At 34.0% G+C, this 72,089-nt stretch overlaps 1 protein-coding gene across 1 annotated transcript; it reads right to left on the reverse strand.

The window, feature by feature from the left end:
• Window positions 1-26,270: 26,270 nt before the first annotated feature.
• LOC107892991 (protein phosphatase inhibitor 2) lies at window positions 26,271-28,312 on the reverse strand. Its single transcript, XM_016817992.2, has 4 exons — window positions 27,993-28,312; window positions 27,664-27,779; window positions 27,317-27,484; window positions 26,271-26,790 (listed from the first exon to the last, which is right to left on the reverse strand). The coding sequence occupies exons 1-4, from the start codon at window positions 28,082-28,084 to the stop codon at window positions 26,567-26,569; spliced, it is 600 nt and encodes a 199-aa protein (XP_016673481.2). The 5' UTR covers window positions 28,085-28,312; the 3' UTR covers window positions 26,271-26,566.
• Window positions 28,313-72,089: the final 43,777 nt, after the last annotated feature.

Raw genomic sequence — 72,089 nt, forward strand, 5'->3', positions numbered from 1 at the left:
TGCACAGTTCGACATATATGTCAGCTCTGTTGCATATTAACATTTGAGTGGCTTAGTCCACATACTTGGTGTGTAGGGTTGGATGGGCCTTTCGAGGTCCAATATGGTGTGCATGGTTGGATGAGCTTAATTAGCTCTTTTTGTGGTGTGATTGGGGGATGGAGAGGTGTTTCGCTGGATGGGTGGGATTACTTTCTGACTTGTTACATACCATTTGCATCTGTTTACATGCTGTTTGCCTGAACGTTGGGGTGCATGTACAGTTTGGCATCAACTAAAGTACTAAGTCTTGTGTGGGTAAGTATTGTGTGTGATTGAAACTTTGTAAACGTCGCTTGTGAATTTTGTATCCATATTTTGTATTTCTGATCGATTGTTTGGGTAATGTTTTGAAAGCATTCTGGTTTGTTTCTTCGTCCTTTTGCTTCTTATGCTTAGCTTCCGACTCACACTAAGCTCGTTAGCTCACCCCCTTCAGTTTCCCTTGCAGGAACATTTCTGGATTATGATGCTGGACTCGGTATGCGGAGGTCTCGGGCAGTCTCGAATAAAAATAAATTAACAGTTCTTATTTTCAGTTTCCATTTTGTAATACGGTCTTAGACTGTAAGGCTTTATAAAATCTATGGTACAAGTTCTATTTTTGATTTTTCTCATAAATCTTACTTTATTCATAAATTAAACTTATCTGTTTTATTTTCTGATTGAGATCCAGAGGATTAAATGTTCTTGGTTCATAAAGTAATAAATATGTATGTAATGGAATTTGAGATAATTTATTTTGTAAAAATTTCCTTCGATCACTTCGGTGATCAATATAACCTCTGGTATTCGGTCTAACTTCTAGTCTGGGTTTTGGGGCGTTACATTTAGTGGTATTAGAGCTAGGTTTGTAAAAACTTGACGTGTATTTTTACGTATTCGTTTGCGCGCGTGTTCATTTTTAAAAAAAGTTTTGATAAATCGTACCACATTATTTTGAAATGATATTTGTTTCACTGATTTTGAGGAGATAAAATGTCTTAGACTCCGATGTTGGTCCACGGTGAAAATTCGTAACTGTAAGATTAGAAATATTGATTTTCGTATTTATTTTGGTTTTTGTTTTCTGAAAATGTAGATACACTAAGTTAGTCATAAGATCGATATGGATTTTGATGGCAAGCATGAAGGGTCAATCTGGTGAGACTCTCGAAGAGTCATTGGCTTCTCCGAGACGTGAGCTTGTTCAAGAGTCAGAATTTAATGCGATTTTGCCAGCTTTGGGTAGAGATAACGCGGAGGTTAGTACTGAGGCGTTGAATTAGGTGGTAAGAAAGTTATTTAAGGCTGGTTTAGAGAGGAATAAAGAGTTAATTCAAGGAAGGTGTGTGGATTGTGGGAAGAAAAGGGATCGTAGTCCCTTGAGGTTGGAGCCTTGGTCTGCGAAGCGTACAAGAACGCAGTTGGTTGTTAGTGAGGTTGTGTGAATGGTTCTGGTAATGGGGCAAGCGTATCGGTTTGTGGGTACTGTAAGAAGGGCCATTCGGGCGACTATTGGAAGAGGTTGAGAGCGTGTCTTAAATGCGGGTCCACAGAGCATCGAATTAAGGAGTGTCCGTGACGACATTGAGACAGGTATGGTTGTTGTGATTTTGTGTGTGATTTATTTGAATGACATTGTTGTTTATTCGTTGGATAACGTTTCTTTGTGTGATGGATAAATGTGTATCTACTTCAGTGGATAAGTGTTTGGGTATGTGTGCAAGTTTTTAAGGATAAAGTATAGTATGGTAGTGCTCGGGTTTAGAGTGCGCAGTGGGAGCTTAGTGGTAGAGTTTGTGTTAGACAACTGTTTCATCAGTGGAAAATTTTGGGGACGAAATTTCTTTAAGGAGGGGTAAATTTTAACATCCCAAAATTTGGGGTTAGAAGTTTTGTGATTTGTAGGTAGGGCCAGTGGCTAGTTCGAGTATTTGAAGTCGTGTCCGCATTTTAGTGAAAGAATGGGCCTGCTGGTTTGGTGGTTGGTAATATGTTAGTGTGCCTTTGGGTCTCTGGTTTGAGTCCTCAAGAGTGTTTTGAGGGAATATTTTTTTTTATTTTGTTTTTTTATTTAAAACTAGAAATAGTTATTAGTTTTAATTTTATTTTATTTGGAAAGAATTCGAGTTCTTTTTCACGTTCTTTTCTTCTTGTTCCATACATTTCTTCTTTTCTTCTTCTCCCACATTCTTCGTAGCACGTTCTTGTTTTTTTCTTCTCTCTGTCAATTGGAACTCTGTTCCTTTCATTCTACCCCATTTCTTTTACGTTGTTGTGCAATTCCGTCGACCGGGGTTTCGTAATCGATGGATTTGAGGCGTCGATTATTTTGGGCTTTATTAATCGCGAATTCAGGTGTGTGTGTGTTAAAACCTTTCTGTTCCTTTAACTAATTGCTGCTTGGGTTCTACGATATTGTCGAATATCAGTGTGTTTCCGCAATTTTTTGATATAGGTGTTGTTTTGTTTTGAGTTGATGGTGTATCATAGGAAAATCTGCAATTTCTGGTATACTTTTGGGTTTAGGTAATTGCGGGTTGGTTTGGTGGTGAATTATGTGTTTTTCAGGCTATTTCGGTGTGGTTTTGTGAGCACACGGGTGGCCACACGGGTGGTCACACGGGTGTGTGAAGTTATAAATTAGGGTTTTCTATGATTTTTGGTGCCACATGACCATGTGGCCGTGTTCGCCAACTTTTGTACTGTGTTTGTTTTTGACTTGTTTGTGATCTTGTGTGTTCTGACCCTCTGTTAGGCCTTAGTAAGGGTGATTAGAACTCTGTTTTGGCTCGACCATATATGTTATAAGCAATCGTTGCATTAGTTAAGTGACTCATTAATGTGATGTTGCTTAATATTTGAATATTGTGATATAAGATTCTGAATTTGGTCGATTGAACATGCATACTTCTGATTCTGTTTATCTGGTTTGTGGTTGTCTGGAAACAGTGTACATCGATTCTGTAATTGACTAACTGCTTACGAGCTTCTATGTTAGTGTGACTGATAATGTATAGTGTGCATTTTTGCATATGCATTAATCTTTTTAGGTTGGGTTGCGAAGAGAAGGGAGTCTGATCTGTTTTGGCAGTTTCAACTGCAATATGTCTATATAGCGGTTTACTGCTCAGTACGACACATATGTTAGCTTTACTGCATATTAACATTTGAGTGGCTTAGTCCACATACTTGGTGTGTAAGGTTGGATGGGCCTTTCGAGGTCCTAGTTGGTGTGCATGGTTGGATGAGCTTAATTAGCTCTTTTTAGGGTGTGATCGGGGGACGGAAAGGTGTTTGGCTGGATGGGTGGGATTACTTTCTGACTTGTTACATACCATTTGCATCTGTTTACATGTTGTTTGTCTGAACGTTGCTGTGCATGTACTGTTTGGTATCAACTAAAGCACTTAGTCTTGTGTTGGTAAGTATTGTGTGTGATTGGAACTTTGTAAACGTGGCTTGTGAATTTTGTATCTATATTTTGTATTTCTGATTGGTTGTTTGGGTAATGTTTCTAGAGCATTCTGGTTTGTTTCTTCGTCCTTTTGCTTCTTACGTTTAGTTTTGGGCTCACAAGGAGCTCATGTAGCTCACCCCCTCAGTTTCCCTTGCAGGTACATTTCTGAATTCTGACACTGGACTCGATATGCGGAGGTCTCAACAGTCTCGATTAAAAATAAATTAATAGTTCTTCTTTGCAGTTTCCATTTTGTTATACGGTCTTGAACTGTAAGGTTTTATAAAATCTATGGCACAAGTTCTATTTTTTATTTTTCTCGTAAATCTTACTTTATTCATAAATTAAACTGATCTGTTTTATTTTCTGATTGAGATTCAGAAGATTGAATATTCTTTGTTCATAAAGGGATAAATATGTATGTAATGGAATTTGATATAATTTATTTTTGTAGAACTTTATTTCGATCACTTCGGTGATCACTGTAACCTTCGGGATTCAGTCTAACTTCTAGGTCGACTTTTGGGGCTTTATATTCAGTGCTATCAGAGCCTAGTTTGCAAAAACTCGACCTATATATTTATGTACCCGTGTGCGCGCGTGTTCGTTTTAAAAAAAAGTTTTGATAAACTGTACCACAGTCTTTTAAAATGATATTTGTTTCACTTATTTTGAGGAGATAAAATGTCTTAGACTCTGATGCTGGTCCAGGGTGAAAGTTCGTAACTGTAAGGTTAGAAATATTGATTTTCGTATTTATTTTGTGTTTGTTTTCTAAAAATGTAGATATTCTAAGTTAGTCACAAGACCGATATGGATTCTGATAGTAAGCATGATCGTTAAGGTCAATCTTGGGAGTTTGATCTGTTTTTGCAGTTTCAACTGGAATACGTCTGTATAGCAGTTTACCGCACAATACGACATATCTGTCAGCTCTGCTGCATATTAACATTTGAGTGGCTTAGTCCACATACTTGGTGTTTAGGATTGGATTGGCCTTTCGAGGTCCTATGTGGTGTGCATGGTTGGATGAGCTTAATTAGCTCTATTTAGGATTTCATCGAGGGACAGAGAGGTGTTTGGCTGGATGGGTGGGAATACTTTTTGTCTTGTTATATACCATTTGCATCTTTTTACATGTTGTTTGTCTGAACGTTGGGGTGCATATAATGTTTGGTGTCAACTAAATTACTAAGTCTTGTGTTGGTAAGTATTGTGTGTGATTGAAACTTTGTAAATGCAGCTTTTAAATTTTGTATTCGTATTTTGTATTTCTGATCAATTGTTTGGGTAATGTTTTGAAAGCATTTTGGTTTGTTTCTTCGTCATTTTGCTTCTTACGTTTAGTTTCCGACTCCCACTAAGCTTGTGTCGCTCACCCCCCTCAATTTCCCTTACAGATACATTTTTGAATTCTGACACTGAACTCGATATGCAGAGGTCTCGGACAGTCTCGGATAAAAATAAATTAACAGTTCTTCTTTTCAATTTCGATTTTGTTATATAGTCTTGAACTGTAAGGTTTTATAAAATCTGTGGTACAAGTTCTATTTTTTATTTTTCTCGTAAATCTTACTTTGTTCATACATTAAACTTATCTGTTTTATTTTCTGATGAAGATCCAGAGGATTAAATGTTCTTGTTTCGTAAAGTAATAAATATGTATGTAATGAAATTTGAGATAATTTATTTTGTAAAAATTTCATTTGATCACATCGATGATCAATATAACCTCCGGTATTCGGTCTAACTTCTAGGTCGGGTTTTGGGGCGTTACATTTAGTGGTAGTAGAGTAGGTTTGCAAAAACTCGGCGTGTATTTTTACGTATCCGTGTGCGCGCGTGTTCATTTTAAAAAAAAAGTTTGAGAAATCGTACCACATTATTTTGAAATGATATTTGTGTCACTGATTTTTGAGGAGATAAAATGTCTTAGACTTCGATGCTGGTCCAGGGTGAAAATTCGTAACTATAAGATTAGATATTTTGATTTTCGTATTTATTTTGTGTTTGTTTTCTGAAAATGTAGATACACTAAGTTAGTCATAAGACCGATATGGATTTTGATGGTAAGCATGATCGTTAGGGTCAATCTGGTGAGACTCTCGAAAAGTCATTAGCTTCTCCGAGAAGTGAGCTTGTTCAGGAGTCAGAAGTTAATGCGATTCTGCCAGCTTTGGCTAGAGATAACGTGGAGGTTTGTACTGAGGCTTTGACTCGGGTGGTAAGAAAGGTGTTAGAAAATGTCTTCGAGGCTAGTTTAGAGAGGAATAAAGAGTTAGTTCAAGGGAGGTGTGTGGATTGTGGGAAGAAAAGGGATCGTAGTCCCTTGAGGTTGGAGCCTTTGTCTGCGAAGCGTATAAGAATGCAGTTGGTTGTTAGTGAAGGTTGTGTGAATGGTCCTGGTAATGGGGCGAGCGTATCGATTTGTGGGTACTGTAAGAAGAGCCATTCGGGCGATTATTTGAAGAGGTTGAGAGCGTGCCTTAGATCCGGGTCCACGGAGCATCGAATTAAGGAGTGTCCTCGACGACATTGAGACAGGTTTGGTTGCAGGTTGCTGTGATTCTCTGTGTGATTTATTTGAATGACATTATTGTTTATTCGTTGGATAACATTTTTTTGTGTGATGGATAAAGGTGTATCTACTTCAGTGGTTAAGTGTTTGGGTATATGTGCAAGTTTTTAAGGTCAAAGTACAGTATGGTAGTGCTCAGGTTTAGAGTGCGCAGTGGGAGCTTAGTGGTAGAGTTTGTGTTAGACAACTGTTTCGCTAGTGGAAAATTTTAGGGACGAAATTTCTTTAAGGAGGGGTAAATTGTAACTCCCCAGAATTTGGGGTTAGAAGTTTTGTGATTTGTAGGTAGGGTTAGTAGCTAGTTCGAGTATTTGGATTCGTGTCCGTATTTGTAGGTAGGGTTTGGCTCAGACATATCTATTAAAGCAATCATTGCATTAGTTAAGTGACTCGTTAATGTGATGTTGCTTAATATTTGAATATTGTGATATAAGATTTTGAATTTGGTCGATTGAACGCGCGTACTTCTGATTCTATTTATCTGGTGTGTGGTTGTCTGGAAACTGTGTACATCGATTCTGTAATTGACTAACTGTTTACGAGCTTCTATGTTAGTGTGACTGATAATGTATAGTGTGCATTTTTGCATATGCATTAATCTTTTTAGGTTGGGTTGCGAAGAGAAGGGAGTCTGATCTAATTTGGCAATTTCAACTGCAATATGTCTGTATAGTGGTTTACTGCACAGTTCGACATATATGTCAGCTCTGTTGCATATTAACATTTGAGTGGCTTAGTCCACATACTTGGTGTGTAGGGTTGGATGGGCCTTTCGAGGTCCAATATGGTGTGCATGGTTGGATGAGCTTAATTAGCTCTTTTTGTGGTGTGATTGGGGGATGGAGAGGTGTTTCGCTGGATGGGTGGGATTACTTTCTGACTTGTTACATACCATTTGCATCTGTTTACATGCTGTTTGCCTGAACGTTGGGGTGCATGTACAGTTTGGCATCAACTAAAGTACTAAGTCTTGTGTGGGTAAGTATTGTGTGTGATTGAAACTTTGTAAACGTCGCTTGTGAATTTTGTATCCATATTTTGTATTTCTGATCGATTGTTTGGGTAATGTTTTGAAAGCATTCTGGTTTGTTTCTTCGTCCTTTTGCTTCTTATGCTTAGCTTCCGACTCACACTAAGCTCGTTAGCTCACCCCCTTCAGTTTCCCTTGCAGGAACATTTCTGGATTATGATGCTGGACTCGGTATGCGGAGGTCTCGGGCAGTCTCGAATAAAAATAAATTAACAGTTCTTATTTTCAGTTTCCATTTTGTAATACGGTCTTAGACTGTAAGGCTTTATAAAATCTATGGTACAAGTTCTATTTTTGATTTTTCTCATAAATCTTACTTTATTCATAAATTAAACTTATCTGTTTTATTTTCTGATTGAGATCCAGAGGATTAAATGTTCTTGGTTCATAAAGTAATAAATATGTATGTAATGGAATTTGAGATAATTTATTTTGTAAAAATTTCCTTCGATCACTTCGGTGATCAATATAACCTCTGGTATTCGGTCTAACTTCTAGTCTGGGTTTTGGGGCGTTACATTTAGTGGTATTAGAGCTAGGTTTGTAAAAACTTGACGTGTATTTTTACGTATTCGTTTGCGCGCGTGTTCATTTTTAAAAAAAGTTTTGATAAATCGTACCACATTATTTTGAAATGATATTTGTTTCACTGATTTTGAGGAGATAAAATGTCTTAGACTCCGATGTTGGTCCACGGTGAAAATTCGTAACTGTAAGATTAGAAATATTGATTTTCGTATTTATTTTGGTTTTTGTTTTCTGAAAATGTAGATACACTAAGTTAGTCATAAGATCGATATGGATTTTGATGGCAAGCATGAAGGGTCAATCTGGTGAGACTCTCGAAGAGTCATTGGCTTCTCCGAGACGTGAGCTTGTTCAAGAGTCAGAATTTAATGCGATTTTGCCAGCTTTGGGTAGAGATAACGCGGAGGTTAGTACTGAGGCGTTGAATTAGGTGGTAAGAAAGTTATTTAAGGCTGGTTTAGAGAGGAATAAAGAGTTAATTCAAGGAAGGTGTGTGGATTGTGGGAAGAAAAGGGATCGTAGTCCCTTGAGGTTGGAGCCTTGGTCTGCGAAGCGTACAAGAACGCAGTTGGTTGTTAGTGAGGTTGTGTGAATGGTTCTGGTAATGGGGCAAGCGTATCGGTTTGTGGGTACTGTAAGAAGGGCCATTCGGGCGACTATTGGAAGAGGTTGAGAGCGTGTCTTAAATGCGGGTCCACAGAGCATCGAATTAAGGAGTGTCCGTGACGACATTGAGACAGGTATGGTTGTTGTGATTTTGTGTGTGATTTATTTGAATGACATTGTTGTTTATTCGTTGGATAACGTTTCTTTGTGTGATGGATAAATGTGTATCTACTTCAGTGGATAAGTGTTTGGGTATGTGTGCAAGTTTTTAAGGATAAAGTATAGTATGGTAGTGCTCGGGTTTAGAGTGCGCAGTGGGAGCTTAGTGGTAGAGTTTGTGTTAGACAACTGTTTCATCAGTGGAAAATTTTGGGGACGAAATTTCTTTAAGGAGGGGTAAATTTTAACATCCCAAAATTTGGGGTTAGAAGTTTTGTGATTTGTAGGTAGGGCCAGTGGCTAGTTCGAGTATTTGAAGTCGTGTCCGCATTTTAGTGAAAGAATGGGCCTGCTGGTTTGGTGGTTGGTAATATGTTAGTGTGCCTTTGGGTCTCTGGTTTGAGTCCTCAAGAGTGTTTTGAGGGAATATTTTTTTTTATTTTGTTTTTTTTATTTAAAACTAGAAATAGTTATTAGTTTTAATTTTATTTTATTTGGAAAGAATTCGAGTTCTTTTTCACGTTCTTTTCTTCTTGTTCCATACATTTCTTCTTTTCTTCTTCTCCCACATTCTTCGTAGCACGTTCTTGTTTTTTTCTTCTCTCTGTCAATTGGAACTCTGTTCCTTTCATTCTACCCCATTTCTTTTACGTTGTTGTGCAATTCCGTCGACCGGGGTTTCGTAATCGATGGATTTGAGGCGTCGATTATTTTGGGCTTTATTAATCGCGAATTCAGGTGTGTGTGTGTTAAAACCTTTCTGTTCCTTTAACTAATTGCTGCTTGGGTTCTACGATATTGTCGAATATCAGTGTGTTTCCGCAATTTTTTGATATAGGTGTTGTTTTGTTTTGAGTTGATGGTGTATCATAGGAAAATCTGCAATTTCTGGTATACTTTTGGGTTTAGGTAATTGCGGGTTGGTTTGGTGGTGAATTATGTGTTTTTCAGGCTATTTCGGTGTGGTTTTGTGAGCACACGGGTGGCCACACGGGTGGTCACACGGGTGTGTGAAGTTATAAATTAGGGTTTTCTATGATTTTTGGTGCCACATGACCATGTGGCCGTGTTCGCCAACTTTTGTACTGTGTTTGTTTTTGACTTGTTTGTGATCTTGTGTGTTCTGACCCTCTGTTAGGCCTTAGTAAGGGTGATTAGAACTCTGTTTTGGCTCGACCATATATGTTATAAGCAATCGTTGCATTAGTTAAGTGACTCATTAATGTGATGTTGCTTAATATTTGAATATTGTGATATAAGATTCTGAATTTGGTCGATTGAACATGCATACTTCTGATTCTGTTTATCTGGTTTGTGGTTGTCTGGAAACAGTGTACATCGATTCTGTAATTGACTAACTGCTTACGAGCTTCTATGTTAGTGTGACTGATAATGTATAGTGTGCATTTTTGCATATGCATTAATCTTTTTAGGTTGGGTTGCGAAGAGAAGGGAGTCTGATCTGTTTTGGCAGTTTCAACTGCAATATGTCTATATAGCGGTTTACTGCTCAGTACGACACATATGTTAGCTTTACTGCATATTAACATTTGAGTGGCTTAGTCCACATACTTGGTGTGTAAGGTTGGATGGGCCTTTCGAGGTCCTAGTTGGTGTGCATGGTTGGATGAGCTTAATTAGCTCTTTTTAGGGTGTGATCGGGGGACGGAAAGGTGTTTGGCTGGATGGGTGGGATTACTTTCTGACTTGTTACATACCATTTGCATCTGTTTACATGTTGTTTGTCTGAACGTTGCTGTGCATGTACTGTTTGGTATCAACTAAAGCACTTAGTCTTGTGTTGGTAAGTATTGTGTGTGATTGGAACTTTGTAAACGTGGCTTGTGAATTTTGTATCTATATTTTGTATTTCTGATTGGTTGTTTGGGTAATGTTTCTAGAGCATTCTGGTTTGTTTCTTCGTCCTTTTGCTTCTTACGTTCAGTTTCCGACTCACACTGAGCTCGTGTACCTCACCCTCCTCAGTTTCCCTTGCAGGTACATTTCTGAATCCCGACGCTGGACTCGGTATGAGAAGGTCTCGGACAGTCTCGGTTAAAAATAAATTAATAGTTCTTTTCAGTTTCCTTTTTGTTATACGGTCTTAAACTGTAAGTTTTTATAAAATCTATGGTATAAGTTCTGTTTTTTATTTTTCTCGTAAATCTTACTTTATTAATAAATTAAACTTATCTGTTTTATTTTCTGATTATGATCCAGAAGATTAAATGTTCTTGGTTCGTAAAGGGATAAATATGTATGTAATGGAATTTTAAATAATTTGTTTTTTTAAATTTTTCTTCTATTACTTCGGTGATTGATGGAACCTCCGAGATTCAGTCTAACTTCTAGACTGGGTTTTGGGGCGTTACAATTCGTTTCGCAATAGAAATGGTTAGTCAGTATCAGGCGAATCCTAGTATCAAGCATTGGCAAGCTATAGAGCATAAGAGAACCAAGGATTATATACTTGTGTATTCTAGGGAGAAACTTACTCCTATTGGATACACTAGAATACACAGACTCAGACTTTCAAACGTATAACGATTCGAGGAAATTGACATCAGGAAATGTGTTCGTCCTAATTTGTGGAGTTATAGTATGGAGAAGCGTAAAACAAACTTGCACTACTAACTTTACTATTGAGGCTGATTTTGTTGTTGCTTCTAAGGCAACGAAAGAAGCAATATGGCTTCAAAAGTTCTTAAATAATCTTTAAGTTATTCCCGGTATGGAAAAAGTTATAACATTGTATTGTGATAACAATTTGCAATAGTTAATACCAAGGAAATGAGAAGTCACAAGAGGACGAAACACATTGATCGTAAGCATCACTAAATACGAAAGGCAGTAATCGAAGAAATTGTAGATGGAGTGAAAGTAGCTTTTGAAGATAACATTAGGGATCCGTTTAATAAAAATCTTGTTGCTAGAGTTGTGTGACCCAAATTTCTGTTAAAGAAATAAAATTTAGTGGCAAAATAGGGGGATTTGTAAGGGTGAAGGTCGTAGCCATCACAGATCCCCATTAAGCATAAAACTGTACTAGGGTTGTGATCGAGGAGTGCGGGGGCCGAGACCAGGCTGGACAAGTAGAATCTGTATAGAACTACTCTTCTTCTATTTGATATTGATTGTACAAGTAGAATTCATATAGAACTTCTCTCATTCTATTTGACATTAATTAGAATAAGGTTTTTCAACCTATAAATAGAAGTAGTTAAAACTCCACTTGTATCATTCGAATTTTAACATCAGTGAATTTTCTTCTCATCTGCCTGAAGTTTTTCTCGAAAAAGTTTCCAAGTAAAATTTGTGTGTTCTTATTTTTCTTTCTTTTCTTGCTTTACCATCGTTCTATATTTTCATTATCCATGTTCAGTTTTCACAAATTGGTATGAAAGCTTTTCGGGTTGCTTATCTCGATCATGGTAATGGTGACACTGAAGTATGATATTTTGCCGTTGGATCGCAACACCAAATTCGTATTGTGGCAGACAAAGATGCAGGAAGTTCTTGCACAGATGGATTGTGAGGATGCCTTGCTAGGGATAGATAAGATACCTTTGAAATTGATGGAGGAAGCGTAAAGATCAAAAGGTTCTAACACAATTACATCTATATTTTTCGAATGAAATTCTACAGGACGTGATGATGGAGAAGATCGTCGTTGCATTATGGGCAAAGCTACAACAACTATGCATGTCAAAAACCCTAACTAGCAAGTTGCATATGAAGTAGTGTCTTTATGCTCATCGTATGGAGGAAGGTGCATATGTGCATTAACACTTAACTATGTTTAAAGAAATTCTCTCGGACCTAAAGGCCTTGGAAGTTCAGTATGATGAAGAAGATTTAAGGTTAATTCTACTTTGTTCGTTGTCGCCGTCTTATTCAACCTTTAAAGATATAATTTTGTCTAGTCGTGAATCTCTCATAGTTGATGTGAAGTCTATGGTTGCATAACCTCGTATGACAAGATGAAACATCTTGTGGTTGGATCCGACTCTCAAGGAGATGATCTCATTGTTCGTAGGAGACAAGAACGAAATACTGATTATAATCGTGGGAGGACACAAAAACGAAATCCTTACTGTAACAACTCATTTTTCAGTGGTTTCGGGGCCACCAAATCCGACGAGTAAGTTCATTAATATTATTATTTAATATTTACAAGTCAAATATGGTTTTTTTTTAAATTGACTTGATAATTTATGTTATATAAGCGATTTATAAAGTTCAAGTGGTAAGACCCTAAGGTCAAGTAGTTTTAGAAAATGAGGTATCAAGACCTCGTTTTTATAAACCGAGTTGTAAATGTTTTTATAAATATTTATGGAACGTCATTAAGGTGGTATTAAAGTTTCATTGAAAAATTTTAACGTTTCGATATTAATTAAGAGAAAAGGACTAAATTGTAAAAGTTGAAAAAGTCAATCGCTATTAGTTTAAAGGTGTCAATTGATTAAAGAATTATAATTGGATGGACTTAATGGGAAATTACCCATTTTTAAGATGGTGGATGATTTAATTTTTTATTTCTTTTAATTTTATATATGTTTTATACATTATTTTTAATATTAAAATAACATAATAATGTTAACATAAGAAAACATAAAGTTTTCTTCTTCATTTTGGTTTTGTTCACCACTGAGTTCACCATGGAAATTCTTCAAGGTTCGTCTATGGCTATACCTTTGCATGGTAAGCCATTTTTCATCCATTTCTTTTAAATTTTATGTTTTTGAGATCGTTGCAATTAGGTCCAGCTAGCCCGTACCTTCGATTTTAAATTTTTTAAAGATTTTGAATGTTGCCATTGATGAACCTTGCGATTTTACATGTTAAATGATGAATATGAAATGTTGGTTGAGATTTAAAAGTATTTTGTTAAGTAATTTTGATGAATTTTCCGATTAGGGAGTAAATTGTTGAGATAGTAAAAGTACAAGGATTTGATGTGAAATTGTTGCAAATATGGGCTGAATTGGAAGCTAAAAATATGTGGCTGTTAAGAAATTTCAATAAAAATGGCTAATTTGCATGTTTTAGGCTCAGGGATTAAATTGAATAAAAGTAGAATTTTAGGGAAAATTTTGTAAAAATGTAAAAAAATGAAAAAATTGCCTAAAATACATTTTTTAAGTCTAAATTAATAAATTGAATGATATTATTAATTTAGATCAAGATCAAGTGGGAAATCGAGGAGAATAAAAAATTACCAAAAATGCCACTAAACTTTGTCATTTCTACAATTTAGCCAGGTAAGCTCGTAACTTGGTTAGTTCAATTAATGATCGTTTTGATAAATTATTATCTATTTGTGTATATATATGCGAATCAAATTTTTCAGCTTGAAGGAAATGAATAAGACCCTGGTTGGAAGACATTATGGCAGCACAACATAAAAATGTACAAGACCATGGTTGAACCATGACAATGTTTACGTAAGACCATAGCAAGGCTATGACATTTTTTTTAAACGTAAGACCATGGTTAGACCATGGAAGTGTATATATGTATGTAAGACCATAGCTGGGCTATGGCATTCTAATGATAAGACCATAACTGGGTTATGGCACAATGAGTGCAAGACCATGGCAAGGCCATGACAATGCACATGTAAGACCATAGTTGGACTATGACACAATATGAAACGTGTACCAGGGTTTGAATCCTCTTTACAGTGTTCATTGAACATGAAAAGGGATGGTTTCGGCCATCGATTAAAGAAAATAGATGTTTCGATCATCATTTAGCACACTTGTGTGAGCTCCGATAAGGGTTCTGATTGACTTCACTACGACAAATATGAAAAGGTATGATTTACAAATGATCGAAGTATGAATATTCATGATTATGAAAGGTATGATTTAATTGATATTATGTTTATGTACCATATCTTACCATGTGATGATATTGCTAAGTTATGTGTTTAATCACTAGCTTGTGACTATGGTAAATGTTATGTTTATGTATTTTGTGTTATGCAAAAGAAATGGTAAGTGTTCAACATGAACCAAGACATGTGTGTATGAAACTTATTGAAATGGAGATACATGGAAAACACGATATGTTATGAAAGATGATAAATCCAATTGGATCATGCTCAAGTATAATGGTTATTCATGTTAAGTTCACATGAATTATATTCAATTATGCTAACATGTGTTGTTGGTGGTGCTTGAGCTTGTGTAAAGTGAATGATTGAATTATATCATGTTTAATCTTAATGAAATACATTGAAACAATAAGTGCTCAATTGGTAACGTGCTTATGTCCATGAAAAGGTGAAATAAATCAAAGTATGTAATTTCTTATGCAATGGTTGATTATGTAGTTGATTCCAAATGAGCTAGGTTTAAATGCACTAGTTTGTAGTCATGGTTGATATTATGTTTATATCTTGTATGTTATGCATATGAAACGAGTGAGGAAATGTAAGGAAATGATAAATTCATAGTTAAAATGAAATTTGATGAAAAGTGAGTAATGGGTTTGAATGATGTACTATATGTGAGAAGTTTACGTATGCTATGAAAGAATATAGCTATATCATGGATAAATACACTAAGTCGGGAATTGATAATGTTGTTTAGGCTTATGATAAGCATTAGGAATGGAATGAAAAGAAAGTAGATTGAAAAGTGTATAATCTTATAGAAAAGTTGATGATTAGTTATTAAGTCCCATAAAATCCTAACATATTATGAATGATAAATATATGTGACATTAATGAACTTACTTATTTGTCGGTTGATGATCATATCGATTTATGAATCTTATGGCAGTGGCATAGATTTATGTTTATTCTATAAATTTTATTATTGAAATGGAATATTATGCTTAAAGTTTATACGAAATTACTAAGCATGCATTACTTACGTAGTTATTTTCCTTTACTTTATAGATTATCGAAAGCTCGATCGGGTTGGAATCTAGTAGGAGATCCATCACACTATCAATTGATTTTCTCAGTAGATTTTTATGCTTTGGTCGCAGTTATAATGGCATGTATAGGTGTTTTGTGCTTAATGATATTGCCATTATGTTTGGCAGTTAATTATGGTTTATGATTGATGACATTTTGGCATTTTTGGGCTTGATGGCTAATGTTGAAATGGTTTAGTGATGATATGTTTTGAATGGCCAAATTGGTATACTTGTGTGTGATATTGGCATGAAATGTTGGTTTGATTTTGTGAAACTTACGTTATTTTGATGCCTTGATGGTTGGTGTGCTTTTGGAACTTTGAGCTTAATGGTTGGTGTTTATATGATCAAATTGATACATGGTTTTATGGTCAAAGTGGTAGGTGTTGGCATGTTAGAAAAGTGATCATTTAAGGCATGTTTTGGTATGTATATATATTGGATGTTGGAACCATTTGGTAATGGCTAGTGTTGTGTCATTTATATGGTTTTGATATATGAGAGAAGTGGTCCAAATGGTAAAGTTAAATTGCTATGGCATGAACCTAATATGGTAAGGTTCATATGTGTCAATTGTGGTATGTTTTAGTATGGAAACTAGTCAATTGATAAATGGTTAAATATGCACAAGTTTAGGTTTGTTTAGCGTATGTGTTTGAGGTGCCTTTCTGGCATATTGGTTGTATGAATAAATATAAAGATCTAGTTTTATTATACATGTTTTAAGTACATTTGAATTCTTGAATATAGGTACAAATGGCTTGTGTGTGTAAGCTTGTTTTGGGTGAGAGAATTGGCTTGAAAACAACCTATTTCTCATCCACACGGCCTAAGACACGAGCGTGTGTCTCAGCCGTGTTTGACACATGACCATGTGTCCCTTGTAGCTTTTAAAAGGTTGTAGTTCGAGAGTTACACGGGCTGGCACATGGGCGTGGTAATGTTTCGTGACCCTATTCTAACGACGGATACAGGTTAGAGGTGTTACATTCACAATAAAGCTAAGTGTAGATCGAGATCTTCAAACAAAGGTAAAACTTATAACTTTTACAAAGGTAAAACCTATAACTTCACAAGTACACAGCTGAAAATGGGGTTCTGAAGATTAGCAAGGGTTCCCTCGTTGTGATGAAAGGGTAGACAAAGACTACCAAGTTATATGTTTTGCAAGGTTCTATTATTACTGATTATGTAATCATCGCTTGCTCTTCCTTGTCAGATAATTATGTTACTAGACTTTGGCATATGCGTCTAGGACATATGAGTGAAAATGACATGATAGAATTGAGAAAAAATGGGACTTCTTGATGGACAAGGCATTAGTAAACTGAAGTTCTATGAGCACTGTGTTTTTGGGATGCAAAAGAGAGTTTGATTCACAAGAGGAATCCGTAACATGAAGGGAAAGCTGGATTATATTCATTTTGATCTTTGGAATTCAGCACCGCCCACATCAGAAACACTAACTATCTATAATTGTTTAGAAAGGAGTGTGTAAGCTTAAACAAGTTCAATGAATGATCGGAAAACTACCAATGAACATGATATCATACATTAAATGAGAACATCTAAAGCACATTTTCATGCATATTTAACTAGAGTGACATGCTAAAATATTCTTGCATCAACTATCAACTCATCTAACTTTGTAACCCCATAAGCAGACAATCATCACATTTCATAATATATCATTTAAATATAAATTGGCGTTTGAGGCTATGAAACATAAAACTAGGCCCTATCACCACATATTGGATACACGGATCTCCAACACACCAATAACCCAAAAAGTCAAACATATCTCAAAAGTGTTGCATTTAGCTAACACTCTCCACCATACCAACATACCTCGATGAATGGAGTTGAGCTCACATTCTCTTATCTCTCCAAAACTATCCAAGGCTTCAATGCCCTAAATCACAACACAAAAGTGAGTACTCACATAATCCTATTGCATGTCAATTATATCCAACGGTCTCAAAAGGTCATAAGGCCAAAATACCCAGAATAAAGCACACATTACTTACCGTTTTCTACACACTTTCACTGCACATTTGCATTATTAGCACAACATCGTCACTATCCTTCAACATGTATAACAGACCCATAACTAACACATTTTTTCACAATAGTCATCACAAATATATATTTCATATCACATTAACACATCATAATACTCAATCCACATCACATAATTACATAACTCGCAAAATTAACGAGGGAAATAATAAAGCTTACACTTGAAACTTAGGATAGATATTTAGGCTACTCCTAAGCTCCCATTTAATACTATGAATCGTGTCTACAAGCAACGATTCCAAACACTTATCATTCACGCTTTCACCTAGTCGTTGAAAGCTTAAACTAGCATTCTTTCCTTTTGCCTTCCTCATCGAAGGCTCCAACGGTTCTGAATCTTCACCAAAATAAATCACAAAGTAAACACAATTTACATTCAGCCATATACACACCTAAATCAACAAAAAACATAGGCCTAAGCTAGTTCCTCTTGGAACTGAAATTTTTGACTAGCATAGTTGAAATGAAAAATCTCAATTCTTACTCGTTCCCTTTGCTTAAAACCGATTCCAATCACCTAATTACTCACCTAAGAATGATTCTCAACCTTCAAACCACTCTAAACTACTCAAAATCATGGTTCTAAAATTTCGACGTACAATGGCCACTTTTCATGAAAACTTAACAAAACCTTAAAAACTTTTAATGAAACTTTAAGGAGAGTTTAAAAACCTTCTAATCACATCAAAACGAGTTAAAAAAACACTTTAAAACATCGATTTCATTCAAAATCCTAAATTTCACCATTAACGACCCCAACTTCGACATTTACACAAAACTTTTGATTTAATAGCTAAAAACTCCATTTAAATGGTTAGACTTCATCAATATTTACTAAAAAAATGAAACATTACCTTGGTTGGGGAAAACATGCGTTCAATAGAAAATCCAAAAACCCACAAGTTAAATGATAGTAAAATAAATGGTATTCTTGTTGCTCTTTATGAAATTCTAGGGAGGTTTAGTGCTTGAAGGACTATGAAAATAAAAGAAATTGTAGTTTGAAAGATCAAATTTGGGTGAATGGTGTTTGGGTTTTCAAGGGACGGCAAAGAGGGTGAGGGGAAAGAAATAGGGAAATTTTTAAACTTTGATATATTTACCTTTGTGGTACTCCTGAATTTAACCCTTTTTTCAAAACATGCCACATTTTAAAGTTAAAGGTTTTTCCTACATTATTTTTAGAAATTGATTTAACTTTCAGAAAGCCATAGTAGAATATACTTTCGGGATACCATACTTCAAAATTTTTGAACTCATTCCGAGCCAAAATCCCTAAATTACCCTCGAAACTTCTAGGTCCAATATTTGGGTGTGACACTTAATAACTTTAATATTAAATTAATATAATACTTATCAAGATAAATATTAAATTAATAAATAAAAATTTAATTTAATATTAAGATAATCACTTTAATATTAAATTAATAAAATATTATTAAGATAAGTATTAAATTTAATTTAATATTAAAATTATTAAAATAATATTTTTTTGGAAGAGTTAATTTGAAATCAAAATATTCAGTAGAGTCCCAATAGGAGTGTGATTCTTCTACTGCTCAACTACTGAAGGACCACCCGCCAGCCACCGGAATGTCGCTGTCATCGCTGGCACCATTGTGTCTGATAGTGCCACCGTAGGTGCGACATCCTCACGGTACCCCGAGCCAATTCGAATATTGTTGGTTCAATCCAGGCTAATGATAACCCAACCAGTTGTGGTCCAACCATCGGTTGGACCGTCGGCCCGATTTCATATATTAGGCCCAATAAAAGTAGTTTTTGGTTCTCAATCTCGATTTTGGGTTCGCAGGCTCAATTTTTATCACAAGTCCAATTTTCTAGTTCAATTACCTATTAGGCCAATTGTCTAACTTGAAAATTAATTTCCAAAAACATCATATTTATTTTAATTAATTTGATTAATTTAATTTTGCTTGATCAAAATTAATTTTCCAAATTTAATTTTTCAAGAAAATTCTTTAATCAAATTCTCTAATTAAATAATTCTCACGACTGCCTAATTTAATTCATCATTGAATAAATTGACTCAACTAAATTATTTCTAAAGTCATAGCATTTCCTTCTGATTCAAATACAGTTCGATCGAGCTTTTGTTGAGCTAGCGAAGGGACCAATCGAACATATACAATTAGGCTATAGTAATTGCAATTATTTTCAGAAGCATCGTTCTGATGATTCACAATTTACTTAATCATAGAGTCAGTCCATAAGAAGTACCATGATTGAAAACTCCTTATTGTATACTCATTACGAAAGCAATTCATCCAACTGTTTTGTCCAATGACCTCATCATGTGTGTGCCCTCATATGATATCATTGATTCCTTTTAGCTAAATCCATTCACTCAATATAATCTTATTTTATCTCATTGTCATCATTCTGTCTTTTTAATAATTAATATGACCACTGTCAATAGATGACTGTGATAAATTGCTCATTCAAGAACATGCAACTCATGGTCACGTTCCATATTTATCAATCCACACAATGCTAATAAGAGAATATTGTTAACTCTTCAATCGAGCTATGAATTCCATTGTTTCTAGTAAAGCCATGCCATACACAAGTCATGTACCTAACATACTGGCTATGGGCTCGATCATCTTTAGAGCATAAGACTCCACTTATATCAAAGCACATGAGTTATATATGCATGGTCAATGACTAACTTAGGATTTAGGTAAATTACACCATGATAGTCACAAGTGAATTAATTTATAGAAGAATTCAAAATTAATTCATCTTGGTTCCAATCCAATATATCATTCTTCCAATAAATACATTTATATCTCTACCCGTGGAGTCAAGTGCTCTGATAACCAAGACTAGTTATCTCTCCAATTAGAATTGTAGACGACATAATAATCTTTCTAAGTATTTGAATCAAATGTTTACTTTGATTCTTTTACAAGATTATGGGCTTGTTTAGATTATCTACTGAAGTAAGTTATCTTTCTCGCAATGTAAATGTTCTTACAGTGCCACTTATCATTAGTTTGAACTTAAACAATCAATGAGCTAATATTTGCTTAGCACAATTTCGCTATGCATGCAAAACATGAAAGACAAAAACACAAAAGTCATAATGGTGAAATGTGAAATTAACTTTATTTATTCATCGTTCAAATACATAGAAAACAATTACACGTTTACTACAATTAGGCACATTTCCCAACAATCTCCCACTTGCCCTTATGAACTAAATGTGTCATGTTTCAAATTCTCATACCCTCAACGTGTTTGTTAAAACTCCTAATTACAAGAGTCTTAGTAAATAGATCAGTAAGGTTATCTTCTGAAGCTACTTTCACCACATCTAAAATTCCTTCAGCTACTGCCTCTCGTATCAAGTGATACTTCCAGTTAATGTGTTTGGCCCTCTTGTGACTTCTAATTTTCGTGGTTTTAGCTATTGCAACACTATTATCACAATAAAGTGTTATATCTTTTTTCCATATCAAGAATGACTTCAAGATTAGTTAAGAACTTTTGAAGCCAAATTGCTTCATTCGTTGTCTCAAAAGCAACCACATACTTGGCCTCCATAGTAGAGTCAATAGTCCAAGTTTGTTTTACACTTATCCATACTATAGTGTTATACCTTTTTTTTCATATCAGGAATGACTTCAATATCAATTAAGAAATTTCGAAACCAAATTGCTTCTTTCGTTGTCTCAAAAACAACCACATACTTGGCCTCCATAGTAGAGTCAGTAGTGCAAGTTTGTTTTACACTTCTCCATGCTATGGCTCCGCCACCTAGAACGAATACATTTCCCAATATCGATTTCCTCGAATCTTACAGGTTTGGAAGTATGAGTCTGTGTATCCAATAGGAGTAAGGTTCTCCCTAGAATACACAAGCATATAATCCCTAGTTCTTTTAAGATACCTTAATATATGCTTTATAGCTTGCTAATACCTAAGACCAAGATTCGCTTTATATTGACTAACCATTCCCACTGCAAAACAAATATTTGTACGTGTGTAAAGCATTGCATACATAAGTCTTCCAACTGCCAAAGCATATGGAATGTAATAGCCCGAACTTGGGGCTACCTAAAATAGTGGTTTCGGGACCACAAATTCAACGAGAAAAAAATTTATTTTCATTATATTTTTATGGTCTACGATTTCACAAAATGATTTCATGAAAATTTCGTTCGAAAATTTTGACATTTGGTCACTCAATTTAGTCAAAAAGACTAAATTGTAAAAAGTGCAAAAGTTGAGTTCATATGTTAGAGGTGTCCAATTGTTATGAAATTTTAAATTGGAGGTCTTTATATGGTAATTAGACCATTGGTTAAGTTGGTGGGCAAAAATGGGTATGGTTAGGCATGTTTCCAAAGTTTTTCATTAAGGGCATTTTGGTTATTAAGTTACTAAAATGGATTAAAAACAAAATTAAAAGCCAATTTTTGTCCATCTTCAACCCCTAGGCCGAAAATTTCATGGAGAAACCATGTCTAGGGTTTTTAAAGCTTCCAAGCTCGATTGTAAGTCCATTCTATCCCCGTTTTTAATGATTTTTACGTTTTTAAAATCCTCGTAACAAGATTTACCTATTTTTACCATTGTTTTGAACTAGAGTTTGTGTTTAAAATTTTACCCATGAATGATATGCATGTATTTTGATGTTTTATGAAAGAATATGAATATTTTGAGTGTGATAAACGATTTGTACTAAGTAATTTTCGATGAAAATGCCTAAAAGGATTAATTTGTAAAAGTTATAAAATATGTCACAAGTGTGTGAATAAGTGAGTATTGTGGACTGCTATAGTTATGAAAATGGTTCAGCTAGGCCTAAAATGCAAGGGAATTGAATAAAAATTATTTTACGAGCCTAGGGGCAAAATCGTAATTTGTGAAACTTTAGGGGCAAAACGTAGTTTTTCCAAAGTATGATTTTTGGACTAGAATGAATAGTGTGAAGGTTATATAAGTTAAATGTATTGTTATAAATCAAGAAAGACGAGAAATTGAAATTGATCGATAAAAAGAAAAGTGAGAAAAAAGTGAAAAATTCCCGAATGAACCTTTGGAATAAAAAGGGATACGAATGAAGTGACAGAAATGATCACATGTGTGGCACGGATTGTGTGTAGGCGTGTGTAGTACTATGTGCAGGCTACTACGTGTACCGGAATGATTGGTCGCATGTGTAGTACTATGTGCAGGCTACTATGCATATCGGATAGTTTCGATCACGTGTGTAGTACTATGTGCAGGCTACTACGTGTATCGGATGGTAATGGTCACATGTGTAGTAGCAAGCTACTATGTGAACCGAACATTATTGATTAGTAAGGTGGTTGCTATGTGTTGATTCCACCAGACATCATTGATTAATAAGGTGGTTGCTATGTGCTGAATCCACCGAGTATCTGTTATTATTCCGAAGTGTTCATCGGAAAATTAACTAAGTGTAATTGAATAATTAATATATGTGTGGAATTGAATTGAATATCGACTTAGAAATGGAAAAGTGAATTTTGAATTGAATTGAGATTGAAAGTGAAAAAGTGAAATTATAAAATAGTACATTTAGCAATAAAACAGTTTAGACAGAAACAGTTGTGTGACTTTGAAAAATCACCAAAAATGGTGTAGATTGAATTAGAGGCTGAATAATATATATGAAATTGAAGCTGAATGAGTCTATTTTTACATAAAAGAAACAGAGAAAGTAAAAGAGTTATATATTTTGAGATATTTTAAGTTTAGTTAGATAGAGTCAGAATGAGTTCGGAATCCCCTGTTCTGACTTTGAAAAATTGTAAAAAATTGTACAAAAATAATTATGGGATAAATTTTATATGTTTAGAATCCTAAGTGAATCTATTTTCAATAAAAACAAACAGAAACAATATCTGAATTCTGTACAATGAGATAATTAATTTTTAGTGAAGAGAGGTCAGAACTGTAGAGCAGTGAAATAGGGGAAACTTTAAAGAATAAACTGTACTATTTTGCTAAACCAAAAATTTTGAAAATTTTATGGTAAGAGGATATGTGGATCTAGTTTTAGGAAAATTTACAGATCTTAATTTGGAGTTCTGTAGCTCCGGGTAAAACTAATTTAGTGACTCTGACTCGAATAGATAGCTTTGAATATACATGTGAGTGAATAGTGAAATTGTAGTTAATGTTGAAGTTTGTTATACACATTAAGGATGTAGAATGGAGAGGAGGAGGAGGAAAATTGGAAGAACATATGAATTATTTGTGTATAATTGTCCATATGCTCGATTATAATCGATAAACGATTAAAAAGAAATGATGTTTATAATTGTGCATTATTAGTTATAGTTAAAGTTCATGTGAGAAAATAAAGTTTCATAGTATGTGTATGTGGTATACTTGGTATATGATTTGGCATGTAGCAATGTCAGAAATGGTTTATGAATTAACTCATGTTGATAAGTTTGATACATAAATAAATGTAGTGCTTATCCATGCTTATACTATATGTTTATTTGGCAAGCATGTTTGGTGTGTATGCTTAGGCTTTGGCCAAGTTGTGGCAGGATTACGCCACATTAAATTTATAAAATTATGCATTGAGATGGTAAATGTCTAGATGAAAATATGCTTGTGATCATAAAAGGGTGGTAAGGTTTAAAGTTTGTAATCTTTATTAAAATGGTTTATCATGTGGTTAGTCTTCAAAAAGGCTAGCTTGCGACTACGGTTTAGTGTAATGTTTATATCTTGTGTGATATGCATAGGAAACGAGAGTGGAAAGGAAATGAAATACTAGGTTCATGCTTGAAGTGTAAAATGATGCAAAAAGGGGATGTTAAGTTAAACGATAAATATGTATTAGTATTGAACTTAATGAAATTGAATTGTACGTGAATTAAATGGAAATTGCAAATGATATGATTTGAATTAAATGAATTATTGTGGTATTGAAATGTATATTGGATTGAGAAATTGAGTTGAATCGTGAAAATGAGAATTATGAATTAAATGAAATGGAAATGAAGTATTAAATTGCATGAGTATGTATTGGGTCTCAGAAGCCCTATTTGTTACAAATATAGTATTTTGAAGTTATAACGTGAAGATTTATAAAAGCATGTTAAAAATTTGAAGAGTTTAAATTTGAATGAAATTTTATAACTCGGTTTAACATGTTTATAAGTGTATGTATTCTAGTAATGCCTCGTACCCTATTCCGGCGTCGAGTACGGGTAAGGGGTGTTACAATGTGACATCGCCAAATTCGGTCATAACGTTTAGACCGAATTTGGGGTGTTACATGGAACCTTACTCATATGCTCTCTTTCTTCTCCTATAGTAGGACAATCATCCAAAGAAAGATGAAAGCCCGACACAGTCGATTAAGTGCCTAACTTCACATCAATCATTGCAAATCGTTCCAATACTTTATCAATAAATGAAGCTTGTGATAAAGAGAAAGAAACTATTGTTTTCTCCGTTATCTAACTTATTTCCCTTGTATACATTATTACTTAATTATACTAATAAAACAAATCCAATGGCTATGGTTACTCAAGTAGATTAGTGGAAATCTATGGCTTACAACAAGACTATCCACTAACTTAATAATGATGATGGATTAATAGCATTTAAGGGTTCGATTAATAACTCATATAATCCCTTTAACTTGCTATTTTTACAACTAAGTCCTTATGTATTAATTACTAACTTTCCTAATAAATTACTTAATAATTTTCCTTTCTATTCTCGTTCTCATCCCAGAAATCCAGCCTAAAACCGAAATTTCTGAAGTTGACAAAAAACGGGCTTATGATATTCAGTTTCGAGTGATTTCCCGAAAAGCATAATAGGTGATATTTGAAGTAATGATGTGAGGGGAGAAATTTTCTACTTCTGTTTAAAAATTTGTCGAGGCTTACGTTAATATGGTAGCAATCAGCAATGTTAGGACCAAAAGTATAGTTTCTCACTGTGTTGCTAATTTTGAGTTCAATACTTCTCCACAATTTTTGGATTCTATTTTGTATTTAATAAAATTGTTAATAATTAATTTTATTTATCAAGGGTATATTTTTAGTTGTCAAATTCAAGTTTGTTTGTAATAATATTTTAAATATTTCAAATAGGTTTTATTTTACTATAACTATGCATGTCAATTTTTCTATAATAATATCTAAAAAAAATAGACATAATGACTTATTTGGTCTTTCAACTTTATAAAAGAAATATTATGCCCTCCAATTAATTTTTCACCTCTTTTAACTTTTAAACTTGTGTTATTTGTCAAATCATCCCAAAATGAATAGAAAAATTAACGTCTATTAAATTGGCTGATGTAGTGGATATCATGTCAATAATGAATTAAATTTTTTAAATTTAAAATTTTCAAAAAAAATGAAAAAGATCATTTTTAAAATTCTAAAAATTATTAAAATCATTAAAATTATAAAAATATTTTTTTAATTTTAAAAAAATAATTAATTGTTTATATGGCATACACGTGGATTGTCAAGTAAACATCGAAAAGGTTAACTAAATATTTTCATTTATTTTTTGGTAATTTGACAAATAGTGTAAATTTATGAGCTAAAATAGGCGAAAAAATAAAATAAAAGGCCAAATAAGTTATTATGCCATAAAAATATTATAAATCATTGTGTATTAAGATTTATTTATTTTTATTAATATTATATATATTACATATTATATAATCTAAGAAAATTCGATCAGATCCTGAGTATAAGTAGTCAACATTTTGTTCCAAGTCTTAAAGAAGGCATCAGTATCCACAAAATTAACAATCCCTTGAGAAATATTTCTTCATTTAAACCATGAGCTACATTTCTATCAATCTGGTGCAACAATAGGTGAACTGCATATATTACAGGATAATCTCATTTAATTGATGGAACAAAGATTCCCATACTTTGCTTGTAGTTAACAATACCTTTTTCTTCAAAGTAAATAATAACATAAAAATGTTAGGAGGTAACACAATACTCAATACAAACATGCCAAACTAGGGAATATGATGTACAATTTTTAAGTCAAAAAGGGATACAAAATTACGTAACCTATATTTTCTTTTTCTTTGGCACCAAAATAGCATCAAACTACCATAAAAAGGATGTCAAAAGAGTCGGCCTGAACATCTCAGACATGGTACAGATGACTTCTACAATCCATTAGCTGGTCCTGCAGAAGATCTTTGAGGCAAAGTTGCACTGCCTTCCTCTTTTTCTTTGCCTTTGGCACCAGACCTTAATGATGAAGACGAATCACCCTCCACATCATCACCTTCGTCCTCAAGGAAGGAGCCTTTTTGTCGTAGTTCCTTTATCTTCAAAAGCTCATTATAGTGTGCTTTTCTATGCTCCTTAAAACTCATACCACTCCCATCTGTTTCAGTAAACCAGGCTTAAAATTATCAACCACAGATTAAACAAGATAGTACATGATTCTTAGTACATCTTACTTGTTTCTGTTTACTTACTAAATAATTGAATGAGTACTAAAGAAAACTAAGAGAACCATACATATATGAATGGAACCAAGAGAAAATGACACAAGAAAATGACAATTCCAAACTATAACGTAAAGCAGAAGTTTAGATGCTATAACCCTTTTATGAATTTCAACATTGTGAATCTTTCAACAGACACAACAAAAGCTAAATCCTAAGCATTTCAACACTGAACCTCACACCCTTGTTTTACTAGGAAAACAAGTGTAACAATAAAAAAGGTTTTCTACTAGAACAAACCTTGTACAATTCAATCTGACAAGGATTTTTGCCAAGTTTTAGTCTAATGAAAGATAAACTGATAAAGCAAGTCATCAAAAACACTAATCAACTTTAACCATAGTAAAACCATTTTCAATATTCCAAGGGAAAAGGACTATTTAGCAACAATAGTTAACAAACCTTCTTCCATAGGATCACCATCATCATCAGAAGATGTCCAACCACTAGACTGCCCAATTGTTTTTTTGCTCGAGGAAGCCACATCCTTCAAAGCAGAGCGCAACTCCTCTGCATCCATAGCATCACCGATACAATCATTGAAACCATGCCCTACAGGAGACAAAGACCCTGCAAATCAAGAGCCAGATTGCAATGTGAAAATGCAATTCAACTTTCAGAATAAAGTTCTAACCCAAAGCAGGAATAAATTAAAAATAAAGCTAGTTCAACACCAATTTGTGAATACTTACACAAGTATCTAAGCATGAAATACTAAACTTAAGTAGAAGGGTAAACACTATGCATACCATCATCATCATCAATCATGGGATGGTACGGTGTCTTGGGTTCAATTATTTTCTGCCTTGCAGGTTTGTTTGCTTCAATTTCTACCAAACTCTCCTCATTCCATCTTACACGCCTACTGTTACCCGAACAGAGAATTATTACTAATTAGATCCAAAACACAACTAAGAAAAATGTAACTATAAAAAGGAAAAAAAACAATAATTCTTTCTTCAGAAGCAAATTAAAATAGAATTGGGACATAAAAATGAATAAATATAATGCAAAATGGGAACATACTACAAAAGGTTAATACTTGACTCAAGAAACTAGATCTAGACTCCAGCCATACCTAACCAAGGCAGTGATACCAGGCTTATTTCTAGATGTGTTTACTAGTCCTTCCTCATTAGTGCTACATCCACATGATGCACTGTCACTCATCACATCATATAAATAACTAGAATGAGCACATTTACCCCATTTTTATTGGTGCAACAGGCTCACCTACAGTTAAATCAAATTATTAACTACTACAAATTAAGAGTCTTTTCTTAAATGAAGAAATACCTCATGAATACTAATTATTTTAAACAATTTACAAGGTCAATATATTAAAGAAAGCCACAACAAGAATGATGTGGTTTATGAGAGAAAACCACAGCGATGTGAAGAATTAAGCTGAACAAACAAGTAAGAAAACAGTTGAAACCCTGGAAAACTTAGGGTAAAAAACCCCTTAAATTCCTTTAAATTAATTCAAAGAAAAATAATAAGAATATTAATATTGGTTTTGAAGCTACAACTTATTTATATAGGCTTTCTTCTTGCAAGTAAAATTACTAGGCTTTTTTTGCAAATAATATTTTTTTATAGCCTTAGATAAACCCTAAAGATACATGATAATCTTAGCCATACATAAGATATCTAATACTCAATAAATAAAACTGATAAAATACCATAAAATAAATAAAAGCTCCTGCGTTAAAGAACTACTTAGATAAAAGCTAAATTGATACGAGTCACAAAGGCCCAACTCAAGCTCAAGAACATGATAGGCTCAAATTACCACAAGGCCCAATAACGAGGTCAAAGGCCACACAAATGCGTTCAAAACTAAATGGAACCATTCAAGAAGTTATTAGTAAGGCCTTAGATGCGTACACGAAGGAAAAAGAAAATCAAGATTCACTTTCTTGTTTTCAAGAAAATCAAGAAACTGAATCTTGGTCCAATTTTGCTGTTTGGAGCGATTTCAAGAATCAAGAAAATCAAGATTTCAAATCTTGGAAATCTTGGTCCAAGAAACCGAATCTTGTAGCTAAGGCGCATTGGATCTATGTTACGAGCATCAACGAACCAATTTCGGTAGGAAACGGACTACAAGCCCAAGTTCTTGAAGGCAAGGCCCAATAAGATGTTCCAAGCCCAATCAAGAAAGTTAAATGAGACTTAGTTGAAAATCAGGCCAAATTGTCAAAGTGGCCCAATTTGTAAAATTTTAATTCTTTAAATACCTAGTTTAATTTTTAGACTTTATGATTAATGCCTATGTAAAAAAATTCAGCCCAAGTAGCCCATTAAATGCCTTGGCTGAATTTTTCCCTCTAAATTTAATAATTAGGTTTTTTTTAGTTTTCTAATAAGATTAGGAAAATAGTTAGAAGGCCTATTAATAGGCTTGGCCGGCCACCTTGTGAAAACACTTGAAGAATACATTGAAATCAGATTTGTTTTGTTGAGTGAAAATTCTCTTTGAGTTCTCCAAGAATTTTCTCTTGAGTTTTCTTTAGAATGAGTTTTAACAATCTTTTTGATTGTGGGAGCCATCTTCAGCCTTCTTCTTGCCATTGTTCTTCATTGGAGGGGAGATTAGAGCCGTTTGAAGGGATTTGTGAAATCTTTCTCGATTTCAAGGCTTCTTAGGACGTTATCTTTATTTTTTTATTGCTGTTCAATCTTTTAATTTTCTGCTTGTGTCAATTTCATTATCTAACTTGTTTAAACTCTCTTGTTGCGTCTCCAACCCCGTTCAACCTTCAAGAATCTATTCGGCACCAACCTTGGAAAACAAGAAACGTTTTGATTTCAAAAAACCCCTCTTTATTGCCGTCCAAACCCTAGATCTATTTGATTTCGTGATCTGCTGAGTTTAAATCTAATTTGCTGATTTTTGGGTTCTTATTTTCAGATTCGGCTGTTTGGGACCTTTCTTGAATTCAATTTCGTGTTCTTGGCATCCAAGATTAGCTATCTATAAGTGTTTTAATTCTTGGTTGATCTTTTATTGTTTAGTTATTCTCGTTTTCAGATCTAATTGATTCTAAATTAGTTTTGCTGTTTCGTTTCAGATCCAAGCGTTTAGAGCTTTCATAGGATTTTTCCCGTGACTTGGCAACTCGATCTTAGTCCGAGCGCTATCCTCTATCATTTGGTATCAGATTTTGGGCGTTTTGGGTGTTCTTGGGTGATTTCTAAACTGATCTCCTTTTAAAAACATTAAACAACAGTTTTTACCTAGAAAAATTTTTGGAAAAAAATTCATTTGAGTGGGTAAACGCTTTCCGATTGGTCTGAAATTTTACATGCATATTTTTGGCACTGTGATAGAATATTAAAAATATTTTCCGCAAAAAAATCAGTAGAAAAAGTCAAAAAAATTGAAAAAGACGAAATCAAGTAAAAATTTAAAAAAATATTCAGCGGGTTGAGTTTAGTGCCGCAAAATTTCCAGATCAAATATAAAATATTTAAGGACATTCTAGTTTAAATTACGTGATTTTTGGAGATCGGGAACACCTCAAACGAAGTTGTCAAGTTACTTCACTGTTTTTCAGGTTTTCAAGTTTCAGCAATTTTTATTGATTCTTAGCTGTAGATTTTCATTTGTTTTGCCTTTATTCTTCCTTTACAATATCTAACACCTTCTTGTTTCTTGTTTTAGTAGGATTTAAACGTATGCACAATTCTTCCTCGGTGCAACACGAATCAATTGGTGTCTCGTCTTTTTTTTTTGGACTCCTAGTGCAAATTAGGATTATTTGGTAGTTTCGGTTCATACACTTTCTAATTGATTGATATAGATTCTACTAAAGAACTCACAAGACTGAATTTTACCTCTTTGAGAATTTGATTTTTTCTTTTGAGTGATTAACGGTGAGATTTGTTAATTTTTTTTTAGTGTTTGTTTTGTAGGTATAAAAAAAAGAAGAAGAAAAAAGATGCATAGAATGGGTCAAGTCGATGATGACCATACTGATGTCCATGAAAAATTTAAAAAAGTCCAACAGCAGTTCGACGAACAGGCTACTGCAATCACACAAATAAATGCTACACTTCAAACGTTGAATGCTACTAACAATGAGTTGAGATTGGATCAAGAGCCTCAGTATCGAGGTCCAGTAAAAGAAGATGTGGATAACCAGCCTCTTGCTTATCGGCGCGCTCCTCGACGTGTTCCTAGAACCGACTATGACTTTCATGATCGCGGGCAACCCTCTTTGGCAAAACCAAAGTTCACAATTCCTCAATTTCGTGGTAAAAATGATCCAGAAGCTTATTGTGAATGGGAATATAAAATTGAGCTTATGTTCCGCTATTATAAATGTCCGGATGATGAAAAGGTAGCATTAGCAACACTGGAGTTTTCAGGTTATGCATTAAGTTGGTGGACTCAACTTGGGGTAAATCGTCATAGGAATTATGAAGGTAAGATTACGACATGGGAGGAGTTAAAACAAGTTATGCGTAAAAGATTTATTCCGCCTTATTACTATAGAGAAGTTAAAACAAAGCTTAGACGACTTGTTCAAGGTAGTAGGACGGTGGATGAATACTTTAAGGAGATGGAGATGCTCATTCAGAGAACTAATGTGGAGGAGGAGGATGAAACAACTATGGTTCGATTTATTGATGGTTTGAATAGGCCAATAGCTAATACATTGAGGCTACAAACTTACATTGATTTAGAAGAAGCAGTTCATAAAGCCATTGAAATCGAGCAGCAATTAAAGGAACAAAGGTTTGGTTCCTTCTCTACTTCACAATATTACAGAGGTAATACTTCCAATTTTGATTTTAAAAGTTCGAAATCACCTTTTGTTACTAATAAGTCTTCTTTGAGTAATGGAAGTAAGCAATCAGATTGGAAAAAAGGGGCTCCTGTTAAAACGCAAACACCTTCTAAGCAGCCCAATTTAGGCGATTTGAATGTGAAGAGGACTCGTGAGATTGAATGTTTTAAGTGCAAAGGGCGTGGCCATTATAGTAGGGAATGCCCTAACACGAGATTACTTCTTATGAAAGATAATGATGAGTACACTTTCGACTATGATAAAACAGATCCAGATATGCCCGAACTTGTGGATGATAGTGATAATGGAGAGGAGTTGGTTGAACCACCGAAAGAAGGGGACTTTGCCGATTTTCAATGTCTTGTAGTTCGCCGCACACTTAACATCCAGATGAGAGATGATGTTGATAACCAAAGGACCAATATTTTCCATTCTTGGTGTTTTATAAAAGGTAACTTATGTTCACTTATTATTGATAGTGGGAGTTGTTCGAATGTAGTGATCAGTTATTTGGTGGATTCTTTAAAGTTACCTTGTACCAAGCACCCTAAGCCGTATCACCTTCAGTGGCTTAATGAATGTTCGGAAGTTAAAGTTACAAAACAGTCCTTGGTCACTTTTAAGCTCGGGAATTATGAGGATGAGGTATGGTGTGATGTGGTCCCAATGTATGCGGCACACTTGCTCCTTGGATGGCCTTGGCAATTTGATCGTGATGTTACTCACCAAGGTAAGCTCAATAGATACTCCCTTGTGTTTAAAGGCCAAAAATTCACTTTTGCTCCTTTAAATCCCACTGATGTATATAAAGATCAATTAGAGATGATGAAATTTTGTGAGGGGGTGAGGGAGAAAGGACAAATATAAAAGACTGAGAGAAAAGAGGCTAGTAGTAAAAAAATTCAAAATCTAAATAGCCCAAAGGTGAGTGAATCTGCAAGTGGTAAAATTAGAGTGAAAAATTTGATGACAACAAAAAAAAATGTGCGGAGAGCCCTACTCAATAAACAGCCTTGTATCCTTGTGAGGTTTAGGCAAAACTATTTATCTTTATCTAACATTAACGAAAATTTGCCTAGTGTGTTTCAGCGTATTTTGCAGGATTATGAGGATGTTTTTAGTGAGGCCCCTAAAGGTTTACCACATTTACGTGGGATAGAGCATCAAATTGACTTAGTACCCAGAGCTTCAATACCAAATCGACCAGCCTATAGAAGCAATCCCAAGGAGACAAAGGAATTGCAAAGGCAAGTTGAGGAGTTACTAGACAAAGGGTACATTCGTGAGAGCCTAAACCCTTGTGCCGTTCCTGTCTTATTGGTACCAAAGAAAGATGGTACGTATAGAATGTGTGTTGATTGTCGTCCAATCAACAAAATAACGGTAAAGTATAGACATCCAATTCCTCGACTTGATGATATGCTTGACGAATTACATGGTTCAATTATATTTACTAAAATTGATTTAAAAAGTGGTTATCATCAAATTCGAATGAGAGAAGGGGATGAATGGAAAACAACCTTTAAAACAAAAATTGGATTGTATGAATGGTTAGTTATGCCTTTCGGCCTTATTAATGCACCGAGTACATTTATGAGATTAATGAATCACGTTTTAAGACTTCACTTGGGTAAATTTGTAGTAGTTTACTTTGATGATATTTTAATTTACTCAAAGACATTAGATGATCATGTTTTCCATGTTAGAACCATTTTATATATTCTGCGAGCTGAAAAATTGTTTGCCAACCTTGATAAATGCACATTTTGTTGTGATAAGCTAATATTTTTAGGTTTCATAGTCAGTGCTCAAGGTATTCATGTCGACGAGGACAAAGTGAAGGCAATCAAGGAGTGGCCGACTCCTAAATCGGTAACTGAGGTGAGATCTTTCCATGGTTTAGCTAGTTTTTATAGACGATTTGTGAAAGATTCCTCCACTATTGCTGCCCTATTAACAGAGGTTATCAAAAAATCCGTGGGTTTCAAATAGGGTGAAACTCAAGAAAAGGCTTTTCAGACCCTAAAAGCTAAGTTATGTTCTGCTCCTCTTCTTAAATTACCTGATTTTTCTAATACTTTTGAACTTGAGTGTGATGCTTCAGGAATTGGCATTGGCACCGTTTTAATGCAAGATAAGCAACCAATTGCTTATTTTAGTGAAAAATTGAATGGCGCACAATTAAACTACTCAACTTATGATAAAGAACTTTTGGCATTGGTTCGTGCACTTCAAGTATGGCAACATTATTTGCTGCCCAATGAATTTTTCATACATACAGATAATGAATCCCTCAAGTGGTTAAAGGGACAAGGTAAGTTGAGTAAACGGCATGCCCAATGGGTAGAATTCATTGAAACATTCCCTTATGTGATAAAATATAAAACAGGTAAAGATAATGTAGTTGCGGATGCTTTGTCTAGACGATATGCTTTAATAACTACATTGAATGATAAAGTATTAGGGTTTGAGCATATTAAGGAATTATATAATGATGATGTCGATTTCAGCCATATCTATAGAAATTGTGGACATACTACTTTTGAGAAGTTTTATCTCGTAGATGGTTTTCTTTTTCGTATAAACAGGTTATGCATACCAAAGTGTTCCATGCGAGACTTATTGATGCATGAGGCCCATAGTGGGGGTTTAATAGGACATTTTGGAGTGGCCAAAACACTAGACCTCTTGCAAAAACACTTTTATTGGCCACATATGAAGAAGGATGTTGAAAAGGTATGTTCTAAGTGTATTACATGCAAACAAGCAAAATTGAAGGTAATGCCTCATGGCCTTTACACTCCTTTGCCGATTCCTACTTCATCATGGGTAGACTTATCCATGGATTTTATTCTAGGTTTGCCACGAACTAAGAAAGGAAGAGATAGAATATTTGTTGTTGTTGACAAGTTTTCCAAGATGGCATATTTTATCCCTTGTCACAAAACAGATGATGCTACACATGTGGCAGACTTATTTTTTAAAGAGGTGGTAAGACTTCATGGCATCCCTAAAATAATTGTTTCTGACAGAGATGTCAAATTCCTTAGGCACTTTTGGAAGGTATTGTGGGGTAAGCTTGGTACGAAATTACTTTATTCAACTACATGTCACCCCTAAACCGATGGCCAAACTAAGGTAGTTAATCGAATTTTAGGAGCCTTATTACGATCTGTTGTGGGAAAGAACATTAAAAATTGGGAAGAATGTCTACCATTTGTTGAATTTTCATATAATAGATATATTCATTCTACAACTGGTTATTCTCCATTTGAACTTGTTTATGGTTTTAACCCACTAACAGTACATAATCTTGCACCATTACCACTTGAACATATTGTTAATTTAGATGGAGAATAGAAAGCTGAATTGGTGAAATTCTTATACGAGAAGGCTAGGCAACGAATAGCCAAAACAAATGACGTCAACACCAACAAAGCAAACAAGGGGCGCAAATGGGTTATCCTTGAACCCGGAGATTGAGTTTGGGTCCATATGAGGAAAGAATGATTTCCTACAAAAAGAAAGACCAAGTTGGACCCAAGGGGTGATGGGCCTTTCCAAGTACTCGAGCGGATCAACGATAATGCATACAAAATTGATTTACCCGGTGAGTACAATGTCAGTTCTACTTTCAATGTGGCTGACTTATCTCCATTTGAGTTTTCAGATTTGAGGACGAATCTTTTTGAGGAAGGCGGGAATGATACGAGTCACAAAGGCCCAACTCAAGCTCAAGAACGTGATGGGCTCAAATTACCACAAGGCCCAATAACGAGGTCAAAGGCCAGACAAATGCGTTCAAAACTAAATGGAACCATTTAAGAAGTTATTAGCAAGGCCTTAGATGCGTACACGAAGGAAAAAGAAAATCAAGATTCACTTTCTTGTTTTCAAGAAAATCAAGAAACTGAATCTTGGTCCAATTTTGCTGTTTGGAGCGATTTCAAGAATCAAGAAAATCAAGATTTCAAATCTTGGAAATCTTGGTCCAAGAAACTGAATCTTGTAGCTAAGGCGCATTGGATCTCCATTACGAGCATCAACGAACCAATTTCGGTAGGAAACAGACTACAAGCCCAAGTTCTTGAAGGCAAGGCCCAATAAGATGTTCCAAGCCCAATCAAGAAAGTTAAATGAGACTTAGTTGAAAATCAGGCCAAATTGTCAAAGTGGCCCAATTTGTAAAATTTTAATTCTTTAAATACCTAGTTTAATTTTTAGACTTTATGATTAATGCCTATGTAAAAAAATTCAGCCCAAGTAGCCCATTAAATGCCTTGGCTGAATTTTTCCCTCTAAATGTAATAATTAGGTTTTTTTTAGTTTTCTAATAAGATTAGGAAAATAGTTAGAAGGCCTATTAATAGGCTTGGCCGGCCACCTTGTGAAAACACTTGAAGAATACATTGAAATCAGATTTGTTTTGTTGAGTGAAAATTCTCTCTGAGTTCTCCAAAACTTTTCTCTTGAGTTTTCTTTAGAATGAGTTTTAACAATCTTTTTTATTGTGGGAGCCATCTTCAGCCTTCTTCTTGCCATTGTTCTTCATTGGAGGGGAGATTAGAGTCGTTTGAAGGGAGTTGTGAAATTTTTCTCGATTTCAAGGCTTCTTAGGACGTTATCTTTATTTTTTTCTTGCTGTTCAATCTTTTAATTTTCTGCTTGTGTCGATTTCATTATCTAACTTGTTTAAACTCTCTTGTTGCGTCTCTAGCCCCGATCAACCTTCAAGAATTTGTTCGGCACCAACCTTGGAAAACAAGAAATATTTTGATTTCACTAAACCCCTCTTTATTACTGTAACACCCGAACCCGAGACCGACACCGGAGTCGAACACGAGGTGTTAACAGACTTTAAACCCCTTATAAAAATATTTCCTAGACGCTGCCCAATCTGCATACTAGTCGCTTTAAAAATCATATCTTGAGTTTCACAACTTGAAAATCAGTTTCGTGATTTTTCCCTGAAACTAGACTCATATGCCCATCTACATATTTTTTTCTAGAATTTTTGGTCAGGCCAATTAGTACATTTTATTAGTCAAAGTCCCCCATGTTACAGGGATCGACTACACTGACCTTTACGCATTAAGACTTGGATATCTCCCTGCACAGAGCTTCAACACTGATGCCGTTTGTTTCTATGGAAACTAGACTCAGAGAGGAATCTATACATATATTGTATGACTCCTAATTATCTCTGGTTAATTTATAATGAATTTCCAAATTCGGAATAGGGAATCCAAAAACTGTTCTGGCCCTGTCTCACAAGAACCTGAATATCGCTTAACATACTATCCATATGATCATTTCGTTACTTTCCTATGAAAATAGATTCATCAGGGTTCGTTTACATAATTTATTCACTATTTAATTTCATTCCTACTATTTTTAGTGATTTCCCAAATCTACATCACTGCTGCTGTCAGCATCTGCCTTTAAGGTAGACTTTACCTATTTCATAGTTTCCATAATTCAACTAGCCCTTTTAACATGAGTAGCACAAATGATGATGGTGATTAACCATTCCCATGGCCAACCCTTGTCAAGCATATTCACACTAAATGATTATAACATTATACTCAAACATATATAAGCCATTTTCGCATGGCTAACCAAAATTATACAAGTCCAAAGGGTCCATGACCCACAACAAACGGGTAGTCCTATACATGCCATATCCAGAGTTCAACTAAAAGAGTACCGAAAGAGCTTTGATAGTGTGGATGACTTCGACTTCGTTGATCCCGAATCCGATAGCTAACGAACAAAATCTATAAAACAGAGAGCCAAAGCAACCGGGTAAGCAATTTAAGCTTAGTAAGTTTCAAGTAATGAAATCGGCTTTGACTAAAGTATTACATTCAAATAGCTAACTGAATCACTTTATTGATACACATTCTCATAATCATACTTACTTCACACTTCATCAACATATATACACACAAGGTATCAACCTATCTAAAAGCTGAAAATTCGTTAGTCGATTGAACGAATATTATTTAAAGCGAATCGACTTTTTTTTTTCGAAGCACATGCAAACATACCTTATCGTTTGGGTTTATCAAGCGTATTAATTGAATTTATTGCAGCACAAAACGCTCACATTCAAACCCAAGTTTCTTCAGAATTTAGCCGGATATAACCACAAGCTCAATTGCCTTCGGGTCTTAACCCGGGTATAGCAACCCGCACGAATGCCTTCGGGTCTTAGCCCGGATATATCAACTTGCACAATTGCCTTCGGGTCTTAGCCCGGATATATCAATTCGCACAAACGCCGTCGGGTCTTAGCCCGGATATATCAGTTCGCACAAATGCCTTCGGGTCTTATCCCGGATATATCAATTCGCACAAATGCCTTCGGGTCTTATCCCGGATATATCAAATCGCACAAATGCCTTCGGGTCTTCGCCCGGATATATCAATTCGCACAAATGCCTTCAGGTCTTAGCCCGGATATATCAATTCGCACAAATGCCTTCAGGTCTTAGCCCGGATATATCAATTCGCACAAATGCCTTCGGGTCTTAGCCCGGATATATCAATTCGCACAAATGCCTTCGGGTCTTATCCCGGATATATCAATTCGCACAAATGCCTTCGGGTCTTAGCCCGGATATATCAATTCGCACAAATGCCTTCGGGTCTTATCCCGGATATATCAATTCGCACAAATGCCTTCGGGTCTTAGCCCGGATATATCAATTCGCAGAAATGCCTTCGGGTCTTAGCCCGGATATCATTCAAATGCTCATGCACACATATATCAACAATCATGACACATCCATATTTCACTTTCGTTACTAAGGCTCAAACACAAAGCATTTATTAAACCTTTCCAATTTCGGCTCAATAGCCACACACAAAGAGCATGATTTCAATTGGCTTTATAACATAGTCTCTATGCACATTCGACTATCCATCATAGTATGACTAATCATTTCAATATAATTCAAGTAGGGTCATTACTCGAAGACTTACCTCGGATACTTTGAATAGTTGTGGATAGACTACTCGATCACTTTTTCCTTTCCTTTATCAGATTTTGACCCTCTTGGCTCTTGAGCTTGATTCAACAAGTAGATTTTATTAAATAACTTATCAATTTAGCGATTCGATTTAATACATGTATACCATACAACTAAGTACAAAAGATGTTATTAACTAGATATTAAACATCAAACATATGCTCTACTCATGTACCAACGAACATGATACTAGCTCAATACCATGCATAATCGAATTTATTTAGCAGCACTTAGTTTTATATAAATACACATATCATCCCAACTCGACACAAGAGTCAAATTCATCACTCAAACATTCACACCAATCTATTTGAATATCTTGGCCGAAACCCTCAATTGGCTAACATAGCCTTAATATTTCAATATAAACATGTATACATCAAAGGCAATTTAAAACACTTAGCCCTTATACTCAATAATGAAACCAAACCGTATACCTAATTATTTAACACATCACCTCCAAATGCATGTATTAACTAACATATATCCAATCCACATGCCAAGTTACCATGAATAAATTAAACTTATATATATAGATAACCTTTCATACCCTTGTATCTAGTGTCATGAGAATAGCCGAATGTCCAAATTAACCAAGCTTAAAGATTTAACCTTCAACACTTTAATGATCCACAACCTATTCTTCAAGGCTTCAATTATAAAGTAATTAACATTTATACTCTTGTGCCGAATTAGCTAACACTTATAGTCCATAGCCGAACCTCTTGATGATTAAGCCTCCAATTATTCATTTCAATTACCCTTATATTTTTACTTATCAAAGCCGAAACCCATACATGACATTACTCATATCATTCAAACTCACCTTCTAAAAAAAAATCATGAACAATGCCGAATCCTTAAGTGTTCAAACCCCTAATTTACTCAACACATTCTTCATCAAAACTTAAAGGAAATAATCAAATTCCTTCTTTAATAACCATAGCCGAATGCTCCATCCATCCATCAAAAATTCCAAGTTTTCAAATGGGCTAATATGGAGCTAGCTAAATGACTTAAACTAAGCTTAAAATTTCAAAACTAACAAAATTTACTAACCTTCTCAAGCTTCAAGTGACCGAATGCTACCCTCCTATCTTCCTCTCTACAATCGGCCAAGAAGAACAAGGTGATAGCCTCCCTCTTTCTTTTTTTTTTCTTTTAGTATCCTTAGTATTTCTTTTATTATTTCTTTTCTTTTACTTAAAATAATGACCACTTCATGGAAATTTACCACATAGTCTAATATATGCTCCATCATGGCCGGCCACTATGCATACAAAAGGAGTATTTGACATGCAAAGCCAATATTTTCACTACATGCTTAAATAGGTCCTTATAAATTAACCTATCGCATTTCAAAAGTGTAACACATAAGTCCTATTAACTAGGTTCACATGCAATCGACTAAATCGAAGTTTAAAACTTTCACACATTCATATTCACATATTCTAGACAATAATTATCACATCCAAATATTTCGGTGACTCGGCTTAGCGGTCCCGAAACCACTTCCCGACTAGGGTCAATTTAGGGCTGTCACAACTCTCCCCCACTTAAGAAATTTTCGTCCCCGAAAATCTTACCGATAAATAGGTTTGGGTATCGTTCTTTCATCGAGCTCTCGGCTTCCCAAGTAGCTTCGTCATTTGTGTGGCTATCATCGAGAAACCTTTGACAAATCGTCGGTAATAACCGGCGAGTCCCAAAAAGCTCTGAACCTCAGTAATATTTCTCGGAGGTTTCCAGTTAAGTATGGCTGAGATTTTGTTCGGGTCAACTCGAATACCCGATGCGGATATCACATGACCCAAGAAGCTAACCTCTCTTAACCAGAACTCACACTTACTGAACTTAACATATAACTGCTTATCCCGCAAAATTTGTAACACTAGCCTCAGATGCTCGGCATGTTCGGTCTCATCTCTTGAATAGACCAAGATGTCATCAATGAACACAACTACGAACCGATCCAAATATGGTCTGAAGATCCGATTCATCAAATCCATAAATACCGCAGGGGCATTAGTGAGCCCAAACGGCATCACTAAGAATTCGTAGTGACCATATCTCGTTCTGAAGGCAGTTTTGGGTATGTCCGAATCTCGAATTCGCAACTGATAATAGCCCGATCTCAAATCTATTTTTGAGGACACTGAGGCTCCCTTCAGTTGGTCGAACAAATCATCGATGCGCGGCAACGGATATTTGTTCTTTATCGTCACTTTATTCAGTTGACGATAGTCAATGCACAACCTCATGGTTCCGTCCTTCTTTTTCACGAACAATACTGGTGCACCCCAAGGTGAGAAACTTGGTCAAGCAAAACCTCTATCCGTCAATTCTTGCAACTGAGCCTTCAACTCTTTTTACTCGGTTGGTGCCATACGATACGGAGCTACCGAAATCGGCGTAGTTCCAGGTACAAGCTCAATACCAAACTCTACCTCCCGAACAGGTGGTAAACCCGGTAATTCTTCAGGAAAAACATCCGGGTATTCACAAACCACCGGCACAGATTCGGGTTTCTTTTCTAATTCTTTGTCATCAAGTACATACGCAAGGTATGCTTCACAACCTTTTCTTACATATTTCTGTGCCAACATTGAGGATATTACAGCTGGCAACCCATCCAAGTCCGCCGGAAAACAGGAACCTCGGATTACTAGGGGACATTTCTTACACACTTTGTCGACAAGCACGTAACGACTCAAGGGATTTGACACCCGAATTACGAACTCAGTAGACTCAATAGGTAAAGTCTTACTGGATGCTAAAGTTTCACGTATGTAAGAATGAGTAGAACCAGGGTCAATCAAAGCAATTACATTAGTATCAAAGAGAGTAAAAGTACCGGTAATAACATCAGGCGAAGAAGCATCCTCGCGGGCACGTATAGCATAAGCTCCAGCAGGCGCACGAGCCTCGGATCTGGTCGTAGCATCTCTAGATCCTCTCTGACCACCACTAGCATTGCCCGTATTTCTAGATGGTCTACCTCGAGCAGTGGTAGCACCCGGTTTCTCACTCTGATTTACATTCTGTTCAGACATCCTCGGGCAATCTTTAATGAAGTGGTCAACTGATCCACACTTGTAACAGGAGCGGTTATGGAATCTACAACTCCCCGAATGCCATTTACCACAATATCGACATTCTGTTCTGTCTCGACGTTCATTCCCAACACTGGCGATCGAAGTGCCTTGGGTACCCACAGGGGGTCGATCACGGTCTCGTCTAAAAAGGCCAGAAGTGCCTCTAGACCGGCCCACATCATCTCGAAATTTCTTCGATGCCTGTTGATGAGACTTTCCTGAGGATCTTTTACGAAACTCCCCAGTTTCCACATCAACTTTTTGTTTTTCTTTTCTAAGCTCTTCGGCTTTACAAGCTCGCTCGACAAGTACTACGAACTCTCGTATTTCAAGAATGCCAACGAACATTTTTATATCTTCATTCAGCCCATCCTCGAAGCGTTTACACATGATAGCCTCGAACGAAACACATTCCCGAGCGTATCTACTAAGTCTAACAAATTTTCGCTCGTAATCAGTAACTGACATAGAACCTTGCTTAAGCTCAAGAAATTCCTTCCGTTTTTGATCAGCAAATCTCTGACTGATATACTTTTTCCGAAACTCAGTTTCGAAAAACTCCCAAGTTACTTGCTCTCGGGGCACAACAGAAGTCAGAGTACTCCACCAATAGTAGGCAGAATCGCGTAGCAAGGAGATAGTACACTTTAGGCATTCATCGGGTGTACAAGATAGCTCATCGAGTACCCGGATAGTGTTGTCCAACCAAAATTCAGCTTGCTCGGCATCGTCGCTATCCGTAGCCTTAAATTCAGTGGCCCCATGTTTTCGGATTCTGTCAACTGGGGGCTTATTTGACCTTATTTGGTCAGTTACCGGAGGTATTGTAGGTGCGGGGGTTGTATTAGTCGGGAATGGAGGTTGTGGAACAGCCGTATTAGTTCGAATGTATTGGTTGAACCAATCATTCATCACACTATAGAAAGCTTGTCTAGCTTCATCATTCGGGTTACTAGCATTAGGTTGAGAGTCCGCCGGCGCTGTCCCTTGTGCGGGAGCAGGCGCTACACTCTCAAGATCATCAGCTACCTCTCGGTCGGGATCGGGATCCATTACTATAAATGAACACATTTGCAAATGTCAGAAATATCTACACTATCAAATAATCACATAAAATGGCATGTATAGCTAGACCCAACGCATTACGGTAGTCCTAGAATCGACTAAACCGTAGCTCTGATACCAATCAAATGTAACACCCCGAACCCGAGACCGACACCGGAGTCGAACACGAGGTGTTAACAGACTTTAAACCCCTTATAAAAATATTTCCCAGACGCTGCCCAATCTGCATACTAGTCGCTTTAAAAATCATATCTTGAGTTTCACAACTCAAAAATCAGTTTCGTGATTTTTCCCTGAAACTAGACTCATATTCCCATCTACATATTTTTTTCTAGAATTTTTGGTCAGGCCAATTAGTACAGTTTATTAGTCAAAGTCCCTCATGTTACAGGGATCGACTACACTGACCTTTACGCATTACGACTTGGATATCTCCCTGCACAGAGCTTCAATACTGATGTCGTTTGTTTCTTTGGAAACTAGACTCAGAGAGGAATCTATACATATATGGTATAACTCCTAATTATCTCTGGTTAATTTATAATGAATTTCCAAAGTCGGAACAGGGAATCCAGAAACTGTTCTGGCCCTGTCTCACAAGAACCTGAATATCGCTTAACATACTGTCCATATGATCATTTCGTTACTTTCCTATGAAAATAGATTCATCAGGGTTCGTTTACATAATTTATTCACTATTTAATTCCATTCCTACTATTTTTAGTGATTTCCCAAATCTACATCACTGCTGCTGTCAGTATCTGCCTTTAAGGTAGACTTTACCTATTTCATAGTTTCCATAATTCAACTAGCCCTTTTAACATGAGTAGCACAAATGATGATGGTGATTAACCATCCCCATGGCCAATCCTTGTCAAGCATATTCACACTAAATGATTATAACATTATACTCAAACATATATAAGCCATTTTCGCATGGCTAACCAAAATTATACAAGTCCAAAGGGTCCATGACCCACAACAAACGGGTAGTCCTATACATGCCATATCCAGAGTTCAACTAAAAGAGTACCAAAAGAGCTTTGATAGTGTGGATGACTTCGACTTCGTTGATCCCGAATCCGATAGCTAACGAACAAAATCTATAAAACAGAGAGCCAAAGCAACCGGGTAAGCAATTTAAGCTTAGTAAGTTTCAAGTAATGAAATTGGCTTTGACTAAAGTATTACATTCACATAGCTAACTGAATCACTTTATTGATACACATTCTCATAATCATACTTACTTCACACTTCATCAACATATATACACACAAGGTATCAACCTATCTAAAAGCCGAAAATTCGTTAGTCGATTGAACGAATATTATTTAAAGCGAATCGACTTTTTTTTTTCGAAGCACATGCAAACATACCTTATCGTTTGGGTTTATCGAGCGTATTAATTGAATTTATTGCAGCACAAAACGCTCACATTCAAACCCAAGTTTCTTCGGAATTTAGCCGGATATAACCACAAGCTCAATTGCCTTCGGGTCTTAACCCGGGTATAGCAACTCGCACGAATGCCTTCGGGTCTTAGCCCGGATATATCAACTTGCACAATTGCCTTCGGGTCTTAGCCCGGATATATCAATTCGCACAAACGCTGTCGGGTCTTAGCCCGGATATATCAGTTCGCACAAATGCCTTCGAGTCTTATCCCGGATATATCAATTCGCACAAATGCCTTCGGGTCTTATCCCGGATATATCAAATCGCACAAATGCCTTCGGGTCTTCGCCCGGATATATCAATTCGCACAAATGCCTTCAGGTCTTAGCCCGGATATATCAATTCGCACAAATGCCTTCAGGTCTTAGCCAAACCGTATACCTAATTATTTAACACATCACCTCCAAATGCATGTATTAACTAACATATATCCAATCAACATGCCAAGTTACCATGAATAAATTAAACTTATATATATAGATAACCTTTCATACCCTTGTATCTAGTGTCATGAGAATAGCCGAATGTCCAAATTAACCAAGCTTAAAGATTTAACCTTCAACACTTTAATGATCCACAACCTATTCTTCAAGGCTTCAATTATAAAGTAGTTAACATTTATACTCTTATGCCGAATTAGCTAACACTTATAGTCCATAGTCGAACCTCTTGATGATTAAGCCTCCAATTATTCATTTCAATTACCCTTATATTTTTACTTATCAAAGTCGAAACCCATACATGACATTACTCATATCATTCAAACTCACCTTCTAAAAAAAATCATGAACAATGCCGAATCCTTAAGTGTTCAAACCCCTAATTTACTCAACACATTCTTCATCAAAATTAAAGGAAATAATCAAATTCCTTCTTTAATAACCATAGCCGAATGCTCCATCCATCCATCAAAAATTCCAAGTTTTCAAATGGGCTAATATGGAGCTAGCTAAATGACTTAAACTAAGCTTAAAATTTCAAAACTAACAAAATTTTACTAACCTTCTCAAGCTTCAAGTGACCGAATGCTACCCTCCTATCTTCCTCTCTACAATCGGCCAAGAAGAACAAGGTGATAGCCTCCCTCTTTCTTTTTTTTTTTCTTTTAGTATCCTTAGTATTTCTTTTATTATTTCTTTTCTTTTACTTAAAATAATGACCACTTCATGGAAATTTACCACATAGTCTAATATATGCTCCATCATGGCCGGCCACTATGCATACAAAAGGAGTATTTGACATGCAAAGCCAATATTTTCACTACATGCTTAAATAGGTCCTTATAAATTAACCTATCGCATTTCAAAAGTGTCACACATAAGTCCTGTTAACTAGGTTCACATGCAATCGACTAAATCGAAGTTTAAAACTTTCACACATTCATATTCACATATTCTAGACAATAATTATCACATCCAAATACTTCGGTGACTCGGCTTAGCGGTCCCGAAACCACTTCCCGACTAGGGTCAATTTAGGGCTGTCACAATTACTGTCTAAACCCTAAAGCTATTTGATTTCGTGATCTGCTGAGTTTAAATCTAATTTGCTGATTTTTGGGTTCTTCTTTTCAGATTCGGCTGTTTGGGACCTTTCTTGAATTCAATTTCGTGTTCTTAGCATCCAAGATTAGCTATCTATAAGTGTTTTAATTCTTGGTTGATCTTTTATTGTTTGGTTATTCTCGTTTTCAGATCTAATTGATTCTAAATTAGTTTTGCTGTTTCGTTTCAGATCCAAGCATTTAGAGCTTTCGTAGGATTTTTCCCGTGACTTGGCAACTCGATCTTGGTCCGTGCGCGGTTCTCTATCATAAATAGGGAGAATAAAGGCTAATATTGAAGCTGAAGAACTTGACATTGTTCAGAAAAGGAAGAAAATGCTTCAAATATACTAGTAGTTTCTTATCATATGCTATATGGAATAATGGTTAAAAAATTAATGAAAGAAGTTGGCCACCAATCTTCCCATCCTGTCCCCTTTTATAAGGTAAAAGGAAACAAAACAAAATAAACATGGAAAATATTCAGAATTACTTCATCTAAAAAACCCCTGAGTGCCAACAAGAAGCTCCAAATACTCCTGATCCATTAAAACATTACCATAAGCACTTATTGACACTAATATGTGGAAAATGAGGCATCTAAACTATTATGAAGTAAAACAGAGTGACATTGTTGATTCATTATAATAATCATTAATCGGGCTTGTTTCTGCTACTATTTTATGGAAAGCATAAGAATGGCAAAGTAAGAACCAAACCTGAAAGAGGCTGAAAGGTAAATAATGGTTTTAGTGAAAACACTACAAATTGAGAAATTAGGTATTGCTGTACTAGGAAACACTAAAGGTCAAGATACCAAATTGTATCAAAAGCCTAGCTACTCAAATCTCGTACAAAACCATGTAAAACCTCATAAAAAGTGCTAATAGTGCCAAGTGATGAAGAACGTTACACATAAATTATCATGAAACAGGAAAAAAAAACTTCAATAGATGCTTCATCATGAGAGAGTTCTTGGCAGCAAAAATCTCATTATCCTAGGGCCAAATTACTCAGCAACATTAACTAGCTTTGTTGAGTCAAAATGGATTATGTCTAAGCCATTGAACTATTGCACACATAGATTATCCCACTCAAAAATTGAAAATCACTAATTACAAAAGAAGTTAGAATAATGAAGTAAAAGTACATACAAGTAATTAAACCAAAAATGAGAAGGATAGTAAAGGGTGAAATCTCATAATAAAAAGGAAACAATAATCCATTTGAATGAACTATAAAGAAACAAGTAATCCAATCCGCAAATTAATCCAATGAACTGCCACTGAACTCAGTTTGATTGTTGATAAAATGCAGGAATAAATACAAAAATAGTTTGAAACTGTCAAATTAACTCCCAACAATCATTAACAAATCTAAATAAATAAAAAAGGCTTCCCATTTCTTTTCATTTTCACAAAATCAATTTCAGATGGAAAAAGAAAAAAATGAAAAAGGGGAATTGGTGAGAGAAAATCGCACCTTTCGATCGCTCCTCTCCTCTTGACGATCAAAGTTCCGCGAAAATGTCTCCCCTGAGAGCTCAGTTTGTCCGCTTCAAAAATCATTTTCCTCATTTTTGCCCTTCGTGTTTTTCGCTTACCATTAACCGACCTCCACGAAAACATACATATCATACCTATGATATCAGAAATAGGGAAAATAAAATATTTTTTAATTATTTAAATAATTCATTTTACAGTTTGGAATTGAAATTGAAATTTGTATTTTAGTTTTGAAATTTTATGATTTATAAATTTATTATTTTCTGTTTTTTTAATTTAAACTTTTGAATTATTCTAATTTTATTAGTTAATTTTAATTTTGAATTTCAACTAAATCAATTTTTTTAATTTAAAAAAAATATTTTTAATTTATTTATAAATAAATGACAAAAATAGTCTTATATCTTTACTTAATTTTACGTTTTTATCATTGATAGAGAGTTAAGAATGAGATAGAAATCACACTCTGACAAAATTTTATCTAGATGTCATGTATATTGTTATAAAATAATTAAATAAAACAACACTAAAAACTAAATAATAGATCAAATCAACAGAGAATTTTCTCGTATCTTTTTTTCACTCACACAAAGGTTCCATTTATAAGTCGTTGTCATTCTATGCAACACAAATAAATAATGCTTACTTAAGTGCTTTTAACACATACATTAAGCAACTTGCATATTTACTTTCATAAAAAATGAAAGGGTTTATTCTCATAAATGAAGGGGTTATAATATGGACATCCACATTTATATATTTGTAACACTCCCCCTTGGAAGTCCGTTAGAGAAAAATGTGCCCCATTAAAACATTTATTAGGAAAAAATTTGTGGGATAAAAACATAATGAAGAAAAAAAAGTGCATAATCTCCTACTACAAGCTATCTCGTTAAAAACCTTTACTAGGAAAATCCAGAGGGACAAAACATTGGTTAAAGGAAAAGAGTACAGTGTGTTTTAGACTCCCCATAATGGCAACATCACATTACATTTTTGAGTCCACGCATTCAATCTTGTATACTAGTCTTTCAACTATTGTGGTTGGTAATGCCTTTGATGTAACCACCATTAAATTGAGTTATACATGTTGCATTATCTTCGTATAAGATAGCTGGCATCTTTTCCTGTAAAGGAAAATTACATATCTTCTGGATATGTTGGATCAATAACCTTAACCAAACACATTCTCGGCTTGCCTCATGCATTGTAATTATTTTTGTATGATTTGAGGAGGTGGTAGTTAATGTTTGTTTTATTAGACACAATTATATGGAAGTACCTCCACATGTCAATAAATATATTGTTTGAGATTCACCTTCATGTGGATCCGATAATTATCCAACATCAGCATAACCGACTATTAGGGATTTTGAATCATTTGAATAAAATAGGGATTTTGAATCATTTGAATAAAATAATCTTATATCAATGGTCCTTCTAAGATATCTGAATACAGGTTTAATTTCATTTCAATGCCTACGTGTTGGAGAAAAACTAATTATTGCTAATAAGTTTACAACAAAAGCTATATTCGGTCTTATGTTGTTTTTAAGATACATCAATGCCCCTATGGCACTTAGATATGGTACTTAAGGACTAAGGAACTCTTCATCATTTTCACAAGGATAAAATTGATCTTTATTCACATCTAATGATCGTACAACCATTGGGGTACTCAATGGATATGCTTTATCAATGTAAAATTTCTTTAAGATCTTTTTCGCACAAGTTGACTGATTGACATAAACTTTATTCTTTCTTTAATTATGGTTTTTTAATGAATGTCCATATAATTCTCAATTAATTTTTGCATCAATATGATCCAGAATGTTCTAACTAGTCACACCAAGTAGTAAATGTATTTGTATCAGTAAGCTTTTGGTTTACTTTAACATGCTTTTCAATTATACTAATAATGTCAATATAAATTTTGACAATTGATAATTTTATTGGCATTCATTTTACTTTGTATCCACATATAAGCAGTATTGTGACACTTACTTCTGGAAATGTCTACATCAATGTGAAGTCCATAATGTCATTAACTCAATAAAATAAATATAATTTGCAAGCAATTATTTGCAATATTTACTTCAAAAAATATTCCAAAAAAATTTAAATGCCTAAATTGACTTTAATGATCAAAAGTTATTATAAAATTTGTTATATTTATTGCAAACATTCACTTCAAGGAAGTGCAAAAAATAATTTAGGCAATAATGTAAGCGTATATCATATTCTTTACCAATAAGATTATATAGATATCATCCGCTTCAAGGAATGCTTGGTTAATATAAATCATTGATCATTATGTTCTAAGAATGAACATGTAGCAATATTTCGAACCATCCATCTTTTTTTCATCTATTTGTCAATTGAAAAAACTGAACGTCAATAATGACAATATACGTAACACCCCTTACCCGAGACCATTGCTGTAACACCTCTTACCCATATTCATCACCGAAACAAGGTAAGAAGTATTACCAAACAAACTGAAATTTATTTTTTATTTTTACAAAAATTTTGACATAATTCCTTTTCATAAACATTCAATCCCTCCTGCAAATTTTCAAAACACAATTTCAAACAACTTCAATATTTCAACCAAATACAGTTATATGTTCAAACACAATTTATCCATCCACAACATTCTAAATACTTTGTTAGTAGTCTTAAGAAAACAATTTATCAATTAATATACACCACATTTTAAACCAAACAATATTTTATATATATATTTATACCACATTACATTAAGTCATCTATACATGCCATATTTCAATAGTATTGGTTGCAAAATACCCAAAAGATGATGATGATAATGTGGATGATGTTCTGACTTCGTCCAATTTCCGAGCTGATTGATGTCACTATAAAACAAGGGAAAATAAAGAGGAGTAAGCATATAGCTTAGTAAGTATGTATGTAATTGATAAATAAATTTCAAGCATGATACCATAGATAATATAATTTTTATCACACATAAATATATTATTTATTCAATTTCCAGCAAACTATTTTTCTGCATCACAGTCACTAATTTATTTCTATCTGGAGCTACAGAATTCCAAATTAAGATCCATAAATTTTCCCTAAAACTAAACTCATATACCTTCTTACCATAAAATTTTCAGAATTTTTGGTTCAGCAGATTAGTACATTTTATTCTCTAAATGTTCCCCTGTTTCATTGCTTGACATTTCTGACCTCTCTTCACTAAAAGTCAGTTATCTCTTAGTACAGAATTCAAATGATGTTACAACTTATTTATTTTGAAAATAGACTCAATAATAAATTTAATAATGTAAATTAAAAAACATGATTATTTGTGTACAATTTTTAGTGATTTTTCAAAATCAGAACAGAGGATTTCGAAATCATTTAGACATTGTCTCACTAAAATTCCAATATCTCAGAATATATAACTTCTTTGGCCATTCTTTCTCTTTTATGTAAAAGTAGACTCATAAAGATTTAATTCCATGGCTTATTCAACCACTAACTCAAGTCTTATAATTTTTGGTGATTTTTCAAACTAACATCACTGCCACTGTCCAAATCTATTCTATTCCAACATCTCTCATTCACATAGCACTATAACCATTTATTTTATAACACAATACAAGACTTCATCACTTCAGTCACACTTTCGCAACTTATCACATTTCAATCACATACCCATATCTCGTTGAACTTGTCGGTATAACAACAAATATTTGGGGGTTTTCACATAGTACCACCCATGTTATTATTATCATTCGATACACGTAATAGCCTTCACATAGTACCACACACGTGATCAAGTTTTACGGTCCATGTAGTAACCTTCACATAGTACTACACACGTGACCAAAGTTTTTCGGTATACATAGTAGCCTTCACTTAGTACTACACATGTGACCATTATTTATCAATACACGTAGTAGCCTTCACATAGTACTACACACGTGTTCATCGATACTTTATTCAAATCTTTACCATTCCGACAGTTCCACAAAGATTCTTACTTCCCAATAATTTACAATTTCTCCATAACACATCATAATACCAATCTTTCCACTCAACTCCATAACCAATTTAATAATTTGATTTGAATCACTTCAACCATTACTTGCAGTTGGTATATCCATAAACCAAGCTGATTTTAAACAAATCAACTATCAATTTCAAATTTCTAGCTTTTATATAACTATTTCATATTCAACCCTTTCACATATATTGTCACGAAATATAACAAAAATAATTATAACAATGTATTAATTACATACAACTTACCTTGAAAGAAAATGTAGAGATTTTGCAATTTAATCCCCAATCTTCTCTTTTCCTCGATTAAGGTTGACCTCTCGTCTTTCTTGATTATGAGCTTGAAAAAGCAAAGAAACCCTAGCTATGGTGTCTTCTAAAATTCGGCAGCAACTATGAAGAAGATGGGCATATTTTGCCATCTTTTTCCCATTTAATTCTATTTATTTACCACATGACTAAAATGTCCTTTCTTAAAAAAAATCCTATTTCACTTATTTCATGCCAATTTTTGTCCATCATTAACTAATGGTCTAATTACCATATAAGGACCCATAATTTATGATTCCATAACAATTAAATACCTTTAACATATAAAACTCAACTTTTTCACTTTTTACAATTTAGTCCTTTTGACTAAATTGAGTGCTCAAACGTCAAAATTTTCGAACGAAATTTTTTACGAAAACTTTCCATGAAATCATAGACCATAAAAATATAATAATAATATTTTTCCTAGTCAGATTTATGGTCCTGAAACCACTGTTCTGACTAAGTCCTAAATCGAGCAGTTACAGTTGCCGAATTCGAGCATGAGGCGTTACTTGACTTAACTTAAAAGTTCGGGGCATAATAATTTACTTTTAAAAGTTATTTCACTGTTCATAATAAGGTTGTCCTCCTGCGCAACAGTTACTAAATTAATTATAACTCGAGCTACAAAACTTGAAATTTAGATCCATAAATTTTTCTTGAAACTAGACTCATATATATTTTTACCATAAATTTTTCAGAATTTTTGGTTCAGCCAATAGTACAGTTTATTAGTTAAAATCTCCCCTGTTTCATTGATCGACTATCCTGACCTCTCATCACTAAAATTCAATTATCTCATTGTACAGACTTCATATAGTGTTCTCACTTGTTTATACAGAAAATAAACTCAATAAGGAATCTTGAAATATAAATTACAACTCATAACTATATTTGTACAAGTTTTAATGATTTTCCAAAGTCAGAACAGGGGATTCCGAAAACCACTTTGACCTTGTCTAACTAAAATGCAAATATCTCAGAATACATAATTTCTTTGTCTACACCGTTATTTTTCTATGAAAATAGACTCAATAAGATTTAATTTTATATCTTATCCACCCTCTAATTTATTTTATACTATCCTTGGTGATTTTTCAAAATCATGTCACTATTGCTGTCTCAAAACTGATTTACTACCAATTTTTACCTTTTCATGATTTCTATGCATAATTTAGCACCTAGACATTTATAACAACAAACACCTTCATACTTAGCCATTTTAATAACTATTCATCATTAAATATTTACATATCATCTTTTGGTCATATCTTCAGAATATACAATCGAAATGACCAAGTCCCTATACATGCCATAGCTTAAAATATTTATCGTCTTAAAATACCGAGTTGTGGTGGTTGATAGTGTGAACTCTCTCCGACGTCTTCAAGATCCCAACTATGCTTGATAATACTATATGAAAGAAAAAGAAATAAAAGAAGTAAGCATAAAGCTTAGTAAGTTTACAAGTAAATAAATAACAACATTTATCATAAACAATTATATTCATAAATTTTCATTAAGTATTAAGATCTTTACTTTCTTCTTTACTTACTCTCTTACTCGTTTACTTACTTGCTTGCTTAACTTACTCCTTCGTTGCTGAAATTTCTTTTCTCAACTGATAATTGAGATACTCTTAATCTTATTAACTCACCTAAACTTGTCTATTAGGCTTTTACCTGAACTTTCATGTAACATCGTCTATTTACTAGCCCGTTGAATCACTTGGAATACTAAGGATACTCGGGTCTCCTGTCTGAATATAACATGCCAAAGCTATGTCCCAAATATAGTCTTACATGGGATGTTTCTTGTACTGCCAATGTCATATCCCAGATATGGTCTTAAATGGGAGTTCTCATATAGGTGCCCATGCCATGTCCCAGACATGGTCTTACAGGGGACCTCTCATCTCGGTGCCAACGCCATGTCCCAGACATGGTCTTACACGGGACCTCTCATCTTGGTGCCAACGCCATGTCCTAGACATGGTCTTACATGGGACCTCTCATAATCTCAATGATGCCAATGCCATGTCCCAAACATGGTCTTACATGGGATCTCATCCTCTTAATGTCATGACATTTGTATCCGATACATTCCTCATGTTTCAACGGGGCCTTTTAACACTGATTCTCTGTCATCTCATACTTGAGTTAACATTAGATATTTTCATGAAATAAATACATAATTGCTGAAAAATAACAACATTAATAATAATTATCAAAATATTGCATTTATTTACCGTAAACTTACCTCAGTACAAAAATGTGATCAAATCTAACACTTTAGTCCTCAATCTTTTTCTTTCCCCAGTCTAGCTCCGAATTTCGTTCTTTGTGATCTATAATCACAAATTTATCTTATTTAATACCCACATTCATCAAAACAGTCCTCGACTCTAACTTTGACAAAATTACAATTTTGCCCCTAAACTTTTACATAATTACACTTTTTCCCCAAAGCTCGGAAATTAAACTTCATCTCTTATTCTTATGTTTTATAACATGCTGAACATTTTTTCCTTCTATGACAACATCAAATTCTTACTCTAACACTTACTTATGAACATTAGGTATTTTTGCCGATTATGTCAATATACTCGTTTTCACTTAAAATCGACTAGCAAAAGTTGTTTAACATAATTTCTAGCTTCATATTTTACCATAAAACATCAAAATAAACATATTTCACCTATGGGTATTTTTCCAAATATGAACCCTAGGTTAAATTATTGCTAGAATAAGCTAAATTAAGCTACCGGGATTCCAAAAACGTAAAGAACATTAAAAATGGGGCTAGAACAGACTTACAATCAAGCTTGAAAGCTTGAAAAACCCTAGCCATGGTCTCCCCTTGTGAAATTCGGCCATGGGGTTGAAGATGGACAAGAATTGCCTTTTAATTTTGCTTTTAATTTATTTTAATAACTAAATGACCAAAATGCCCTTAATGAAAAACTTTGGAAACATGCCTAACCATATCCATTTTTGTCTACCAAATTAACCAATGGTCTAATTACCATATAAGGACCTCCAATTTAAAATTTCATAACAATTGGACACCTCTAACATGTAGAACTCAACTTTTGCACTTTTTACAATTTAATCCTTTTGACTAAATTGAGTGCCCAAACGTCGAAATTTTTGAACGAAATTTTCACGAAATCATTTTATGAAATTGTAGACCATAAAAATATAATAAAATAAATTATTTTCCTCATCGAATTTGTGGTCCCGAAACTATTGTTCTGACTAGACCCAAAACCAGGATGTTACAATATAGAACGATGGTAAAATAAAAAGAAAGAAAAATAAGAACACAGATTTTAAGTGGAAACCCTTTCAGGAAAAACCATAGGGAGAGGAGAAGAAAATTCACCAATGTTGAAATTCAAATGATATAAAAGGAGTTTCGACTACATCTATTTATAGGTTGAAAAAGCTTATTCTAATCAATGTCAAGTAGAAGTAGCGTAGTAATGTTGAAACACCTTATTCTAATCAATATCAAATAGAAGAAGTGTACTTCTATACGGATTCCACTTGTGCAATTTGTACCGTACCGCAATGGCTGGAGGTCCCCTAGTTTTACCACTGTATTATTTCTTTAACATGAATTTGGGTCACAACTTTAACATCAACAATGACAATAGGTTTCATTTTCATAATTGTTATGTATTGTTACATTCACTTCAGGGGATAAAGTAGAACTAATGGAACGAATAACTCATTATTTTGTTTAGCCATAAGAAGGCATGGGATCAATTCAGAATAATTTAAAAACTCTTTTCACAAGAGTTTTGCATATTTAATTAACTAGAAAGAAATACTCAATTTATGCATGGAGTTTATTGTAAATCAAGTGTATGGATAAAATTGACATCTAAAATATCAAACCTGATATAATGCTAGTGCTAGCAAAAATTTCATAAACCATTGTAGACATGTATGAAATTTACTTCAAAATAATACATTTCATGTTCACTAAAACCTTTCAATTTATAATTATTCATATCATTTCTCTAAATAGTTAACAGATGGAATAATATAAAGCATATTAACTACCTTTAACATCTCTACAAAAGTAACAAGTTTATTAGGGTTGTATAGTAGGAAAAATGCAAGGCATTTACAAAAAATCAAACCACACAACCCTTTTTTATGCTTTTTATCAAACAACAATCGGTTAATACAAATAAGGTCCATAGAAATGTCAATGGCCAATTTAATATAGTAATTCTCATTTTTAAGTTTATACAAAGGTTTCCAACCAAAAAATTCAAGAATTAGAAATGACAACAACTATACTTGAAATTCTATATTAGAATCAACCTAAAAATAAATTTAGACATTCTTCAAATTTTGTCACTAAAATTACTTTAAATAAACACGTTTGATGTGAAACAATAATTTATTGTTTGGTGTGAAAGAATCTTAATTTTATTAATATATGTAATAACTTTAATCATTATTGATTAAGAGAATTTTAAACAATATCAAAGTCCAAAAACATATGATGCAACACCCTTAACCCGTATTCATCGCCGAAATAGGGTTACGAAGCATTACCGTACAAACAGAATATTAAAACATTTATTTCATCAATCATTTCAAACATAATCTAATTACATTCAATCACATACATAACGTCCCTTAATCGGGCCCTTGAGGCCCTAGAAATACATTAGAAACAATTCGAAACTAAATTGGAAACATTTTAAAAGTATAGGAAAATGTTAGAAAAAATTTTGACTACAGGGGTCACACGGTCGTGTGGCCAGGCCGTGTGCCTCACATGGTTGAGACACACGCACGTGTCTCAGGCTGTGTAACATTCAAAATAGCCCCACATGCCCATGTGTCAAGCCATGTGCTAGGCCGTGTAACAGCCTAACCTGCATACAATAAAACTTACAGGGGACACACGGCCATGTCGCTAGGCCGTGTGTCATACACGATTGAGTCACATGCCCGTTTCTCAGGCCGTGTGGACATAAATTTGACCAAAATCAAGCCATTTCCCATAAAACTTCATGCATGAACCTATAGGTCTTTTGTGCACATATTCAAGGCACCAAAACCCTATCAAAACATACAAATAATGACCAGTTCAGTAGCCTTAAATTAATCAACCAACATGCCATTCAAGGCACCTCACAAGCAAACATCAAATCTTACCTATACATGCATATTTGATCACATTTTCATCTTCAAACATCATTAAACTTCTAACAAATCATGCAACAAATATGACCAATAACACTTGTGTAACACCCCAAACCAGGTCTAAATGTTATGACCGAATCTGGCAATGTCACATTGTAACATCCCTTACCCGTATTCGACACCGGAATAGGGTACGAGGCATTACTAGAAGACATACATTTGCATACGTATTAAACCAAGTTACAAAATTTCATCCGAATTAAAACTTTTAAATTATTAACATGTTTTTATAATTCTTTACAGCATATCCTCGAAATATTATATTCATAACAAATAGGGCCTACGAGACCTGATATTTACTCATGTTATTCAAAGCTTCATTTCCATTTCATTCAATTCACAATTTCTCATGTTCACAATTCAAATAAATTTCTCAGTCCAATATATATATTTCAATCATGTAAGAATATAATTCAAGTTACACGAACTTACCAGGCTAAGTTACAGAAATACCAAAATTCAGGGATATTTTGGAAATTTTCTATTTTCCTTCGAATTCCCACTCAATCTTGATATAAATTAATATTTCATTCAATTTATTAATTTAAATAATAAAACAATTCATTTCATGCAATTTGGTCACTTTCTGACATTTTTACAAATTTACCCTTAAAATAGTACTTTTATTCAATTTAGTCCCTGAGCCTAAAACATGCAAATTAGCCATTTTTAATGAAAACTCATGCTAGTTGAATAATCATATATTTTACTCCTCCTCCTCTCCATTCCACATCCTTAATGTATATAACATGCTTATATGTAACATTATCTATAATTTCATTATTTATTTATTTGTTCATTCAAAGCTGTCCACTTGAGTTATTGTCACAAAATTATTTATATCTTGAGCTATGTAACTCTGAATTGAGATCCGTTAATTTTATCTAAAATTAGACTCACATATATTCTTACTACAAAATTTTCAGAATTTTTGGTTTAGCCAATAAGTACAATTTATTCTTTAAATTCATCCCTGTCCTGCTGTCTGACAATTCTGACCCTTCTTCACCAAAAATTAATTATCTCCTCGTACAAGATTTGGATGATGTTTATGTTTGCTTATATTGAAAATATACTCATTCAGGATTTTAAAAATATAAATTTAAGCCCATAATTATTTTTATTCAATTTTTTATGATTTTCCAAAGTCAGAACAGGGGAACCCGAATTCATTCTGACCTTGTCTCATAGAATTTATTATATCTCATGATTTACAATTCCATTACTTACACCATTTATTCTATGAGAAACTAGACTTAATAATATTTAATTCCATATTTTTTTCATCTTATAATTCGATTTCCATAATTTATGGTGATTTTTAGAAGTTAGCCTACTTTTGCTGTCCAAAACTGTTTTAGTGCAAAATGTTGATTACTGAGTTTATAACTTCCTTATTCATTTTCTCTATAATATTTTCCATCACTTTCTCTTATTTTGCTTCACTAATATATCAAGAACATAAGACTTCATTTAAGAAAACTCTACTATAACATCATTTCCATGTTTTTTCAATAATAACAAACTTAAAAATATATTGAAATCTTGATGTTCTTACCTTGTCCTATTGATTTCAATTTTTAGCTTGATTTTCTCTCTCCTCCAGCTTCTATTTCTTGAATCTAACTTGATATTCTAGCTCCCATTGTCTCCTTGTTATCTTTATCTCTTGATACATATGAAAATTCTTTTGATTTCTAAGTGAAAATGGTGATTTTTTGATGAAAGGACCAAATTGTAAAGAAAAGAAAGTTTCTTTCTTTCTTTTCTCTTCATACGTTGGATGCATGGGAAGAAGATGAAGATTCTTCATCTTTCCTCCCATATATATACTAAACATAATAATAATAAAATAATAAAATATCATTTAAAAATCAAATTAAAATATTAATAAACTAATATTTATTTAATTAATTAATCTAAAATATCACCAACATCATCATTGCCTTCTAGATTTCTCTCTCTTCTAATTGACCATTTTTCCATTTATAATCTTTAAAAATTCCATCCTTGAGTCATCACTTAATTTGGTAAAATTGTGATTTAGTCCTCAAAATTCTTCACCTTTTCAATTTGGTCCTAATTCATCCATTTTCCTTAGTTTCTAGATTATTCCACCCTTAAAATATTTAGACTATTGGTCCTTCAAATTTTTTGTATTTACACTTAACCCCTCAAATTTCGAGTACTTACTCTTGGGGAACAAAACTTTTCTCACTTTTGCGATTTAATCCTTTCTAGAATTAATATGTCATAATATAATTCCCAATGTTGCCATAACTCAAAATTTCCCTTTTTGTCACTTTATTTCCTTATTTTACTATCAAGGATACCTACTTTCTTACTGTAGTAATTTTCGGGGTATTACAGTAGTAATTTTCGGGATATTACAACTTCGTCACAAACATACCATTTGAGCCTTTCAAATCATGCATCTCAAGTTAACCATAATGACACAATCCACCAAGGTACCAAATGGTACCAACCAAGACAACTTGCACAAATTATACGTACCAAACCATCCATTAAACATTTATCTAAACATCATTATAAGTCCACCTTTATACAAACATCAAGGCACAAACCTGCTCAATTTCCATTTCCAAGCTATCACCAACATGCCAAGAGAACCTTATTATCAAACACTATAAAGTTACCAAAACATCATAATTTGGTTAGACATCAAAGTGAATCAAATCAACATAGCTTTCCAAAGCTTAAACATGCCAAGACATAATTAACACATACATCTTAATACCATTACAGATCTCCTATACATGCCATTATAAACCTTAACCAAAATACTCAACAACTATCGAATTGTCCAATGGATAGTGTTGTATATCTCCAACGAACTTCCAACCGATCGAGCTTTCGATAATTTGTAAAGTAAAGGAAAAATAACTACGTAAGCAATAAATGCTTAGTAAGCTCGTATAAAATTTAAACATAATATTCCATTTCAATAATGAACTTTATAAGATAATTATAAACCTATACTAATGCCATAAAACTTATAAAACTATATAACCTTCAACTCACAAGTGAGTAAGTCCATCAACATCATATATATTTTTCATTCATAACATAATAGGATTTTATAAGACATTACACAATCATCAACCTTTTCATAAGATTATGAATCATCCTATTTACTTACTTTCCATTCCATTCCAAATGCTTAGCATAAGAGTAAGCAACATTATCAATTCATGAGTTAGTGTATTTATCCATGATATAGGTAAATTCATCCATAGTAGAAATAGATTTCTCACATATAAGTACATCATTTCACTCACCAATCCTGTTATATCATCATATTATATCCAATTATGAACTTACCCTTTCATTCCCTTTTCTTACACGTTTCATTTGCATAATACAAAGCATAAGCATAAAAATCAATCATAACCACAAGCCTGGCACAAACCTAAACATCATTATCAATACACAAGTTAGTGCATTTATACATAACTCTTTTGGGATTAACCACATGATAAACCATTTCCTGATAAAATTCATCATTTATTTCATATAACCTTTTCATTAACATAAGCATATTTCCATTTGGAAACTTACCTTTTCAATCCTTTACATTGCCCGTTGAACCATAAAGAATATCTTCAGATACTCAGGAAAGCTCACGCGAAGTGTGCTTAACATATAACTGTAACCTTTCATTTACATCATTGCTCACACGAGTTGTGGGTCGAAATTTAAGCTATATGATACAACTCAGATAAGTTGTGGAGTATCTGCAACAAATGCAGGACCTCATCCATCGGTAGGACATTCAAGACTACACCCAAAATATGAAATCCTTAATGACATGTCATTTGTATCCTACGAATTCCTAAAGTTCAACCAAGACTCAACGTCCGTCAATTCATCATAGCATTGGTGTACTTGCGAACTAATTCAATACATTAATATGACATAACAAACATTCAATTTATATAACATTAGTATAATTACAGTTCATATGAACTTACCTTGCTAAATTGCAGCAATTACTAAGTACAAGGGTTATTTGGTAATTTTCTCTTCTTCTCGATTTCCACTCTTTCTTGATCTAAATTAATAATTTCATTCAATTTTCAAATAGAGAAACCAACTTATTTTATGCAATTAAGTCCTTTTTGACATTTTTACAAAATTACCCTAAACTTTTCATTTTTATTCAATTTAGTCCCTAAGCCCAAAACATGCAAATTTATCATTTTTAGCTAAAATTCATGTTATTTGATTTTCCATAAATCTTATAACAGCCCATATTTTTCCTCATTTTACACAATTTATATTAAAATTTTCTATTTCAACAATTTAATCATCAATCATTAAATTCATCAAAAATCACTTAATAAAATACTTATAAATAACAACTAATACCTCAAATTCATCATTTAACATTTAAAATCATAAAGATTCATCAATATCAACATTCAAAATCTTTAATAGTTTCAAAAACGAAGGTACGAGCTAGCTGGACCTAGTTGCAACGATCTCAAAAACATAAAAATTACGAGAAATGGGTTCAAAACAGATTTACATGAATCAACCATAGTATGACCGAAGCTTCAAGCTCCCAACCATGGCTTTCGATCGAAGGAAAAGAAACTAATTTAGGAAGATGGACTTTGTTTCATATTTTAAACATTATTATTTTTATTTTAATAATAAAAATAACATATAAAACATATAAAATTAAAAGAAATTAAAGCTCAAACCGTCCCACTATCCTAAGAATGATTAATTTACCATATTAATCCTTCTACGTATATTCATTAAGCCATTTAATCATTCAAATTTGTAACAACACGATTTAGGGTCTAGTCGGAACAGTGGTTTCGGGACCACAAATCTGACAAGGAAAAAAATTATTATCATTATATTTTTATGGTCTACAATTTCACGAAAAGATTTTGTGAAAATTTCGTTCGAAAATTTTGATGTTTGGGCACTCAATTTAGTCAAAAGGACTAAATTATAAAAAGTGAAAAACTTGAGTTCTATATGTTAGAGGTGTCCAATTTTTATGAAATTTTAAATTGCAGGTCCTTATATGGTAATTAGACCATTGGTTAAGCAGGTAGACAAAAATGGACATGGTTAGGCATGTTTCTAAAGATTTTCATTAAGGGCATTTTGGTTATTTAGTTATTAAAATGAATTAAAAACAAAATTAAAAGCCAATTTTTGTCCATCTTCAAGCTAAGGCCGAATTTTACAAGGGGGAAAGCCATAGTTAGGGTTTTCAAGCTTCCAAGCCTCATAGTAAGTGCATCCAAGCCCCGTTTTTAATGTTTTTTTTTTACGTTTTTAGAGTCCTAGTAGCTCGGTTTAGCTTATTCTACCATTAATTCATGTTAGGGTTCATATTTGGAAAAATACCCATAGGTGAAATGTGTTTATTTTGATGTTTTATGGTAGAATATGAAGTTTGAAATTATGTTAAACAACTTTTGCTAGTCGATTTTAAGTGAAACCGAGTAAAACAACATAATCGGTAAAAATACCTAATGTTCATAAGTGTTAGAGTGAGAATTTGATGTTACCATAAAAGGGAAAAAATGTTCAGCATGTCATAAAACATAAGAATAAAGGATGAAGTTTAATTTTCGAGCTTTGGGACAAAAGTGGAAATATGCAAAAGTTTAGGGGTAAAATTGTAATTTTGCCAAAAATTGAGTCAAGGGCTGTTTTGGATAAATGTGAATATTAAACAAGCTAAATTTGATATTATAGATTAAGAAGAACGTGGAATCAATCTCAACCGGGGAAAGGAAAAGATTTCGGATTAAATTATAAAATCACTACATTTTGCACCGAGGTAAGTTGTATGTAAATAATACATCGTTTATAATTATTTTTAATATTTTGTTATAATATATGAGAAATGGTTGAATATGAAATAGTTATTTAACAATTAGAAATTTAGTATTGGTAGTTGAATTGAACAAAATTAGCTTGAATTGTGGATATATGATTGTCAAGTAAAAATTGAAGTAGTTCAAATCGAATTATTAAATTTGTTATGGTATTGGATTGAAATATTGGAAATTGTGATTTGATTTCAGATAAATTGTAAAATATTGAAAAGTGAGAATCCCTGTTGGACCGTCGGAATAGGAAAGGCTTGAATAAAGTACCTATGAACACGTGTGTAGTACTAAGTGCAGGCTACTACGTGTATCGATAGATAATGGTCACATGTGTAGTACTATGTGCAGGCTACTAAGTGTACCGGATGGCCTTGGTCACATGTGTAGTACTATGTGCAGGCTACTATGTGAATCGGAAAACTTGATCACATGTGTAGTACTATGTGTAGGCTACTACGTGTATCAGATGACAATGGTCACATGGGTGGTACCATGTGCAAACCACCGAATATTCGTTATTATTTTGACATGTTGAACGGGATATGAGTAATTACAAACAAATATGAATATGTGATTGAAATGTGATAAATTACAAAGGAGTAACTAGAGTAATAAAGTCTCGTACTGTGCCTACAAATTAAATTGTTACAGAATGTTGACTAAATTGTTATAGTGTTTTATGAATGAGTGAAATTGAAACAGAACAGATTTGGGCAGTGACATTGAAGTTAGTTTGAAAAATCACCAAAAATTATAGGAATTGATTTAGTGGTTGAATGAGATATGGAATTAAAGCTTAATGAGTCTATTTTCATATAAAAGATAAAGAATAGACAAAAGAGTTATATATTCTAAGATATTGGAATTTTAGTGAGATAGGGTCAGAATGATTTCGAAATCTCCTGTTCTGAATTTGGAAAATCACTAAAAATTTTACAAATATGATTATGGTTTATAATTTACATGATTAAATTTATCAATGAGTCTATTTTCAATAGAAACAAACAAGAACATCATTTGAATTCTGTACAAAGAGATAATTAATTTTTAGTGAAGAGGGGTTAGAGTTGTCGAGTAGTGAAACAGGGGAAACTTTAAAGAATAAACTATACTAATTGGATAAACAAAAAATTCTGAAAATTTTATGGTAATAAGATATATGATTATAATTTCAAGGAAAATTTATTGATCTTAATTTTGAGTTCCGTAGCTCAAGATAAAATAATTTAGTGACTATGACGGGAATAAACAGCTTGCTGGAACTTGAATAAAGAATGAATTTATGTTGATTATGATTATATTATCTATGGAAATATGCTAGAAACTTGTTTATTAATTACATACTTACTAAGATATATGTTTATCCCTTTCTCTATTCCCTTGTTTTATAGTGTTACCAAGCCAGCTCGGAAATCGGAGGTTGTCAGAGATCCAGTCACACTATCAACTTCCTTTTGGGTATTTTAGTCAAAATATTATTTTGGAATTATGGCATGTATAGAGGACTTGGTCATTTTGTTATATGTCATAAACTGTTCTGTATATACTATATAATAGTTTATTTTGTATAAGTCATCGATATGGACTAATATGGACTAAATTCCACGTGTATGAAATTTCAATGTTGTGTTGATAAATTTTAATGCAAGTATGTAAATGTTTAAAAGCAAAAAGGGGCTTTAAAATAAAATATGAAAAAAATTAATTTTGTTAAAGTTCTGTAATGCCTCATACTCGGCCCGGGCGTCTGACACAGTAAGGGGGTGTTACAAAATCTAATAGTGATCAAGTAAATACAACCTTAATAATACTCCGTAAATATTTATTAAAATATTTACGGCTAGACTTATAGAAACGAGGTCCCGATACCTCATTTTCTAAAACCACTTGACCTTAGGGTCTTACCACTTAAACTTAATTATTCATTCAAATAACATAATTTTCCAATTCAAATAAGGGGTTTTATCTCATAAATGAAGGGGTTAAAATATGGACATCCACATTTATATATCCATATTTATATATTTGTAACATTTATATATTTTTATTTTGTATCCCACCATTTTTTTTCTTTCCCATTTATTCCCCCTCCCTCCCACGTGTTATTTATTTATTTATCTTCGTTTTCTATTATCTCTATTTTTTGGCCTTTTTACCCTAATAATACAAAAAATAGTTAACTCAAATGGTATGCCTATAAGATTATTTACCAAAATAGTACGTTTGCTAATGTGTTCTGCTGGTGCCGTTTGACATATTGATGGCACCAGACTGAAATGTGATAACCTAAAATATTAAGGGACTTGATATGTAGATTTCCCATTTGTATTGGCTACTGAAAAAAAGCTTTTAGAGTGTTGCTGACAGTGTTGTGGCACCAAACTTTAAATATGATAAATTACTTCATAAACCCTCTTTTTATTATTATTTTCTTTTATTCCTCCTCAACACAAAAAATAGAGAGGCCTCTTACCAATTAGTTAAAAAAATTTTCTACCAAACAGTATTTTTGTAAAAAAGCCTATTCTAATTAAAAATAACTTTTATTTATTTTTTGAAAAATAATTTTTTTCAAATTATGTCTGACATAACAGTTAATGGTATTACTTGTAGTTTTCTTTTGCTCACATTATATTTGGAAACTATAAATTTAACTAATAATTATAATTTATAGATAATACAATTTTTCTAAAAAATTTTGGACTAATTGGTAAGAGACCTCTCTATTTTTGGTGTTGAAGGGGAATAAAAGAAAATAATAAACAAAGAGGGTTTATGAAGCAATTTACCCTATTTAAAGTTTGGCGTTGCCATAGCACCATTATGAGTAATCACTCTTATCAGATCTCACTACTGGGCTTTGTACAAATAAAAACAACTATTGAAATTTAAGTTGAAATTCTAAAAATAATGAAAGGAATAAAAATTAGAAATGCATTCCAACCATGTGACCGATAAGATCAATGAAGAAGGGATCAAATTTGGCAAGTAAGTTGAAAATCAAATAGATTTTCATGATAACATTCCTTCAATATCATTCAAATTTCTTAATTTAGCTTAGGAATAACCACCTTAATCGAACCCCTATACCCACTCCCATCATCTTTGCAAACACCCAAATCACCCTTCAACCATAACTCAAGTCTTTAACAAATATCAACAAAAAAAAAGGAAAAAAAAAGATCAAACAATAGTGGGAAAAAAAGAGAGTCGAAAAGAATAAAGAGCATTCAACGACTTTGGAGATCGAAGAAGCGAGGGCAATGGCTACAGCTCCAACAAAGAGCAACGATGGTGGAATCTTAAAGAAAAGGATTACTGGTTTTGAAAAAAAAAAGTAATAAAGAGAAAGATGGGAGAAGAATAGATGATTGACGATGGATTTACGTTGATTAGAGACCAAATGTCGGTGATGGAACTTGGATAGAAAAGTTGACAGGTAGGGTTTGATTAGAAGAAAAAATGAATGGGAAAGAAAAAGTAATAGGTGATAGAAAATTAAAAATTAAATAAATGAATAAAAGGAACACATGGGAGAGAGGGCTAAACTAGCAAAATATGCCAACTTTTTTCAATTAGGGGTTTCTATCATTTTTTTTAAGTAGGAAAATAGGCCATTTTTGGAAAGAGAAATGAAAAGCGTTCCAACTGGGTGCCCTTTTCATTTCTCTCTCCCAAGGTTAGGAGTTTTAATTTTTTTAGGTTTAGGGTTTTGGAGGTTAAGGTTTATGGTTTTTAAAAGGGTTTAGGGTTTTCGACTGAAGCTGTAGAAGTTCATAGGTAGTTTTGAGGGGTCGGAGATGTGATAATGTATGTCTCAAAACACATATATTTCATATGTTATGGCTAGATAGTACCATTACCTTAGAAACTCATCCCAGGGAAATCAGGTCTCGAGGTGATAATGCTTGATACAATCAGGGGTCGAAGTCTGGGTAAAGGTCCAGTCAGTGGCCATGATGTAGTCATGGGTTCGAGTATAATAGGGGTAAATTGATAGTCGTTAAGCAGTTATGAGTTTAATCTTTTTAGATACCCGCAAATTATGCCTTATATATGCTATACATAAGATTGAAGCCATAATCATAAAGAAAAATGAAGGGATTTTCGTTATAATCAACTTAAATTTTTTTCTCTATTTTAAAGCATCCAATATATTTAACCTTTCATTCTTATTCGAAGGCTAGTACCGAGGTGGACATAAAAGGGATCTCAGGCGGAGAGCGAATGTTCCGGCACAGTAGAGGTCAAACTCGAGTCAGCACGACAAAAGTTGTAGTTATTAATGGATAGTTCAATAACGGAAATTGTTGTCACCCCGAAAGAAGCATCACCTTTACTACCCTGCAACAACCATTCCCCGCCTGAGAGTCCTCTTACGTCCACTGCGGTGTCGACTTTTAGATAAGAAGGAAGGTTAAAGGTACTAGTTTCTAGGAATGGAGAAAAAAAATTACGCTAATTATAATGGGAAGCCCTATAGTTTTTTCCATATGATTATGCCCTCAAACTTTTGTATGGTAGTTATAAGGTAACATTTTCAGGTATCCAAAAAATTTGAGCTCATGGGCACATAATGACTGTCAAGTGGCTCCCCTATTATACCTCGATCCATGACCGCATAACGGTCGTCAATTTAGACCTCCACGTAAACTTCCACCTGTGATCGTACAAAGTAAAATACCCCAGAACCCGACCTCTCTAGCATAGGCTTCGGAGGTAATGGTCCCATCTAAACATGATATATGAAATGTGTGTAGCTCAGGGCGTTATCGCATCACCAACGACTCACGAATACCTTAAACATGAACCAAATATTTTTAGCGACCAAAATTTTTAACACTAAGAAATGTTTTATAGAGGAGGGATGAGGGGAGAAGATGTTTGAGGGATGATGAAGTAGGGAGTGGGAGTCCCCTTTTATAGGCGCAGGGGAAGGGTTGGATTGGAAAATAGAAATTTCCCGCAGTTGAAAATGTGCCATAGGACTAGCGTCTTTGACGAATATATTCAAAACATGCTTAAAATCGGTTGTAAATTAGGACAAGGCAGGTACTTTTAACATTCAGTAGAAGAAAAATGTTAGAGAAAGCATGCCCAATTGGCCGCACTTCCCTGTGGACATGGCAGGAAAGCGAGTCTAGTTGGTCATGCTTTCCACATTTACAGTGGAAAGCGCAATCAGTTAGGCTCGCTTTCCTGCCATATCAATAAGGAAGCACGGCTAGGTGGGCATGCTTTTTCAAACATTTTTTCTTTTATTGAAAGGTAAAAGTTTGAGGCTTAAAGAATCTTTCTATATAAGTGAAGCACGTTATGAGGCGTAGAATAGCCTGGGGAGCACGACTTTGATGAAATTATGTGACCTCTGGAATGTGTTTTCAAGAAATACTTTGCATTTCATCATCATTGTTCGATGAATACTTGTATTCATAAACGTAATTCGTAGCACGTATTCCCTCTCTCATTTTCTTATTTTCCTATTAAAGGGACGTAATTTTCATAACTTAGACACACAGCAAATTAATATCAAACATCAAATAGTTGAGTTGCGAGAATCATGTGTACTTTTTTGGACAACTCTTTAGTTATTTTTTTGATTTTGTTCATCCAATTCGTGACCAATATTGAAATGAGTTGACGAGTGAAATCTGTTATTTACTATGACTGTGAAATCTGTAATACAGAAGTCAGGATAGTATTTGTAGGAGCCCAATCCATGGAATTTGCGTTCAATCCTACCATTCAATTACGTGAGCTACGAGCTAGAATCAAGAGGAAAGTTGTCGGATCAACTCAGGGAAGTAATTTCAAGGTTGCAATGTAGATATCTTGCTTTCGTTGACCCCTATAGGTATCACCTATTTGATGTGAATGGCGAGCTCCAGCTCGAGGTGGTCATATCATCGTACGTTTCAAGCAGAAATGGTGTAATGAAGTAATACATCGAGTGTGCCGAGGCTGATGGATTTGACCTATCATCAACCACCATTGCGGCTAATGTTGGAATCAAAATTGAAGTAGAAAGTCCTATTACATGGTTGTGCGATGGGTTCACTGCTTGTTACAAAGCTCCTACTACGATGTCCTTGAAGCATCTATGGGTAAACACTCATCGGTCTCTGGCACAGATCTAAACTTTGGTGGCCAGTACTAGTCAAAGTATGAGTATAACCCGAATCTCGGTACTCAAGCTTGACATTCAATCAATGCGTTTGATTTCAACTTCTGTACGGGTCGATGTCATGAGGCGAAAGCACTTATACTGGTGGGGCATCGACGTACACTGGACACCAAATTAATGTAGATTTTGGCAAGCATATGGGTTACAAAAGAACGATGACTTACTCCTCTCGATGGGGACCGATGATGGTACAAAGAACCCCCAACTTGAAGGTGACAATGAAGGCGCAGATGAGGAAGAAGTTACGGTCGAGGAAGAAGATGGCAGCGGATGCAATTGACTGGATGGAGTCAGACCCTAGTCCAATATAGCAGTGCAGTCCGAATGGTTTGGAAGTGACACTATTTTTTAAACTAGAGTCGATTCCAATGAAGCCAGAACCTTATGGGTCTAACGATGACAGCTCAGATAATGCTCTAAATCTAAATCCCCGATATAGGGCATATGAAAATTTATGGGTTGCAATGAAAATTTATGGTTTTTTATTGATGTCATCAATATTTACATCGCAATAGATAAATAAAAAAATACATCATTAGCGTCATCATGGAGAATTTGTGCCGCAGGGCAGTGGCTGACGGTAGTGAAGAGTATTTCTATGCATAACTATTTCTACTAACTAAGAAATTGGATCGCTGCCATTGTCCCCATCTTCTTTGCCTTCACGCCCACCCTCCTGTTCATCTTTGTCTCCACCATCGTTCTTGTAACACCCCTAACCCTTATCCCTTACTAGAATAGGGTTACAGAACATTACCAAACTTTTCTAATCAATTACGAACATTTCATATCATTTAACATACATATCAGAAACTAATCATAATCACTCATATTATCCCTTATATAAGCCCTCGAGGCCTAGAATTTATGTTAGAAATGAATCGGGAGTAAACTGGAAACTCAGAGAATTTTTCCCAAAATTTCAAAATTTTCCTTAGGTGCAGGAGACACATGCCCGTGTGGCTCACATGGCCAAGAGGCACGCTCGTGTCTTAGGCCATGTGGACATCCGATGTGAGGCATACGGCCGTGTCTATTCCCGTGTAACTCTCTGACTTGGTTCACACAGTCAAGCCATATGCTCATGTGCTAGGCCGTGTGAGCATATTAATTTGTGAAATTAAGGTGCAGGAGTTACACGGCCAAGCCACACGCCCATCTGCTAGGCCATGTGTAAAAACCTGGGCATTCTATTTCTCAATTTTAAATATGCAGGGGACACACGGCCAGACCACACGCCCATGTGCTAGGCCGTGTGTCACACACGAATGAGACACACGCCTATGTCTTTGCCCCTGTGGATGAAAATAGGCCATTTTAAGGCCACATTTCTCACCCATTTTGATATCAACCTATACACAATATTTTGATACATCAATACATCCCAAACAAACAATCAAAACAAATCAAAATCATATTTTAAGCATAACATAACATCACATATACTAAAATAATTTAACTTACCTATTTTACCCATCTCATTAATTTATTAAAATTTACTACTAATTACATACATACAAGTATATATCATTCACATCCATATTTTAATTTACTTCATTTCCAAACCAACATATATATATATAAGTTGATTATTTAAATAAAACTTCACTCCTATCATTTATATAAACCAAGCTTTAATCAAATCCATACCAACCCTATACATGCCATATAAACCATAGTATATGTTTCAAAGACTATCGAGATGAGTTGGATAGTGTGACTTGATGTGTTGATCCGATCTCCCGACGTCACGATAATCTACAAGGACATTAAACAACACAAGTCAGCTTAATGAAGCTTAGTAAGTTCGATAGGTTAAACATAAATCTTACCGAACCTACTATAATCCATCAATTAAATAAATTCATTCATTGTAAATTCCCTAAAAACCACAAATTCAATCGATGAATATGCTTATTTCAGACCAATATCAATAATAACAATAAGTCTTCCAATTCTAATTACATAAGTCACTTACCAAATCTTACCAACTTGGAGAATGACTTATGGATATGAGAACATCGTTTTCAAAAGCCCGAAGGCTGAACAAAAGTACATAAGTGCTAAACAGAATCCCATAAAGGTTGAATGGAAGCTCATAAGAGCTGAACTGAAACCCATAAGGGTTAAACGGAAGCTCAAAAGAGCTGAACGGAAACTCATATGAGTTGAACAGAAGCTCGTAAGAGCTAAACAAAAAGTAAACACGAAAGTTCGCAACAAATGCTGAACCTTAGTTTACTTGGGTAATTTACCGTCAGTTCCTCCTTTGCTGTCTTTTGCCACACAACAATTGTACTCAATCTCGCGTTCTATTTAAACCAGATATTCACTTTAAATTTATAATTTAACAATATTCCATTTTTCAACAATATACTAAATAAATAATATCATTCATCAATTCAATATAATTATTAAATTCTAACCATATGAACTTACCTGAGTTAAATTGTAAGATTTGTAAAAGTTTAGGGACTATTCTACTAATTTCCCTTTTTCACGAGTATCTACGGGCTCTTGTACTAAAATATAAAATTACTCATTCATTAGGATATATTTCAGTTCCAATCCACTTCACAATTAATACCCCTCAATTTTTCAAATTTACACAATTACCCCAACTTTAACAACTTTTGCAATTTAGTCCCTTATTAATTAGTATATCAAATGAACTAATTCTTCTCAATTGACAATTTATCTAAATATTCTAGGCTATCATACATCCCTTGATAACCAGAAATTTAATACCAAACCCTAATATTTAGTCATTTCAAAATTTAGTCCTAAACTTAATATCTATCAAAATCACTTTATAAAATCATCATGCAATAAAATTAAAGCTCTAAATCCATGTTATTTCATCAAAAACATCCATTATTCATCAACGGTAACTTTCAAAATTTCCAATAAAATAAAAAACTAATGAAATAGCTAGTTTGACCTAATTGTAAAAGTCTTTAAAACACAAAAATTACAAGAAATAAGCAAGAATTGAACTCACTTAAAGTAAAAATATGAAAAACCAGCTTAAGGAGCTC

This window comes from Gossypium hirsutum, chromosome D09 (genome assembly GCF_007990345.1).
Source record: "Gossypium hirsutum isolate 1008001.06 chromosome D09, Gossypium_hirsutum_v2.1, whole genome shotgun sequence".
Lineage (NCBI taxonomy): Eukaryota > Viridiplantae > Streptophyta > Magnoliopsida > Malvales > Malvaceae > Gossypium > Gossypium hirsutum.

Excerpts from the sequence above, each read along its gene's own strand:
- LOC107892991 (XM_016817992.2), bottom strand. The coding sequence starts at position 28,084 with ATGAGTGACAGTGCATCATGTGGATGTAGCACTAATGAGGAAGGACTA. Across the intron at positions 27,780-27,992 it reads GGTATCACTGCCTTGGTTAG|TAGGCGTGTAAGATGGAATG; the intron begins GTATGGCTGGAG and ends TTCGGGTAACAG. Across the intron at positions 27,485-27,663 it reads CATGATTGATGATGATGATG|GGTCTTTGTCTCCTGTAGGG; the intron begins GTATGCATAGTG and ends CTTGATTTGCAG.